This window comes from Phacochoerus africanus, chromosome 9 (assembly GCF_016906955.1).
Source record: "Phacochoerus africanus isolate WHEZ1 chromosome 9, ROS_Pafr_v1, whole genome shotgun sequence".
In the NCBI taxonomy this organism is placed as follows: Eukaryota; Metazoa; Chordata; class Mammalia; order Artiodactyla; family Suidae; genus Phacochoerus; species Phacochoerus africanus.
Genome location: NC_062552.1, coordinates 63,450,561 through 63,511,508, shown reverse-complemented (window position 1 = coordinate 63,511,508; position 60,948 = coordinate 63,450,561). Strand labels below are relative to the sequence as shown.

The window sequence follows — 60,948 nt, the reverse complement described above, 5'->3', positions numbered from 1 at the left end:
ATTTTTTTTTAAACTACAGATATGTGGGTCTGGATAATCATTCTTTAAACTTACAAGATAATTTAAGAAAAACCAAAAGACTTGGCTTCATGATTTTTTTAGCTTCTCTGTATCCAACTTGCTTTGAGGATTCTTTAGAAAAACATGTGTTTTAGGAGAGATTCCTGCAAAATTTCTGTATTGACAGGTGGGAGGGGATGAATATCAGAAAGGAAGCAATCAGTATTATGAGCTAAGTTTCTGTTTATTACTCAACAGATGCATAAATTGAGAAAGGCAGTAAGAGAATTGTCTCATGCTATCCACCTTCAGCCAGATGGAATCCAACTGTATATCATAAGGTATGAGCATGGACATAGAACTCTTGGGATAACTTAGCATTTGAACTAGCTGTTGGAATCCTTAGATCTTTCTTGATTCTTGCCGCCTCCTTTTATATTTAATCTCCCAGAAGTGGCTATCTCCCAGCCAGCAAGTCAGATGTAGTTATTGTTTTTGTTTACATTTAAGATAACTTATAGCATAAGATAACCAGATCTCTCCCTCTATACCATCATTGCATCAAAACACAACTGTCTAATGTTTAAGTACTTTGAAGCCTCTCTAAGATTACTGGTTAAATAGTTATCACAGATCTCATGAAAATAAGGTAACATATTTTGGTTGTATCCACAGAGATACAAGGTATAAGCCTCAAATAATTCACTGAAAAAAAAAAACACGACGCATTAAATTGTATTTCAAAAGCAGTAGAGCTTGCCGTGAAGAGACCTATTGCAAATTATGAGTTATTACTACCAAAAATTTGTTGCAGTTACGAACATGTGAAATGGATTTACAGATGTGGGAAAATGGATTGGAACAGTGCTTTCTTAGAAGTTCTTGAACTTCTTGCAACTCTTGAACCTCATTTTAACAATTTATGTAAACATTTCTCCTCTTTTTTCTCCCTTGAACTGTTTATTTTTTGAAATTTCTCAGCAATATAGTAGAATGTTTTAAATATTGATAAGTACAAAAAGTTTTTTTTTTTTGCAGTTTAACATTTCCTAAACTAATTGTTTCTTCTCATATCTCCATGCTAATTGGCCTATTTAGACTTACAAAAAATGTTTATAATTTTCAAATTTCTTCTGTCATATGTATATATGCTTGAATAAATATTGGAATTTAACATTTTAAGTGAATGTAAAAACTTTATTTTAGAAAAGTTACTTTTAACTAAAAATTTCTTCCAGAGGACAGTATCTTCTTAGGATGAAACGTTATGATCTTGCAAAGTTCACTATTTATCAAGTAGCAGAAATGAACAAAGGTAAATATAATTAATGCAAAATTATTGTCTATATTTAAAAAGAAATACTTCTTTAAATTTTGCTGTTTTTTTTTTTTCTTTTCTTTTTCTTTTTCTTTTCACCCTTTCTAGGGCTGCTCCCACGGCATATGAAGGTTCCCAGGCTGGGGGTCTAATCGGAGCTGTAGCCACTGGCCTACGCCAGAGCCACAGCAATGCGGGATCTGAGCCGCGTCTGCGACCTACACCACAGCTCACAGCAACGCTGGATCCTTTAACCCACTGAGCAAGGGCAGGGACCGAACCCGCAACCTCATGGTTCCTAGTCGGATTCGTTAACCACTGCGCCACGACGGAAACTCCCTTCTTTAAATTTTGTATACTATTTGCAATAGCTAAGTATAGACAGGGTAAAGGATTCACTTGAAAGTCAAAGTTAGATTTGAAACTTTAAAATTTTAGTTTCACTTGTACATAACCAGTTTGCAAAATGCTTCATAACCTAATGAATTTTGTGAGGAGATTATTGTAGGAAATTCCAGGGTTACAGGATTTTTTGTTTGTTTGTAATTGGAATGTCTTATTGTTTGTTGACAGTAAGTAGATTTTAGTATATCATATTGATTCATTAATTCATATTGTAAAAACAGATTATTGAATTGCTTGACATCCTTAAATTAATTATATTCTAAATCTTAGGAGTTTCCACTGTGGCACAGTGGGTTAATCTGACTGCAGTGGCTTGGATTGCTGCAGAGTTGTGGGTTTGATCCTTGGTCTGGCACAGTGGGTTAAAGAATCCTATGTTGCTGCAGCTGCAGTGTAGGTTGCAGCTGTGTCTTGGATTCAGTCCCTGGCCCAGGAACATCCATATATCCATATGTCATGGGTGTGGCCATTAAAAAAATCTTAAATACTTGGCAAATTTATTGATAAACTTTTCTCTCCTTTTAGGTCTCATTGAGTTGAGTCCTACACAGCAAGCACTCATTTATTCATTTTGTGAAAACCATGACAAAGCTATTCAGGTCTTAGAAGGCGTCATTATGAATAAGCCTGAGGTCACCATGTATGCTTTGTTAGCAAAAACTCAAATGAAGGCCAAGAGAAACAAGGTGAACAGTCTTGAGTAATATTTATTAAACCTATTAATGGAATTTCAATATTGTGCTTAGAATTACTGCTTACTTTTTTTAATGAAATTATGCAATTTATTTATTGATTCTTCTGTTAATTAACATTTGGGTTGTTTCCTTTTATTTTTATTCCTCTTAAGAGTAAGGCTGCTGTAAATATTCATTTTCATGTCTTCTGTTAACATTGCTGGTAAGTAGAGAATGTAAATGTTTAACTTTCAGGAAAATGGCATATTGTTCCATAGGTTTGTACCAATTTATTCTTCCACCTGCAGTGTATAAATGCTCCTGTTGATCTCTATTCTCTATGACAGCTGGTGTTGTCAACTTTATTTTTGTCAAATGGGTGGGTAAAAACTAATGTCTCATTGTGGCCTTAATTCACATTTCTCAGTTTGAACAAAGGTTGAGTGTCTTTTTATATGTTTATAGCCACTCATATTTCTTCTTCTATCAGTTTCCTGTATACATTTTGTCTTAATTTTTTGCATTGAAAAAAAATAAGTTCTGTGTATTAGTCCTTGATTGTTTAAATGTATGCCATGCCTCCTCTTGCAATTTGTGGCTGGTTTTAAAATTTTCTTTATGATGTCCTTTGATGAAAAGAGGTTCTTAATTTTAATGTAGTTGAATATATCTATTTCTTGTTTTGTTGTCACAGCTCTCAAAAAACTCCTGTTTAAAAAATCTCTTTCCACACCTAAGTCATAAAGATATTTTCCCATATTTTCTTTCATTAAGTTTAAAAGTTTTGGAGTTCCCATTGTGCCTCAGCAGGTTAAGAACCCGACATAGTGTCTGTGAGGATGCAGATTCGATTCCTGGCCTCACTCAGTGGGTTAAGTATCCAGCTTTGCCGCAAGCTGTGAAGTAGGTTGCAAATGTGGCTGGGATCTCGTGTTGCCGTGGCTGTGGTGTAAGCCTGAAGCTGTGTCTCTGATTCAACCCCTAAGCTAGAAACTTCCATATGCTGCAGGTGTGGGAATAAAAAGAAAAAATAAAAAGTTTAAAAGTTTTGCTTGTTTTATTTAAGACCTTGCTCTACCTCAAGTTGATTTTTTTTGTTTTGTTTTGTTTTGTTTTTGAGTGTGAGATAGTGACAAAATTTCAGTTTTCCTCATGTGGATACTAAAATATTCCAGTATCATTTATTGAAATGTTCTCCTAACACAGAAATCTGAAGGGGTCCATCTGTCCTATTGCAGCTTTTCATGTATGTGTCAGTTTTTCTACTCCTGGCCTGGTAGTACAATGTCTTAACTGCTATAGCTTTATTGTAATTCTTAACATCTGGAAGAGTAAGTTCCCAACACAATATTCTTCTCCAGAAAATTCCTGGTTATTCTTTGGCCTTTACATTTCCATGTACCGTTTAAATTCAGATGTCAAGAGTCATTAAAAACCCTGCTGGAATTTTGACTGAATTGTATGGGATCTCTAGATTATTTTAGGGAGAACTGACACCCTTATGATATAGAATTCCTTTCTTGGAATACTCCTATGTTTACTTTAACTCCCTTGCCTCCCTACATTGCTCTGCCAGAAACCTGAGGTCACTTCTCATTGCTCTGTTTTACCCAATACAATGCAGTCATGTTCTCCTTTCTAAATATCTCTCAAATCCACTTCCTTTCTCTATTTCTTTGGTCATCATCCTAGTCCAGGATTTTAATTTTGCTTGAGTTATGTAACCGTGTTGCACTCTTCCAAGCCTTTATGCACATGGCCACCACAGTACTGTGCTCAGAATGTAGATACTAGCCTTACCTACAAGCCCTACCAGAGCTTCCTGAGGAGACATTTTAGAGAAGTGAAGGAAAGAACAGTGGGACATCAGCTAGAGGAGGAATCAGGAGAAGGTGGAGATATGTTAATTTTAACTTAATTGTGGCTGAAGAGGTTATGGACTCAAGGAGACAGTGAAGGGGCAGAGATCCAGAACATGATGGAAATAACAGGTTTCCCAGGTGGGGCAGGTTGGGGGTCAAGGTACCCGCTTGTGGAGTTAGCTGTGAAAAGGAGAAGAAAGGAAACCATTCCAAGACAGGAAAGAATAAGATGGATATGAAAAAGATATAGAGACTTTGCAGCCAAATGCTCTGCCACTGAGCTATATCCCCAAGATATATAGAGACTTCTTAAAGTCAAAAAGAGGGAAGTCTTGAGAAGGTGATGTGTTTTTTTTCTATGGCAAGGTCATGTGCTGAGTGAGGATGGGATGCTGCATGCTGACGTGGGCTGTAAACCTATGGGCACAAAGGACATATCCAAGTTAAACCTCATTATTTCTTTAGCAATTTACTGTAGTTAACAGAAATGGGCTGAAGAGTCATAAGTATCTATATTTCTATATAGATAAATACATTGAGTAGCTAATTATCAAAAGGTATTTCTAGCTGGAAAATTGAAGTTTTTCCTTAATGAGATTCAACCATTTATTTTTTTTTATTTTTTATTTTTATTTTAGTCTTTTTGCCATTTCTTGGGCCACTTCCGCGGCATATGGAGGTTCCCAGGCTAGGGGTCCAATCGGAGCTGCAGCCACCAGCCTATGCCAGAGCCACAGGAACGCAGGATCCAAGCCGCGTCTGTGACCTACACCACAGCTCACGGCAACACCAGATCCTTAACCTACTGAGCAAGGGCAGGGATTGAACCCGCAACCTCATGGTTCCTAGTCAAATTCGCTAACCATTGAGCCACAAGGGGAACTCTGAGATGCAACCATTTTGACGCGTTAGTTTAAATGGGTGATTTCTGATATTAGTTTACTTTCTGGTCCTCTTCCTGTGGTGTACCTCCAAGGTCTGTGTCTGCACCAGGTCTCGTGTCCTCGTGCGCTCAAGATTCCTTTTACCACTTAAGGCTGTCATGTTACATGAATATTAAAAAGAAACATTCCCTTCCCTCTCTCCCTTTCTTTTTGAAATCACTATAGGAAGCCATGAAAATGTTTAAAAAGGCGTTGGACATCTTTTCTCACTCTGACAAAGGAGCAGATGCTGTGGCTGTTTCAGCAGACTGTCTGTACCACTTGGGTCTTTGTTACATGGAGGAAGGCAGCTTACAACTGGTATTTTGTGTAATTTAGGAACATAGGTTATTTATGATTTTGGAAATTTTTCCCATGCATTCAGTTCCATTTCTGAAGGCTACCTAAGCAGTGAGTGACTAGACCAGAGCTTCTTATAAAGCTTGGCTTACTGTCATCAGTCTACACCCTGCAAAACCTACTGCATTGCTTTGTTTGTGCAACACATTTTTATTCATGTCTGTCTGTCTACATTATTCTAAAGACTATGTGTTTTCCACCAAAACAATAAATTTAACTGTAAGAAGTTATTATAGCATAATAATTTCATCAATTTACTTATTAAATTGTTAAGTACTTTCAATTGAGTGCTTCAGCGTAATGTAGAATAAATGGCAAATGGTTAAGGACACTGTTTGATTTCCCTTATTGGCAACTGAACAATTCAAACCAGAATGAAACTGGCTGTTAAGATGGCAAGATTCATTGAAAATGAGTTGATTCAATTATTATGTATTTACCCAGTATTTAGCTGTTTTACACAATTCTCCATTTCAAAATTGTCAATGAGGAGTTCCCCTTGTGGCACAGCAGAAATGAACCTGACTAGTGTCCTGGCCTTGCTCAGTGGGTCAGGGATCCAAAATTGCCGTGAGCTGTGGTATAGGTCACAGGCGCGGCTCAGATCCTTCATGGCTGTGGCTGTGGCTGTGGCCAGCAGCTGTAGCTCCGATTCGACCCCTAGCCTGGGATTTTCCATATGCTGTGGTTGTGGCCCTAAAAAGCAAAACAAAAACAAAAAAAGTCAATGGTATGATAAATATGTAAAATATTTTATATTTTCCGATAGCTATTTTTTTTAATATTCCACAACTACACACACATACATGCCTACACCATTGCAGTTCTTATGTTCATAGGGGTGGACAGTGTCTGAAACTTGCATATTTATTACCTTAGGAAAGAGTTGTACTTAATTGTTCCATTAAGAAATTACAATAAACCTGTTAAAATGGCAAATTTCTGTTCTATATGTTTTACCACAATAAAAACACTATTAAAAAGAAAAAATTACAATAAATATAAGATTAATTACAAATGTTTTTAATGTTTTTAGCCCTTTTGAACAAGCAGAGGAAACCTACCTTTGCTTCAAAATGTTGGAAAAAATCTTGGAGTTCTGTTTTTTCAAAATTTTATAACTACGTATCTGCTGGCCCATATGGAAAATAAATGTAATTTTTTCTTTGAAGAAGCTCAATATGGGGAATAATGATTAAAATTACATTTCCCAAAATATTGTAATTACATACATGGATTATGTAGACATTAGTCTGGGAATAAGGGAACCTGTAAATTATAATAATAGACTTGGCTTGTTCGTAAATTTTTTGCTCCGCAAGGTTTACTGGAAGAAATTTATTTAGAATGACCAAAAAGTAGAATGAAAACTTTTCAACAATAGTTATATATTTTAATTTCTTAACATTTTAAATATCATCTCACTAAATGATTTGCTTTTTAACAATCTGCTCTTCTAGGCTTTTGATTCTTTTACAAAAGCTATAAAAGCAAATCCTGATTTTGCAGAAGGCTTTTATCAACGTGGGCTTTGTAAAGTAAAACTCCAAAAGGAGAGCTCCATTCTGGATTTTAATCGTGCGATTAACCTTGATCCAAAACATTACCAGGTATTTAAGTGAATAATTTCACTGGTTAAATTTAGTAAAACTAAAACTAAACTATTTAAAACTTTTAAATCTTTCAATGTTATTGTTATTAGTTAGCAATAGTTACTTATACCTACTTTTCAGGTGTTTTAATACTCCATGTTTCTGTATTTCCCCTTGAACAAAAATATGATTTCCAATAGGAATACTAAATAGGTTAAAAGTGGTTTGTGAATTGCGGTGTATATAAATTTTGTTAATATTTTAATTTACCTATTGATAATTACAATTTTATATTCTGTATTATTAGTTTTATTTACTTTCTATTTTGCTATCACATTGACTCCTGCCTTTTAAGAGACTGTAGAGAAAACACAAAATTCAATAAGTGAAGCTTGACTTGATCCTGATTTTTTTTTTGCTTTTTAGGGCCGCACATACTGCATATGGAAGTCCCTCGGCTAGCGGTCGAATCAGAGCTATAGGGGCTGGCCTACGCCACAGCCACAGCAATGCAGGATCTGAGCCGCATCTGCAACCTACACCACAGCTCACAGCAACTCTGAATCCTTAACCCACTGAGTGAGGCCAGGGATTGAACCTGTGTCCTAGTTGGGTTCGTTACCTGTTGAGTCACAATGGGAACTTCAATTGGATCCTGATTTTAAAAGCTTATGAAATTTGAACATGGACTAAATATTAGAGGACTTTAGGGAATTACCATTAATTTTCTTAGATATACAGTATTAGAGTGGTTGGGTAGGAGGGTGTCTTCCTCAGAGGAGATGCATATTGGAAGGCTCAGGGTGAAGTTTTATGATGCCTACAACTTAGTTTCAAATACTTCAGAAAAAAATAGATACAACAAATCTTGGAAAAATATTAATAATTATTGAATCCAAGTTATAGGCATATGGGTGTTTGTCCTATTCTTTCAATTATTCTGTGTGTTTGAAATTTTGTTTGTTTGTTTGTTTTTGTTTGTTTGTTTGTTGTTGTTGTTGTTGTTGCTATTTCTTGGGCCGCACCCGCGGCATATGGAGGTTCCCAGGCTAGGGGTTGAATCGGAGCCATAGCCACCGGCCTACGCCAGAGCCACAGCAACGCGGGATCTGAGCCGCGTCTGCAACCTATACCACAGCTCACGGCAACACCAGATTGTTAACCCACTGAGCAAGGGCAGGGACCGAACCTGCAACCTCATGGTTCCTAGTCGGATTCGTTAACCACTGCGCCACAACGGGAACTCCCTGAAATTTTTTTAATGAAAGAGAATGAGGAAAAAGTCTACATCCTTGTACCATCTTAGGGTGGCATAGATTTGTTTAAACTAACAACTGTTTTGGTAAAATTAATGCTTTTACTAAAATATTTGTTCCTGCATTCCTCCTTTCTCTGAAAAGGCATATTTAAGTCGAGTAGCCTTCTATGGTTTGAAAGGTAGATACTCCAAAGCAATCTTGAATTGTAATGAGGCCATCAAAATTTATCCTCAGAGTGTGCGTGCCTATATCTACAGAGGAGTTCTGAAATACTACAACAAGGTAAGGCAGTCTCCTCCCTTGCTCACTGATCTTTTAAAGTGGGTGGCTACTCCAATGCCAATTAGGGACTCACCTCCTTTTTTCTCTCTATGAGAGGAGAATTGCCAAGGGATGAAGGCAGAACCACATCGAAAGCATTAACTAACTCTCTGACAGTGTATCAAAAGGGATTTCAATTCATCTTTCTTCATAAAATAGAGATATTTTTGACATTTACATTTTAAATAGCACGGACTATATTTTTTTATTAAGCAAGTAGTATTTATCTTAGAGAATTTGGAAAATACAGAGAGGAATAAAAGAAAAGATTGTCACTGCTTATCCCACCATCGGATGTTAATTCCTGAGAGCATTTTAATGTACTTTCATTTAGTCTTTTTTTCCTAATAATACATAACACATACTTTCCAAAATTGGGATTATGCTACTTATATAATTTGTGCGGTAGCAGCTTCTTACATTTAATTTTTGAAGATATTATAATTATTATTTTTGGCCTCACCATGGCATGTGGAAGTTCCCAGGCCAGGCTTTGAAGCCACACCACAGCAATGACCCAGCTGCTGCAGTGACAATACGTGATCCTTAACCCCCTGTGCCACAAAGGAACTCCTGAAGATACCATTTTTAATTACAACATACTATTCCACAACAGTTTATTTTTAATCACTTTATAGTGGGTTTGGATTGTATGACATTTTTTACTTTTTTACTTTTTTTTTGCCTCATTTTTGGCATGTGAAAATTCTCAGGCCAGGGATCAAACCTTCACCATAGCAGAGACAACGCCAGATCCTCAACCTGCTAGGCCACTAAGGAGCTCTGAAATTTTTTCTATCTTACTACTTCAAATAATACAGTTATATGCCAACAACAAATCATTGCTTAAGTTTATGACTGGTTCCTAAATGGAAATTCGTGTGTTGAAGGGTGTGAGCAGCACCACTGATGTCTGACAGTTCATGGACTACTTTTTCTCTCCCCGTGTTTCTTTTCTGACCTTTCTTTGTAGCTATTTCATATGAAATATTTTGCAAATAATTCCTTAAAGCAAAGGTAACACCTTGCATTACCTGGTAATTCCATGAAAATTACTATCTATAGAAACGGATGTTCTGAGGAATCACAGAAGCATCAAAGAGAAGCAAAAGAGAACGTGTGTAGAAAATATGACAGTTTTTAAACATGACAGTATGAGTGACAGAAGCAAGCCAGCTCTGGTAAATGTTTGCTGGAAGAATATGGCTTTCTTCTCTACTATCCTTAAGAAATTTAATTTTTTTCCCTTGCTATAAAGCAACAATGGCAACAAGATAATTGTCTAAATTAAAGTTGTTTTTGTATTGAATTTTATTCACAGGTAAGAGAAACTATAATAACAATTCCTACCAAGGGATCTTAATTAATTCAGTGAAAGATAAGCTTGATTGTCTTAATTTCATGGACAATACACAGAATGATTAAATGAATATTCCCAAAAGTCTGATGGAATCAGGAATTTATTTTACAACTAAACTTCAGTTCATTATGATTAACCCTTCTCACTTAATTATTTTTTCTTTATAGACTTATAAACTAGCAATTACAGACTTAACTACAGCTATCAAGATGGATAAAAATAGTTACATAGCATTTTATAACAGAGCCTTATGTTATACCAAGATAAATGAACTTCGAATGGTAAGATGACCATCCTAGTAAACAACATTTTGAAGCATGTGTAAAGTATTTTTTATTATTTTTGCTACAATTTTGAAAAATAATTCTTGTGGAAATACATATAAAACTTGAGACACTGAAGAACCATTTCAAAGAATATTTCACTTTTTTGTTAGTGTTTGCCCAATTTTCTTATACAATCTCTGCAAGGTCAAATAAAAAATTAATTTTACCATGCTTCTATAAGCATTTAAAGGCTATGTAAATTAAAATGTATCCCATAATTCTCATTTGAGACAATGTTTCTACTGATAAACTGTGTGCAGAATTTTTAAGCAGTGATCAATAGCAATAATGTTTGCTTCAAAATCTCAGCATTGACTAGAGTAGTTTGTGGAGGAATTTCTTTTTTTAAGGTGCTCAAACCACAGATGCGGCAGGGAGTTTTTTTGGGGGAGGGGGATTTTGAGTGATAGTTTCCAGCTCCAGGGCTGGACTAGGACTAGGACTGCCTGTGCATTTTGAGGACCTGATGGCTTCAAACCATCAGAAAACCTTTTTCTCTATTTGTCCTGAGCCAGATTCTACCTGTGCAAGCCCTTTTTTATATTTTTTCCTCTTATGCCTTTTCCATTCTTCCTTGTCAGTTTGGTCTTTTTCCAATTAGGATTCCTCAGTGGGGAGCAGGTCTGTAATTCCTTGGTGTTCTGTCCCAGCCCCTTGTCCACCTGTCTTCCACTCCTTGTTTCCCTGCACTTCCACACTCATTCTTTAAAAAGACTGCATCATGTGCCTGCTGTTCTGTGTGGACAAACTCCCCCAATTTCCTTGAAACTTAGAAAGTTAAATCTATATAAAACATAAAGAAGTTTAGTCATTTATTTGCTGTGGAAGGAATAAGTTGAGAAACATTGTTTCTACCTAAGAGGATGTAGAATTCCTAGTAACCTGATTATCAGGTTTCCTGCAGAAAAGTTGACAAATGAATAACTAATTTTTAACACAGGCTGTTGTTACCTTTCTGGGAGCTAATTAAAGGGTCATTTATCAGAGTAACCTGCACAGCAGGTATCTTTGACAGCTTTCTCCCAACCCCCACTCCTGCCTTTTCTGGGTAACCCTGAACTGCAAACAAGGGTCTGAGTGGGGGCAGGGAACCACTATTTTTATTTTCTCTGATAGGTAACCAGATCCAGTGCTCTGTGAATAAGGCAAATGAAAAACTACATAAATAGAGGCCTAACTAGAGTAAGAATGTATTGGCTTTTTAAAGCTGCCAGGTACCCAATGCTTTTTATCCAATGGACTTATTTTACAGATGAGGAAATGGGAACGGGGAGAGGTTAGAAACTCATCCAAGTCACATAGGAATAGACCTGTGTCAGTGTTCACAGGTTTGTTTGCTTCTGGTTAACAGCCTTTAGGTGGATTTGTAAAGCCACCTGACCTCCAGCATGTGGACCGGATGTCGTTTTACGGTGTCACCTCCTCCTTTTTGTCTACCTCTACCTGTTTCTCAGCATTCCTGCCTTCCCAAGACTGAGAAAACCCAAGTAGCTTTCTGCAGAAAATGCAGTTAGGTATCCTCCTAGAGAAATGGCCCTATAAAAACTAAGACAAGAAGAATTCTGGTTCCTACCACCCTATGTTAATAAAAATAGTTACAGTTAACACTCACTAGGGCTTATTGTGTGACAGGCACTGGGCTAAAAATGCTTTACCAATAAATAATCAAAATATTTAAAGTGGACTTTTAAAGCAATATGATGAGTTATTAAAATATTCCATTCACAAAAGTGAATGAGGAAACTGAGGCTTAGGGTTCATAAAAATAGCAAAGGCAGGACGCAAAGCCTGCTCATTGTGACCTTCAAAAAATCTCATTTCGCAGCTTTTGTTTCCTCTTGTGTCACATATTCAACTGCTTAGTGGATTTCTTTTTATTTTTTTTTAAAGATTTTTTTTTTGGTCTTTTTTTTTTTTTTTTTTTTTTTTTTTGCTATTTCTTTGGGCCACTTCTGCGGCATATGGAGGTTCCCAGGCTAGGGGTCTAATTGGAGCTGTAGCCGCCAGCCTACGCCAGAGCCACAGCAATGCGGGATCCGAGCCACGTCTGCAACCTACACCACAGCTCACGGCAACGCCAGATCCTTAACCCACTGAGCAAGGGCAGGGACCGAACCCGCAACCTCATGGTTCCTAGTCGGATTCGTTAACCACTGCGCCACGACGGGAACTCCTGCTTAGTGGATTTCTAAGGCATCTTCATATATATATATATATACACACACAGGTTTTGATTCCGTGATTCTGTGAAAGGAAAAGTGCTAACATTCTAGTTTTGTTTTGCTTTGTTTTACAAGTATTACAAAGTACTTTTACAGCCTTGCCAATGTTTATTTATGGTTATGCCACACTTTACATGTTGGATCTTTAATTGTACAATTCTTTTAAATGCTGAATACCTAATCATGAAATGCTAGAGAAACACCACTAAGCAAATAGTAAAAGACTTTATTTGCATTTTCAGTTAGCATGTGTTACAGGCATATATGATTTGGCCCTTTCCTGATGAAACCATATGGCTCTTTTGGACAAAATGGTTCAGTAGAAAAATGAGTTGAGATTCAGCTCCAACCAAATTTGGGATGCTTCTAGTACCTGGTACAGAGTAAATGACCAGTAAAAACTTGTTTATTCAGTGAATGGAAAAAAAAAAAGATGTAAAAGGGAGAAAAGTCCTCTGAATTGACTCTCAGCTTAGACTAATGTCTTAAAAAACAAAAAAACATGGAGTTCCCATCGTGGCTCAGCAGTAATGAATCCAACTAGGAACCATGAGGTTGAGGGTTCCATCCCTGGCCTCACTCAGTGGGTTAAGGATCCACCATTGCCATGAGCTGTGGTGTAGGTCACAGATGGAGCTAGGATCCTGTGTTGCTCTGACTGTGCACAGGCCAGTAGCTACAGCTCTGATTGGACTCCTAGCCTGGGACCCTCCATATGCCTCGGGTGTGGCCCTCAAAAGACAAAAAAAAAAAAAAAAAAAAAAAAAAAAAGAAAAGAAATTACATTTCAAAAGGTAACAAGTGCTCTGCTTTAATGTCAGCCATCATTTGGTGAAACTACTGAGTTGGGAAAGGGTGTTGCCTACGCCTTTCAATCCTTACACAATAAAGATGCTTAGGATGATTCACAAATAACCAGCAAGAGCAGTTACACTACTTAGAAAGTAGCAACATCCAAAGTACTTAGTTAAGGGGACTTTTTAAATTTAACAAATGATTATTTGGGGCCATAAATTTTAAGTCACATTGAAAAACTAATTATGAGGCCCTAGTTTGGGCATAAACACATTTCTCCATGGCCAGTGTAGTAAGGCTCTAAAGAGTTGACTCTAGGTTGTAAGTGACTATTTTATATTTTTAGGCCTTAACAGATTATGGCATTGTGCTTCTTCTTGATGCTGGAGGAACTGTGATTTTAAACACCTTCATTAATCGTGGACTCATCTACACAGAACTAGGGCAATTCAGTTTTGCATTAGAGGTAAAACTTCCTGTTTACTTGAAAAAATGAACCCACTTAATTTTTGCATGTTTACTTCTAAAAATTAGTGAAAAAGTTTTTCTTGATAATCAAATGACAATGTTAATGAGCTGCAATTCAACTTTAGCAAGAATTATGTTGAAATATTTTGAATGAATAATAGAATCCTTGCAAAAAAATGTGTAATTCACTTTGTTTTTATTACAGATAAAAAGCCAATATGTGAAAAAAATTCTGAATTGATGAAATATCAAGACTATCATCTCCCCCAAGAGAATGTCTTGGCTATAGATGAAACTCAATTATTTAGCAAGCAAAATGATTTCTGTATCATTTACTTTGCTGCTCAGTGCTCTTTCTAATTCACAATTTTCCTCATTCCACATTGAAAATATATCAAAATAAATGTTTGCCTCACACAGGGCAGAAAATAGCAGCTCAGAATAGGTTATTGGGAAGAGGCTTTTAAGTTAGAACAAGCACTTAGAATTGCAATAGAAGACTGTATCTGCAGTATATCAAAAAGAAACAAGTGGTTTAAAATGTATTTCTTTACAGAGTAACTAAACAAAATTCACCATTCCCATATCTCCTCTATATTGTCTCTTTTGAATTAACTTTGGAATTAAGATTGGTACAGGCAAAAATTAAATAGCAATTTGAAGTTTGCAGTTAAATTATGGTAGTTTTGCCTCTTTGTTTCTCAGGACCCATAACAGAATATTATGTAGTGAAGTATTTCGTATTTTTTTTTTTTAATCTCCAAACATAGCTTGTGTTCTTTTTCGACTTCTGGAGTCATCTTTTGAGATTTTTGTCTACAGAATTACTTATTATTAAGGAAGTATCTGAGAAACCTTATTCTAGACAATTTACACTGTGATGAAATAGAATTTTGAGAATTGAACTCCCTTAGGTTTTGGTGTTGCATTTGGAATTCCCTCAGGTAGGAGAAGCTAAAGAACTTCTTTGTTTGGAGTAGGTAAAGAGGCCATGGAACTCTGGACAATAGATTTGGGTGGAAAAAGTAGGGAAAATAAGGGTTGGAAGCAAAAGACCTCAGCTGTTGGAGAACTAAATGCAGAGCCTCTGATATCCACCTAAAAAATATTTAGTATGTCACAACAACATTAACTAATTATTGCACAGTCCATGCCAGGTTCTCAGCAATGCTGCACAATTTATGATTTTAACTTACCAGTGAGGAAGCTGATATTCAAAAGAGGTTAAATAAAGTCTTAGTCAACCAGGAAGTACTGGGGCATTTGAACTTAAGTCTCACTTGAGTCTAAATCCTATGTTCTGTGTTTCAGACAAGGCACAGTAATGACTTTGGCACTGAAGACATGGAAACAAATAAGACAGATTTTCAGTCCTTGGCGGGGGCGGGGGGGGGGGTGTTGGGGGTCTAGTGGAAGTCATTCTTGACCCCCCTCTTTCCTCACACCGCAAATCTAACTTATGCGCAAATCCTGCCAGCTCTTCCAACAAAACACATTTTGAATTAAATCATTTCTCATTTTTGCCACTGCTCTCCTCCCCATTCAAGCCTCAACCCTTTCTCCCCTGTTAACACTGCAGGACCTTCCCAACTGGCTTGTCTGCTTCTGCCCTTGTCCCTCTACATCCCCTTCTCCACGTAGCAGCTGGAGAGGCCTCTGAAAACACACAGCAGAGCAAGTTATTCCTCTGCTCAAATCCCTCCAGTGGCTTCCCATCATACTTAAAATAAAGTCTGAACTTTTGGCTGTTGCCAACCAAGACTGCACAGTCTGACCGCTGCTCTCTGATCTGACTTTGTGGTCAGCATTCTTCTTGTCTTCACTCAGGTTACTTCGCTCTGGCCTTTTGCCATTCCTTAGAAGTGCCAGGCTCCCTCCCTGCCTCAGGGTCCTCGCACATGCTCTTCCCTGTGTGTAGAACCCTCCTCCTACTGATCTGTGTATGGTCCATCGCTCCTTTCCTCTCAGGTCTCTTCTCAGCTGTGACCTCCTCTATCAGAAAGAGTAGAGTAATGCCGTATTAAAAAAGTTAAATAATCCCAAATAAGTCTAGAGAGAGAAAACAAAGGAACAGAAACAGAGGAGACCAGCAGAAAGCAAATAATAAAATGGTAGACCTAAATCCAACCTTATCAGTAGTTAAGTAAATGGAAATGTTCAAAATACACCAATTAAAATAATAACAGTATCATAGTTGAGTTTTTAAAAGTCCCAACAATCTTCTGGCTGTAAGAAACACACTTTAAATATAATGAGATAGATGAGTAAAAGTAAAAGTTCTGGAAAAAATATACCCAGCAAACTCTATAGGCTTGCCTTGGAGATAATACAGTTTTGGTTGCAGACTACAGCAATAAAGTGAATATTGCAGTAAAGCAAGTCATATGAATTTTTTTGTTTCTCAGTGCATAAGAAAGTTATGTTTATAATATGCTATAGTCTATTAAGTGTATAATAATATTGTGTCTAAAATAATTTGTATAGCTTAATTATTTTAGTGTAATTAGTATTTGATATTTAAAAATTTTTTTCATTGTTCATTTGCAATGTTCTGTCAATTTCTGCTGTAAAGTGACCCAGTTATACATATATATGTATATGCATCCTTTTTTCTCACATTATCCTCCATCATGTTTCATCACAAGTTATTAGATACAGTTCCCTGTGCTATACAGCAGGATCTCATTGCTTATCCACTCCAAATGCTATAGTTTGCATCTATAACCCCCAACTCCTAGTCCATTCCACTCCTTCCTCCTCCCCGTTGGCAACCATAAGTCTGTTCTCCATGCCTATGAGTTTGTTTCTTTTCTGTAGATAGGTTCATTTGTGCCATATACTAGATTCCAGATATAGGTGATAACATATGGTATCTATCTTTCTCTTTCTGACTTATTTCACTTAGTATGAGTGTCTCTAGTCCCATCCATGTTGCTACAAATGACATTATTTTGTTCTGTTTCTTTTAATGGGAATGGTAGAGGTTTCTTGTTTTTATTTGAAAGTTTGGAAAATTTTATAGGTTTCTGTGATGCTATCAGAAGATAGCAGAGCTTAATTCTATTCATAACATTGTTTTCCTCCTTTGCCTGTGGAACTCTGTTTTTTTTTTTTTTTTTTTTACTTTATTGACTAGTCTTTCTTCATGTTTTTTCTATTAATGAGCATCTTCTGGAATCTCACTATATGCTACATCCAGTCCTAATTGTGTGGAAGTTGCAGTGATTATGGGGCTATTGAGGTCTGGATGGGACTGAAAGAGAATGATAAGGTTGGCTTAATGGCAAGAAGATCAGCCTAGATTGGGGTCAATGAAAGTGAACATAGGAGGGAAAAGGTTAGAGAAGGATAAAAGCTCAAGCAAGGTCCAAGGGTTCATCATAAATGTACCTGCAGGGAAACATAGTGAGATGAGTTTGTGCTCTTTATCCTCACAACTGTTTACAGCCATTTACTTCAAAGTAGACTAGATTAGAGGAGGAACCAGGCTCTGAACTTGTTCTGGCTGAGAAATGTTTTCTCTAACTTCTCACCTGGTTACTGATTTACCAAGGTGTGATACTTTTTAATATAGTTAGCACTTGATAAAAAATGCTAACCATCATCCGAGCCTTCAGAGTTGTGATCTGAGTTGTGATCTTTTTGTGGAAGTAACATCAAAGATCACTGATGATCATGATACTATAATAAACAATAATAATGCAAAATTTGGAATCTTGTGAGAATTACCAATTTATGATAGAGATACGAAGTGAGCAAATACCGTTGGGAAAATGGTGCCAATAGACTTGCTTGAGGCAGGATTGCCACAAACCTTCAGTTTGTAAAAAGTGCAGTATCTGCGAAGCACAATAAAACAAGATATGCCTGTAATTAAAAGGAAAAAAATTTTTTTTTGTCTTTTTGAATTTTTTTTTTGTCTTTTTGCGATTTCTTGGGCTACTCCCGCGGCATATGGAGGTTCCCAGGCTAGGGGTCTAATCAGAGCTGTTGCTGCCAGCCTATGCTAGAGCCACAGCCACGTGGGATCTGAGCTTCATCTGCAACCTACACCACAGGCCTTGGCAACGCTGGATCCTTAACCCACTGAGCAAGGCCAGGGATTGAACCCACAACCTCATGGTTCCTAGTTGGATTCGTTAACCACTGAGCCACGACAAGAACTCCCTGTCTATGTGAATTTAAAACATTAGAGAAATTAAAAAAAAAAAAAAAAGCCAGCTCTGGAAAACCAATGAAGAATATATAACAACATATTATTATAATAAGAGTGAATAATAAAAGAGCTATGTGAAGGACCAAGAGAGAGCAGAGTCTTAAAACCTACCCAGGGAGGTGTTTTTAATAGGAATGACTGATTAATAAAGAGGTCAAGTAGGGTGAGAGCTGAAAACCTGTTAGTTAATGATAGTTCTGTGATCTTAACACCTTGATCCAGAAGTAGAGTGCAGTATTTACGCTGGCATTGTTTGGGAAGTTAATGGTGAAGCTTGTTGGATTGAGAACATTTGTTTACCTCTTTGTCCTCTTGAAAACCAAGAAGACAGTGATGGAATAAAAGAGATACAATTCCGCATGGCTGAAGATAGTGAAGGGATGCTCAGATACCCCCAATTACCATTCCGGATTTTAATACCTCCAACTTAAATATGAGGTGGTAGCCAAAGATCCTACACTTGAGGAACGTGAAATACAGAGTAAAACAGACACCTTTTCATAGAGCTATGGGGATGGTGGGAGAAGGAGAGGGGAGCAGAGTGATGGTGAAAGGTAAGTTCTATCCTCTGTTGGAAATTAAACATGATACAATACTCATGTCATTTAGAAATTTGAATATAGGAGTTCCCGTCGTGGCGCAGTGGTTAACGAATCCGACTAGGAACCATGAGGTTGCGGGTTCGGTCCCTGCCCTTGCTCAGTGGGTTAACGATCGGGCATTGCCGTGAGCTGTGGTGTAGGTTGCAGACGCGGCTCGGATCCCGCGTTGCTATAGCTCTGGCATAGGCCAGCGGCTACAGCTCTGATTCAACCCCTAGCCTGGGAACCTCCATATGCCACGGGAGCGGCCCAAGAAATAGCAAAAAGACCAAAAAAAAAAAAAAAAGAAAAAGAAAAAAGAAAAAAAAAGAAATTTGAACATAAATTGCAGAAGAAACAACAGCAAGATGTAAAAATGTTTGACTTTGGGGAGTGGATGGAACAGGGCCTGCCTGTAAGCACTGTGAGTTTTCTTGTGTTATTAGACCCTATGTTGTACCCTGTGTACATGGGTTACTATGAGGAAAAGAGAATCTAAAAATGCTTTTAGGGGCAGTTTACAAGTTACAGAATAAAATTGGCCTTATTAAACAACAAGAATAATAAGAAGTGAATGGAATTTGGGGACACGGAGATGGTGAGTGTTGACTATGCTTTTGAAGAGATTGGTAGCGACAGAAACTAGAAAGAAAAGCCATTCGCAGTTTGTGGGTAGGGAGGGTTGAGGGTAGGCATGTTAAGTCAGGGTGCTGAGATAAGGATTAAAGTTTCAGAAGACAGAGGAATATGATGGAGCAAGTTTCCAGAAATGGGAAGGGTGAGGTCAAGAACCCATCCTCTGACATACAGGAAGACAGTGCAGGTGGAGAGTCTTACCATTAAACCCATCTGCAGAAAGAATGAGAGTGAGTGGAGAGCATTTGCTTTGTATGTAAGTGACTCTGTGTGGTTTGTTATTTATGATCCATATTAGAAAGAAAACTAATGCAGAAGAGAAAAATTGTAAAGAATGCAGTTATCTTTATTCTAAGTAATGCTAGTAGTCATCATTTATGTCTGTTGCTGATAATGTCTAATTACCGTGTAGCATCAGAATGATTATATAGAGAAAGTCAAGTTGATTTTGTAAGTTTTATCTGGCTACAAAACTAAACTTGGTATTCTCAGCCTTTTAAATTTGCGATCACTCCTCACAACTCCCAAAATGAACGGGAATGTTTGTAATAAATCTCATTTACACTTGGAAGTTTGCTTTCATTTCAGCCAAAGGAAAAAAGAAATTCTCTTAGGGATGTTATCTGGTAGCATATTTGATGAGATCATATTTGATCAAACAAATAAATTTCTCATTTTCTTTCAAATGACTCCATTTACTATCAAAATATGCTTCAGGAGTCTAAGTGGGGAGTCCATATTTTCAGATCAGTCTTCTTCTCTGGTAGGATCCCAGAGTGATCAGTTTGACCCTACTGCTCCCTCTTCTACCCCCAGTGTTGGCAGAAAACTTATTCTACCAGCCAGCCTCCTCTCTCTAGTACAGCCTGGGAAGGTTCATGGAAGGGGAGGAAGGGGGTTGGTAACGGACTGGAGAGAAGGAGGCTGTCCTTGTGGTTGAGGAGAAACAAGAACTCTGACACTTGCCCTTTAAGACTGTAGAGCACCCACATCTCAGCCTCCTGAGTTGGGAAGGGAGTCTGGAGGGATGGCCTCCAGTCACTCCATGGTAGGAACCGTCTAGCTTGGCCAAATGAGCTCACAGGCAAAACTGCCCAAGGTTCCTGCTGAAGCAGTCCTCTGGGGAAAAGCAGAGCCATTTTCATTCCTTCATAGATTTTGAACTCTTCTGGAAGGCTCCTTCCCACATTATGGCAAACACTGAAATCAATCTATATCTCACATCATTTATGTACACACACATACACACACACACAAATACACATATCTCATTGCAGCTGACACCATCTTTTGATATGTAGATATTTATTTAAATGTTGTATTTATTCCCATTTAGTGGAGTTCTTATTTTTCTTCTGGTTTCAGTTGTTTTTGTAGGGCTTTGAAAAGCTAAAGAGCTTCAGACACTGTCTCTGGTGCCTTATTAAGGATGGTATTCGGGGCTAGAGTGGCAGGATCTCTGGCAGACTTAGCATTTAATTCTCTTAATCTCTTTCCCAGTGCCAGTTCAGGTCCACCCCGGCTGACTTCCCTAACTTCAAATCTTGAGGTTAGAGTTTCCATTGCTCCCTCTCAGGAGGCCTCTAGGGTCCCCAGAAGTGTGGGTTGCAAAGGTAGGAACTGCCTTAGCTGCTAATCCACACAAGAGGCTCAGTTAGGTCCTCCCCCTGGGCCTGGGTTCCTGTTTGTCCTGCAGTCATAAGTTTCTCTGCAGGTAAATATCTAGTGGTGTTCGTAGGGGAAAAAAAAAAGAGCAAACTAGATACCTTGCCCATAGCAGGCAAAACCACGGGAAAAGTGGCGGTCGTAGCACAAGATTCTGAGTGAGCTTTTGGTTGTGGGTTTCTTCTGCTCCATCCATTGTCACTCTCTGTGATACTAAAAGGAAAAAATAGGTTTTAAGAGGGTGTATATCTGAATGCGTGTGTAAGGTTTATTCATGGTAGAGTCAAAATTAGAAGGAAGTTTAAGAAAGCACAAAAGGTAATGCTGTAAAATTAACAAAAATTTGTGAAACTGTTTCAGGATTTTAAACAAGCTGCATTGATGAGCAAGACAAACGTGAGCCTTTGTCAAGCTACTGCCATGTGCTGTCACAGGTACGGAGTGCAATTTATATTGAGATGAAGGCAAGTGGGGCCATCAGACTTATAATAGAAAAAGAGACGAAACAGAGGAGAATGTTAATGGAAGGGACAGAGAACAGAAATGGGGAGAGACACAAAGAATCCCTGCCTAGAAGTGGGGACCACATCTCAGTGTGTCATTAGGAGGCTTCTACCTTCTGAGGAAGGACTTTAGCCAAGTCAGCAAGTAAAAACCTGCATCAAGGCATAGCGTGTATCCCTCTGATTCAAGCCCATTTACTGGAAAGGACCTTGGTAATACACAGAATAAAGTCATACATAGCTTGACATATCCAGGAATAAAATCAAGTAATTCATTTTGTTCATAAAATGGAGCTTTTAAGAAGCCTGTTTCCTGGAAGAGAGGTTGATTTAGGAAAATTTATTTCTAAAAGAAATTTTGCATTTAGGAAATATTTCTAAATAAAAGGCTAAAACAATAGCAGTCAATATCTACAACATATAGTAAAATCTACAAAAATGCATTACTTAAAACATTATTACTTGTTTCTGGTATTATTGTAAAAATAAGTATGTTATAAGAGGGAAGAAAAGAACAGTTATATGAGGTGAAATTCTGCAGATAGTTTCAAATTTACTCTGATAAAATATCAGAGTATAGTAAATTGATTTTGCTAACTATAATGCTTACACTTCTACATATATATGTTTGATATCTAAAAATTAATTTCTGAACATCTTTTAAAAGCATAGAAATTCAGCACATGAGGAGTTCCCGTCGTGGCGCAGTGGTTAACGAATCCGACTAGGAACCATGAGGTTGCGGGTTCAGTCCCTGCCCTTGCCCAGTGGGTTAAGGATCCGGCGTTGCCGTGAGCTGTGGTGTAGGTTGCAGACGCGGCTCGGATCCCGCGTTGCTGTGGCTCTGGCGTAGGCCAGTGGCTACAGCTCCGATTCAACCCCTAGCCTGGGAACCTCCATATGCCGCGGGAGCGGCCCAAGAAATAGCAACAACAACAAAAAGACAAAAGACAAAAAAAAAAGAAATTCAGCACATAAATATTTTAAGGTGAAATGAAATGTATTTGGTTAAGTAATAGTTTACAGCATTATTTTTCATGAGAGAAATAATAGCACTTAATTGGTGGGGAAATTAGGATAGTAGACTCCGTGTATAAATATACAATTTAGACAATAGAAAATAGTGTGAATTATTTATGAAACTGACATTCCTTTTTCCTCCCTTTTAGGAGGTAGGTAGTAGAGCTACATTTCCCTGTAATAGTTAGATTTAAAAATTGTATGAACATAGTAGTATAGTAACAGGAACTTGTGAAGGTGTTTTTGGCTAAAAGGCCTTAACCGGTCTCGGACCTTTAATTCACTACAGACAGCAAAACATAGTCACACCATTGTCAGTTTTAATCCAGCAACCTTTGTACAATCCATCTCTTTAAGTAATTGTCATTCTTAAAAAGAGATGGAATAACGCTGACTGATGTGTTTGTTTTGGTGGGCGAGTGCAGGCCAAAAATGTCTGAGGTCATCAAATTCTCTTCAAGCTAAAAACAGACTCCAAAATTTTTCTCTCTCATTCCTGTGTTCTGCAACTATTAGTAAATTTCTCTCTGTGTCAGTTCTCAATCTCTTTCATGAAATGTAATCACTGAGTATATATGGGGGAGCCTCCTTAAGCTGATACTGCTTTGCAATTCCAAATAACCAACTTTCATCAGCCCCCTAGACTCTCTATTGTCCCTTAATAAAAGTAGAATTTAAATCAACAGGAAAGTTTGGATAACTCTCAGTTCCAAGTTCATGTGTTTTGAGATTTAACAGTTTTACTGGATTTAATAATAAGGAATGTTAAGTGATTGGTTATATTTATTTCAGGAAAAATGTTTTTGCTTCTCAAGGTGAGCTATAACATACTACTACAGCAGCATGGTTCGTGAATAATGAGATTCACTATTGGTGTCTCATAGTGGAGAAAGTGAAAATGCTCCCATTTGGAAAATTTTTAAAAAGAAATAAATCTTTAAATTTTAGAGCATTGATCTTTGAACCCATGGGGTTGCAGACTTTTGAAGTGTGCCTTTGTATATCTGGTTCTTACTCTTCTGGTTGCTAGGAGACAACATTCCTTAGGCTGAATATCCTACTTGTTGCCCAATTTGGTCACCAAGAGTGTTATGGTAGAGTTAATTTTTAAATCTCTTTGAAAAAGCCACCTTTAGATTAAAAAAAAAAAAGTCACAGAGGGTTACATATTCTCTCTACTTTTTACTTTAGCACATTTATTTTACTAGTCTTATATTTGCGTAAAATATTTTTGAATCTTTGACTCTGCAAGCCACATTCTTTAGTTTTGGGAGGTATTTATGATTTATTTGTACAACTCAGTAGGGCACATCTGGTCACGTATGTGATTAATTTGGAAGACGCGGAGGGCCTTGGTGTCGGCGGCCTTGCCTGCCAGCTCAGCACATGATCCTTAGTTAATGCCCACCGAAATGAGAGTCCTGCCCCTTCCATCAGTGATCACGTTATTATAGAAAAACTAATTTAATATACTTTTGTATTCATGGTAACTGGTGTTTAACAATTTATGTGCCATTGAACATGTCTTTATACAACAGACATACTGTGCGGCATTTTTCCGTTGTCTGACTGCCTGGCACTTATTTAACAAGAGTGCCAATCTTCAGGATTCTGTGTGATACACACACCTTCAGAAAAAAATGAAGTTGCTGTTGCTATACTTGTTTTTATCAATTATTTTTATTTTTATTTCTTTATATATGTATTTTTCTACTACACAGCATGGTGACCCAGTTACACATACATGTATACATTCTTTTTTCTCACATTACTTTTTTTTTTTTTTTCTGTTCATGTAAGGGGCTGGGGAATCTTTGGTTTTAGCTCTGTCACCTCCTCTGGACTTGATTTTTAGTTATCATCAGTTTTGAAGGGATTGCTAAGTGACTTTTGGGTTCCCTTTCCAGGTTTAAGGTTTAATGATTAATTTCTTAATCAGAATAGACTACATATTCATTAAACATTAGTGCTGATAACTAGATAGATACAGAAAAATATCTTCAATTCCTTACCTCATTTTTTTTTCTTTTTAAATTAGTCTATACAAAGGGTAAGTTTACATTTCATAAACCATGTATTGGCACATATACTCATAAAAGCTTTTAAATCTCCCTCTGGGTAAGAGGGGAGCAATGTTATGATGCAATTTGGATGTCAGTCTACTAGAAGCACATCAGTGATTTGTGGTAAAAATATGAGAAAACTGGAGTTGTCCTGGAAATTTCAGTTTACATAGTCACCATAGGTATGCATCGTGAGTAAATAATTCACTACCCATAGGTAGAAATACTGACCATAACAAAACCTATCAACTGAATGCACTTTATGCAAAATTACTACAGTGTAATTATTCTTGATAAGGAATTTGTTATCTGTGTGAGAATTATTCTATAATCCAGTGAGAAAGCAGTCACTGTCATTGTGACCTTAAATTCAGTGAACTTCTCAAGTAGTGCCAGTTAGCAGGAAAGAGGAGCACAGTTTCATTGTAAACTACTTAAGGGAAGGGAGCCTGTGTTTTCTTAGTGAGAATCCGCAGAGTGAACTAAGAAGATACCAATCGGCTCCTATACGGGAATGTTAACCCTCACCTATTAATAGCATCAGAAGCCAAGCTTTCCCAGTGCTTCACTGTTGATTTTTGTGTGATCTTCTGGCAGAACACTTGATGCTCCACTTTTGGGTAGTGTTTGCCAAAACACGGAGCAAATATAATGAGTACCTCAATTATTTTTCATGACGTACACAAACATTAAAAAATATTGAATCGCATTATACGAAATTGAATTGCTTTTCAGTTTCAAAGTGAATTCTTTCTCACACTTTCTGAATACATCAAGGAGAGCATCTCAGCTAAGAGTTAGTCTTTGACATCTTTCCAGCACTTTGTAATAGATGGTGCAGCTCTCAGGCTTAGTTTTCTACAGACTACGCTATCCAACTCCAATATTTATTTATTTTTATGGTTGCCTTCTGCTTATGGCAGGAGATATTGATTTTGTATTTATGGTATCGAAATTGAGTTGGCTCTTAAAATAGATTCAGTTAAGTAAAAAAAAATCGACTTAAAGAAAAATACCCCGTAATCGATAGGGTAAGTGGAGCATAGCACACCTGACACAAAGGAAGAGCCGAAGTCTGGGAAACAGAATTTTAAGAGATATTGTTGGGTAATATCTAGGAGATGGTAGTTTCTAGACCAGTTACCCTGGGTTCCATGTAATCTATAAAGAAAAACTTCGCAAAGTAGTAATGTGCCTTGTTAAATTTTGAAAGCTAAGAAGTAATGAAAAGAATGGAAGATAATAATCTTTACTGGGTGAGAGTCTCTGTGCTAAGCATTTTTCACATGCTGTCATTTGAGCCTCCTAACAATTTTGAAAAGTTAGTATTAATTTGTATGTTTAGGCTTAGGTTTGAACTCCAGGTCTTTCTTCTAACTACGCTGTTGAGATATCAGCTCACTGGCTCTTGTGCACCAGCTACGAGTATGTTAAAGGTGAAGAATGTGGGTAGAGATGACTGTGTGGGAAAGCATGGGTTTCAGAGTCTGGCTCAACTGAGTTTGAATCCCAGATATTTCCTCTGTGCATGCTTAGTGTACTATTTACTGTCTTATTTACTTTGTGCAAACTTTTCTGAGCCATGATATTCTTTTAACCTATAAAATATAGAAAAGTTTAACAAGCTTACAGAGTTGTTGGAAGGATTAAGTGAAATAGCACATGTAAAGCACTTAGCACAGTATCTGGTAAATAAGCAGTTACTCAATGTTACATGCATCATTGCATTTATAAAAAATTCTAGGAGCTCCCATGTGCTGTGGCAGAAGCAAATCCAACTAGTATCCACCAGGATGTGGGTTCAATCCCTGGTCTTACTCAGTGGATCAGGGATCTGGCATTGCTGTGAGCTGTGGTGAGGGTCACTGATGTGGCTTGGATCTGGCGTTGCTGTGGCTGTGGCTGTGGCTCTGGCCAGCAGCTGTAACTCTGATTCAACCTCTAGCCTGGGAACCTCTGTGTGCTGTGGGTGTGGCCCTAAAAAGCAAACAAACAAACAAAAAATCTAGACTCTCCATATTAATTGAGATTATATATAATTATTATATATGCATGTGAAATGGAAATGCGACTTTATAGGTCCATGAGCAAGTGTTTGATTCCTTTAACAACCCGTACTTCACCACAAGAGACTAATTAAGGGAAGTAACACAGTTATCATTTAGTCACGTATATTCACAAGTTAGTAAATAAAATGCATTTTACTTCTCTTCCTCCCCTCATCTCCTGGTGTCCAAAATGTAATGGGCTGTCTTTATAGAATATTGGAAAGAAGGACTCCTATGTGATGAAAATTTAGTTCCTTTCATTGTAAAGGACATAATAACAACAAATTTATTTTAATCTGATTTTAACAGTGTATTTTATCAATAATAGCATATGTTTTCCTGTATTAGCCACTAATGGCTATTAAAACAGATTCAAGAGTGCCATTCAGGGGAGTTCCCGTTGTGGCACAGTGGAAACGAATCCAATATAGGAACCATGAAGTTGCGGGTTCCAACCCTGGTCTCGCTCAGTGGGTTAAGGATCCAGCATTGCCATGATCTGTGGTCTGGATCACAGACACAGCTTGGATCTGGCATTGCTGTGGCTGTGGCATAGGCTGGCAGCCGTAGCTCCCATTTGACCCCTGGTCTGGGAATCTCCATATGCCATGGGGTGCGGCCCTAAAAAGCATTAAAAAAAAAAAAAAAGCCATTCAGGGAGTTCCCATCGTGGCTCAGTGGAAATGAATCTGACTAGTGTCCATGAGGACAAAGGTTCAGTCTCTGGCCTCACTCAGTGGGTTAAGGATCTGGTGTTGCCATGAGCTATGGTGGAGATCACAGACGTGATTCAAATCTGACCTTGCTCTGGCTGTGGCTTAGGCCAGCAGCTATAGCTGCAATTTGACATCTAGCCTGGGATATCTTACCTCCATATGCCACAGGTAAGGCCCTAAAAAGACAAAAAAAAAAAAAAAGAAAGAAAGAAAAGAAAAGAAAGAGAGAATGCCATTCAGATGTTCAAAATTCTGAAAAAGAACTCTAGAATATCATCTCAGCATGTACTGCTATAAAAAAGGTTTTTACAAAAACCTTCAATCTGCTGTCTACAAGAAACTCACCTTAGAGCAAAGGACACATATAGATTGAAAGTGAGGAGGTGGGAAAAGACATTTCATGCCAATGGACAAGACATGAAAGCAGGAGTTTTAATACTCATATCAGACAAAATAGATTTTAAAACAAAGGCCATAAAGAAAGACAAAGAAGGACACTGTTTAATGGTAAAAGGATCCATTCAAGAGGAGGATATTACAATCGTCAATATATATGCCCCAATATAAGAGCACCCAGATACATACAACAAATATTAACAGACATAAATGGAGAAATTGATGGTAATACAATCATAGTAGGAAGCTTTAACACCCCACTCACATCAATGGACAGATCCTCTGGACAGAAAATCAATAAGGCAACAGAGATCCTAAAGGACACAATAGAAAAGTTAAACTTAATCGACATTTTCAGGACATTACATCCAAAAAAATCAGAATATACATTCTTCTCAAGTGCACATGAAACATTCTCAAGAATCGATCACATACTGGGGCACAAAGCTAACCTCAACAAATTTAAGAGTTTAGAAATTATTTCAAGTATCTTCTCTGACCACAATGGCATGAAATTAGAAATCAACCACAGGAAAAGAGATGAGAAAAAACTGACTATGTGGAGACTAAACAACATGCTACTAAAAAACCAGTGGGTCAATGAGGAAATGAAGGAAATTAAAAAATACCTTAAGACAAATGATAATGAAGACACAACCGCTCAAAATCTATGGGATGCCACAAAAGAAGTGCTCAGAGGGAAATTCATAGCAATACAGGCCTTTCTCCTCAAAAAAGAAGAAAAATCTCAAATCAACAACTTAACCCACCATCTAAATGAATTAGAAAAAGAACAACAAACCAAACCTAAAGTCAATAGAAGGAAGAAAATCATAAAGATCAAAGAGGAAATCAATAAAATAGAGATTAAAAAAACAATTGAGAAAATCAATAATACCAAGAGCTGTTTCTTTGAAAAGGTAAACAAAACTGACAAACCTCTGGCTAGACTCACCAAGAAGAGGAGAGAAAAAAACCCAAATAAACAAAATAAGAAATGAAAAAGGAGAAGTCACAATGGATACTGCAGAAATACAAAAAAACCATGAGAGAATACCATGAACAATTGTACGCCAACCAATCTGACAACCTAGAAGAAATGCACAACTTTCTAGAGAATTACAGCCTGCCAAAACTGAATCAAGAAGAAATAGACCAACTGAACAGACCAATCACTAGAAATGAAATTGAATATATCATAAAAATACTCCCTACAAATAAAACTCCAGGACCAGATGGCTTCACAGATAAATTCTACCAAACATACAAAGAGGAACTTATACTCATTCTCCTTAAACTTTTTCAAAAGGTTGAAGAAGAAGGAACCCTCCCAAAGACATTCTATGTTGCCACTATCACCCTAATTCCAAAATCAGACAAAAATACCACCAAAAAAGAAAACTATAGGCCAATATCTTTGATGAATATAGATGCAAAAATTCTCAACAAAATTTTAGCCATCCGAATCCAACAACATATAAAAAAGATCATACACCACAACCAGGTGGGATTCATCCCAAGTGCATGAGGATGGTTCAACATATGCAAATTAATCAACGTCATACACCACATTAACAAAAGAAAAGTAAAAAACCACATGATCATCTCAATAGATGCAGAGAGAGCATTTGACAAAGTCCAACATCCATTCATGATCAAAACTCTTACCAAAGGAGGTATAGAGGGAATATACCTTAACATAATCATATGACAAACCCACAGCAAATATAATACTCAATGGAGAAAAGCTGAAAGCCTTCCACCTAAGATCTGGAATAAGACAAGGATGTTCACTCTCAACACTGTTATTCAACATGGTACTGGAAGTCCTAGCCACGGCAATCAGACAAAAGAAATAAAAGGCATCTAAATAGGAATAGAAGAGGTAAAACTGTCTCTGTATGCTGATGAAATGATACTATATATATAAAACCCTAGGGACTCAACCCAAAAGCTATGTAAACTGATCAATAAATTCAGCAAAGTAGCAGGATCTAAGATTAACATTCAGAAATCAGTCGCATTTCTGTATACTAACTGAAATATTAGAAAAGGAATAGAAAAATAAAATACCTTTTAAAATTGCACCCCAAAAAATCAAATACCTGGGAATACACCTGACCAAAGAGGTAAAGGACTTATATACTGAGAACTATAAAGCGTTAATCAAGGAAATTAAAGAAGATGTAAAGAAATGGAAAGATATTTCATGATCCTGGGTTAGAAAAATTAATATTGCAAAAATGGCCATACTACCCAAAGCAATCTACAGATTCAGTGCAATCCCTATCAAATTACCCATGACATTTTTCACAGAACTAGAACAAACAATCCAAAAATTTATATGGAACCACAAAAGACCCAGAATCGCCAAAGCAATCCTGAGAAACAAAAACCAAGCAGGAGGCATAACTCTCCCAGACTTCAAAAAATATTAGAAAGCCACAGTCATCAAGACAGTGTGGTACTGGTATCAAAACAGACATACAGACCAATCAAACAGAATAGAGACCCAGAAATAAACCCAGACACCTATGTCAACTAATCTTCTATGAGGTAAGAACATAAAATGGGAAAAAGACAGTCTTTTCAGCAAGTATAACTGGGAAAGCTGGACAGCTGCATGCAAATCAGTGAAACTAGAACATACCTTCACACCAGGCACAAAAATAAACTCAAAATGGCTGAAAGACTTAAATATAAGACAAGACATCATCAAACTCCTGGAAAAGAACATAGGCAAAGCATTCTCTGACAACAGCCTTATGAATAGTTTCTCAGGTCAGTCTTCCAAAGCAACAGAAATAAAAGTAAAAATAAACCAATGATATCTAATCAAACTGACAAGCTGTTGCACAGCAAAGGAAACCAAAAAGACAACAAAAAGACAACTTACAGAATGGGAGAAAATAGTTTCTTTTCTTTCTTTTATTTTTGGTCTTTTTGCCATTTCTTGGGCCGCTCCTGTGGCATATGGAGGTTCCCAGGCTAGGGGTCTAATCGGAGCTGTAGCCGCTGGCCTACACCACAGCCACAGCAACTCAGGATCAGAGCCGAGTCTGCAACCTACACCACAGCTCACAGCAACGCTGGGATCCTTAACCCACTGAGGAAGGGCAGGGATTGAACCTGCAACCTCATCATTCCTAGTTGGATTTGTTAACCAATGAGCCAAGATGGGAACTCCCAGAAAAGAGTATCAAATGATGCAACTGACAAGGGCTTAACTGCTAAAATATACAAACAACTAATACAACTCAACAGCAAAAAAGCCAACAGCCCAATTGAAAAATGGGCAAAAGACCTGAATAGATGTATCTCCTCCAAAGAAGATATACAGATGGCCAACAAGCACATGAAAAAATGTTCAACATCACTGATTATCAGAGAAATGCAAATCAAAACTACCATGAGGCACCACCTCACACAAGTCAGAATAGACATCATTAATAAGTCAACAAATACCAAATGCTGGAGGGGGTGTGGAGAAAAGGGAACCCTCCTGCACTGTTTTTGGGAATGTAAACTGGTACAACCACTATGGAGAGCAGTATGGAGGTACCTTAGAAATCTGTACATAGAACTACCATATGACCCAGCAAGCCCACTCTTGGGCATATATCCGGACAAAACTTTCCTTAAAAAAGACACATGCACCTGCATGTTCAGTGCAGCACTATTCACAATAGCCAAGACATGGAAATAACCTAAATGTCCATCGACAGATGATTGGATTTGGAAGATGTGGTATATATACACAATGGAATATTACTCAGCCATAAAAAAGAATGAAATAATGCCATTTGCAGCAACATGGATGGAACTAGAGACTCTCATCCTGAGTGAAGTAAGTCAGAAATAGAAAGACAAATACCATATGATATAATTTATACCTGGAATCTAATATAGAGCACAAATGAACATTTCTACAGAAAAGAAAATCATGGGCTTAGAGAACAGACTTGTGGTTGCCAAAGGGGAGGGGGAGGAGGTGGGATGGTTGGGGATTTTGCAATTAATAGATACAAACTATTGCCTTTGGAATGGATTAGCAATGAGATCCTGCTATGAGTGTAGCACTGGGAACTATGTCCAGTCACTTATGATGGAGCATGATAATGCACAAAAATAGAATGGGTACCTGTATGTGTAATGGAGTCATCATTGCTGTACAGTAAAAAAAAATTCTATTGGGTAAATAACAATTAAAGAAGATAAAATAAATTTTAAAAATGGCTTTTAACCCCTCTCTTTTATCAATATCTTTTTAAAAATTTTTTTATTACTCAAATGAATTGATCACATCTGTGGTTGTATAATGATCATAACAATCTGATTTCACAGGATTTCCATTGCATAGCCCAAACACATCCCCCACCCCCCAAACTGTCTTCTCCAGAGACCATAAGATTTTCAATGTCTGTGAGTCAGCATCTGTTCTGCAGAGAAGTTCAGTCTGTCCTTTTTTCAGATTCCACATGTCAGTGAAAGCATTTGATGTTGGTGTCTCATTGTATGGCTGACTTCACTTAGCATGATAGTTTCTAGGTCTATCCATGTTGCTAAGAATGCTGGTATTTTGTTCTTTTTAATGGCTTAGTAATATTCCATTGTGTATATGTACCACATCTTCTGGATCCACTCCTCTGTCGATGGACATTTAGGTTGTTTCCATGTCTTGGCTATTGTAAATAGTGCTGCAAAGAACATTGGAGTACATGTGTCTTTGCGAGTTGTGGTTTTCTCTGGGTAGATGCCCAGGAGTGGGAATGCTGGATCAAATGGTAGTTCTATGTTTAGTTTTCTGAGGCATCTCCATACTGCTTTCCACAGTGGTTGCACCAATTTACAATCCCACCAACAGTGTACTAGGGTTCCTTTTTCTCCACACCCTCTCCAGCACTTATTGTTTGTAGACTTTTGGATGATGGCCATTCTGGCTGGTGTAAGGTGGTACCTCAGAGTGATTTTGATTTGCATCTCTCTAAAAATGAGTGATGTTGAACATCCTTTCATGTGTTTCTTGGCCATCTGTATGTCTTCTTGGAGAACTGTCTGTTTAGATCTTCTGCCCATTTTTGGATGGGGTTGCTTGTTTTTTGGGTATGGAGCTGCAGAAGGTGTTTATAAATTTTGGAGATGAATCCCTTGTCAGTGGATTCACTTGTAAAGATTTTTTCCCATTCTGTGGGTTGTCTTTTTGTGTTGTTTAGGGTTTCCTTTGCTATGCAGAAACTTTGAAGTTTGAGTAGGTCCCATTTGTTTATTTTTGTTTTTGTTGTCAATGCTCTGAGAGGTGGATCTGAGAAGATGTTGCTGTCATTGATGTCAGAGAGTGTTTGGCCTATGTTTTCCTCTAAGAGTTTTATGGTGTCTGGTCTTATATCTAGGTCTTTAATCCATTTTGAATTTATTTTTGTGTATGGTGTTAGGGAGTGTTCTCATTTCATTCTTTGACATGTGGCTGTCCAGTTTTCCCAGCACCACTTATTGAACAAGCTGTCCTTTCTCCATTGTATATATCCTTGCCTCCTTTGTCATAGATGAGTTGGCTGTAGGTGTGTGGGTTTAATTCTGGGCTTTCTATGCTGTTCCACTGATCTATATTTCTGTCTTTGTGCCAGTACCATGCGGTTTTGATGATTGTTGCTTTGTAGTATAGTCTGAAGTCCGGGAGGCTGATTCCTCCAGCTCCGTTTTTCTTTTTCAGGATGTCTTTGGCTATTCTGGGTCTTTTGTGCTTCCAAACAAACTTTAAAATATTTTGTGCGAGTTCTGTGAAAATGTCCTTGGTGGTTTGATAGGGATTGCATTGAATCTGTAGATTGCCTTAGGTAGTACAGTCATTTTGATAATATTAACTCTTCCAATCCACGGGCATGGTATATCTTTCCATCTCTTTGTGTCATCTTTGATTTCTTTCATCAGTGTCTTATAGTTTTCAGAGTAGAGGTCTTTTGTCTCTTTAGGTAGGTTTACTCCTAGGTATTTTATTCTTTTGGATGCGATGGTAAATGGGATTGCATCCCTAATTTCTTTCTCTGCTCTTTCATTGTTAGTGTATAGAAATGCTGTCGATTTCTGTGTATTGATTTTGTATGGTGCGACTTTGCCAAATTCATGGATGAGCTCTAACAGTTTTCTGGTAGAGTCTTTTGGATTCTCTAGGTAATAGTATCATGTCACCTGCAAATAAGGATAGTTTTACTTCTTCCTTTCCAATTTGGATTCCTTTTATTTCTTTTACTTCTCTGATTGCTGTGGCTAGGACTTCCAGAACTATGTTGAAGAGTAATGGTGAGAGCGGACATCCTTGTCTTGTTCCTGATCTCAGCGGGAGTTCTTTCAGCCTTTCACCATTGAGAATGATGTTCACTGTGGGTTTGTCGTATATGGCCTTTATCATGTTGAAGTATGTTCCCATTATTGCCCACTTTCTGAAGAGTTTTTATCAGAAATGGGTGTTGGATTTTGTCAAAGGCTTTTTCTGCGTCTGTTGAGAAGATCATATGGTTTTTATTCCTCAGTTTGTTAATGTGGTGTATCACACTGATGGATTTGCAGATATTGAAAAACCATTGCCTCCCTGGGATAAATCCCACTTGATCCTGATGTATAATCCTTTTAATGTATTGTTGGATGTGGATTGCTAGGATTTTTTTGAGGATTTTTGCATCGATGTTCATCGGCGAAATTGGCCTGTAGTTTTCTTTTTTTGTGGAGTCTTTGTCTGGTTTTGGTACCAGGGTGATGGTGGCCTCATAGAATGAGTTTGGGAGTATCCCTTCCTCTGCAATTTTTTGAAATAGTTTCAGAAGGAGAGGTGTTAGCTCTTTAAATGTTTGATAGAATTCGCCTGTGAAGCCATCTGGTCCTGGACTTTTGTTTGTTGGAAGTTTTTTAATCACGGTTTCAATTTCAGTTCTTGTGATTGGTTCATTCATCTTTTCTATTTCATCTTGGTTTAGTCTTGGAAGATTGTACTTTTCTAAGAATTTGTCCATTTCTTCTAGGTTTTCCATTTTATTGGCATATAGTTGCATATAGTAGTCTCTTATGATCCTTTGTATTTCTGTGATGTCCATTGTTATTTCTCCTTTTTCATTTCTAATTTTATTGATTTGAGTCCTCTCTCTTTTTTGCTTGATAGGTCTGGCTAGTGGTTTATCAATTTTGTTGATTTTTTCAAAGAACCAGCTTTTCATTTCATTGGTCTTTTGTATGGTTTTCTTTGTTTCTATTTCATTGATTTCTGCTCTGATCTTTATGATTTCTTTCCTTCTACTAACTTTAGGTCTTGTCTGTTCTTCTCTCTCTAGCTGCTTTAGATGTAAAGTTAGCTTGTTTATTTGAGCTTTTTCTTGTTTCCTGAGGTGGGCTTGTAGTGCTATAAACTTTCCTCTTAGAATGGCTCTTGCTGCATCCCATAGGTTTTGGAGTGTTGTATCTTCGTTGTCATTTGCTGCTAGGTATTTTTTAATTTCCTCTTTGATTTCTTCAGTGATCCATTGGTTGTTTAGTAGTATGTTGTTTAGTCTCCACGTGTTTGTGTTTTTTGCAGTTTTTTTCTTGTTGTTGATTTCCAGTTGTATAGCATTGTGGTCGGATTTCCTCAGTGATCCACTTGTTGTTTAATAGCATGTTGTTTAGTCTCCATGTGTTTGTGTTTTTTTGCAGTTTTTTCCTTGTTGTTGATTTCCAGTCATATAGCGTTGTGGTTGGAAAAGATGCTTGATATGATTTCAGTTTTCTTAAAGTTACTGAGGTTGGATTTGTAGCCCAGGATATGATCAATCTTAGAGAATGTTCCATGTGCATTTGAGAAGAATGTGTATTCTGTTGCTTTTGGATGAAATGTCCTATAAATATCTATTAAGTCCATGTGGTTTAATGCATCATTCAGGGCCTGTGTTTCCTTATTGATTTTCTGTCTGGTTGATCTGTCCATTGCTGTAAGTGGGGTGTTAAAGTCCCCCACTATTTTTGTGTTATTGTTGATTTGTCCTTTTAAGGTTGTTTGCAGTTGCCTTAAATATTGTGGTGAACCTGTGTTGGGTGCATAGATATTTAAAATTGTTATGTCTTCTTCTTGGATGGATCCTTTGATCATTATGTAATGTCCTTCCTTGTCCCTTAAAACATTCTTCATTTTAAAGTCTATTTTGTCTGATATCAGTACTGCTACTCCAGCTTTCTTTTGATCCCCGTTTGCATGAAATATTTTCTTCCATCCTCTCACTTTCCATTTGTATGTGTCCCTAGAAGTGAAGTGGGTCTCTTGAAGACAGCATATATATGGGTCTTGTTTTCGTATCCATTCAGCCAGTCTGTGTCTTTTCGTTGGGGCGTTTAGTCCATTAACATTTAAGGTAATTATTGATATGTATGTTCTTATTGCCATTTTATTAATTGCTTTGGATTTGTTTTTGCTGCTCTTTTTTCTTTCCTTCTTCTTTCGTCTTTTCTGCCTTTAGAAGTTCCTTTAGTATTTGTTGTAGGCTGGTTTGGTGTTGCTGAATTCTCTCAGCTTTTGCTTATCTGTGAAGGTTTTGATTTCTCCTTCAAATCTGAATGAGAGCTTTGCTGGGTAGAGTAATCTTGGTTGAAGTTTTTTCCCTTTCATCACGTGAAGTGTATCATGCCATTCCCTTCTGGCTTGCAGAGTTTCATCAGAAAAATCTGCTGATAACCTTATTGGGGTTCCCTCCTATGTTGTTTGTTTCTTTTCCCTAGCTGCTTTCAGGATTTTCTCTTTGTCCTTAATTTTGGTCAGTTTGATTAATATGTGTCTCGGGGTGTTCCTCCTTGGGTTTATTTTATATGGTACTCGTTGTGCTTCCAGGATTTGAGTGTGTGATTCCTTCCCCATGTTAGGGAAGTTTTCGGCTATTATCTCTTGGAATATTTTTTGTGTCTCCTTCTCTCTCTCTTCTCCTTCTGGCACCCCTATAACATGGATGTTGGTGCATTTCACGTTGTCCCAGAGTTCTCTGAGACTCTTTTCATTTCTTTTCAGTCTTTTTTCTCTTTTCTGTTCTGCATCCGTAATTTCTACTAATCTGTCCTCCACCTCGCTTATTCATTCTTCTGCCTCCTGTATTCTGCTGTTGGCTGCTTCTAGTGAATTTTTTATTTCCGTGATTGTATTTTGCATCTCTTCTTGTTTAAGTTTTATATCTTGTATCTCTTTGGTGAGTGTTTCCTGTAAGTTATTCTATCTTTGTTGCCAGTTTATTTCTAATGTCTTGCATCATCTTCAGCATCAACAGTCTAAAGTCTTTTTCCTGGAGGCTGAGAATCTCCTCATGGCTTAGCTGTTTTTCTGGGGTTTTTCCTTTCTCCCTCATTTGAGTTATAGTTCTCTGTCTTTTCATTTTGATAGGTTTTTGGTGTGGTGAACTTTTTACAGAGAATAGGGTTGCAGCCTCTCTTACTTCTGATGTCTGCCCCCCTGTGGCTGAAGTTGGTATTGGGGGCTTGCTGTAGGCTTCCTGATGGGAGGGGCTGATGCCTGCCCCCTGGTAGGAGGAGCCGATTCTAACCCCTCTGGAGGGTGGGGCTTAGTCTCTGGATGGGATTAGAGGCAGCTATGTGCCTGAGGGGTCTTTAGGTAGCCTGTTTACTGAGGGTTGGGGTTGTGATCCCACCTGGGTTGTTGTTTTCCCTGGGGCTTCTCAGCAGCTGACTGATGGGTGGGGCCAGATTTTCCCAAAATGGCCACCTCCAGAGGAAGGCATGGCTGCTGAATATTCCCTGAGAGCTTTGCTTTCATTGTCCTTCCCTCACAACAAGCCACATTCACCCCTGTTTTCCCAGGATGTCCTCTAAGAACTGCAGTCAGATTTGACCCAGATTCCCATGGAGACTTTGCTTTGCCCTGGGACCCAGTGCACGTGAAAGTCTGTGTGTGCGTTTTAAGAATGGGGTCTCTGTTTACCCAGTCCCGTGGAGCTCCTGCACACAAGCCCCACTGGCCTTCAATGCCAGATGCTCTAGGGCTCTTTCTCCCAGTGCCAGATCCCCACACGTGAGAGTTTGCTGTGTGGCTCAGAACTCTCATTCCTGTAGGTGAGTCTCTGTGAACCAGTTAGTTTCCTGTGAAGCTTCCCACCCAAGAGGTATGGGGTTGTTTTTATCATGAAATCACCCCTCCTACCTCTTGATGTGTCCTCTTCTTTTTCTTCTGGAGTAGCATATCTTTTTTAAGGTTTCCAGTCCATTTGGGTGAAGAGTGCTCAGTCTTTAGTTGTGAATTTTGTTGTTTTTAGGAGAGAAGTTGAGCTCCAGTCCTTCTATTCTGCCATCTTAATCCCGTCTCTCTATCAATATCTTTAAAGACTCCATCAGACTTCCTTAAGTCATCTGGATTTACACATTTTGTTGTTATGATAGATAATAAAAATTAAAGGTTTTTTTAAACGAGTCAATGCATTTATTTTCGAAAAAGTTATATATAAGAAAGAACTTAGATCATTCACCAGATAACATCAATATTTTCATTTATTTTCAGAAATAAAGAGTTTGAAGAAGCTGTCAATTTTTTCACACGGGCTCTTAAAACTGATCCATGTTTTCCGGATGCTTACATTGGACGGGGAAATTCTTACATGGAATATGGACACGAGGAGGCCACCAAACAAGCACAGAAGGACTTTCTGAAAGCATTGCATGTTAATCCAATGTATGCAAAAGCCAGAATTTGTTTAAGCTATAATTTGCAGGTAATGTTATACAACAACCATGAAAGCACCTTTTGGACAAGAAAAAGAGTATATTTGGCCTTTTACTGGTGAGGGGTTGATATGTTCTTTCTTTGGCTATGAGCATTTTACCTTTCCCTTATTAATATCTGGAGCAGCAGTGGGGAGCAGGGGTTTACTGAGTTACAGGGAGCCTGCTGGGGGAGTGTACCTGGGAACCTGGTGTGCCAATGTGATGAGAAGCTTCTGAATTTTAATTTTCTTAGTACTTGCACCCCTTTCTACCTCACCCCTTTTATCTACCGCTCTTATAGACATCTTTTAAGAATAAGAACCTGGCTCAAATTTGTTTCACTAAGTTATACCTGAAGCTCCACAGGTATTGTCTTGTTGAATTAGTGAAAAGCCAAGGGTATAAACAACGTATGAAAGTTTTAAAGTGGACTCCAGCATGCAGTGGGTTAGGCAGCCACTGTTTAAGGACTTCTGAATTCAGATATCTTCCAAGTGGAAGTGAATTAGAACATACTGGAAGGCAAGAGAGCAGGCATTTGTCCTTCCAGCAGGTTGAAAGAGGGATACTGTGTGTGTCAAGCAGGCCTCTGAGTGATTTCTGGGACCCTCTGACCTGACCCATGCATTCACCAAGCTGTTTGCACTGATTTGCACTAACAAAAGATATAGTGATATTCTTGGATTAAAATGCTAGATAGGTTATATTTTCCATGAAAAGGAGAAGAAGAATATTTCTTTATCCCTTTTAATATTAAAAAATTTAAACAGTGGGCAAAAATATGTTTAAATTAAGGTAATTTGGAGTTTCCTTGTGGTATAGCAGATTAAGGATCCAGTGTTGTCACTGCAAGAGTCCTGTGTCACTGCTGCAGCATGTGTTCAATCTCTGGCCTGGGAACTTCTATGTACCACAGGTGCAGCCAAAAAAATACATAAATAAATTATGGTAATTTTCAGAAGTTCCTGTTAATAATCTGTCGTTAAAACTGAATTTTTTCATTTAAAAATAAGTAAATCTAGCTGATCTAAGACTGATAGTATTAGAGGTGACAGTGAGGTATGCCCACAAACTGATTAATAAGGGAAATAAGATTGCATTCTGAGAGTTAGCCATTATTTGATCACAGTAGAAATTTGAAAGTTCAGTTATGAGGTAGGATGACTCCCAAAACATTTAGAGCTGACTGCAGTCAAATGGAACATGTTAACATCATCCTTCATTGCCTTTAACAGGCATTTACTGAGCACCTAGTATAGGACAGGAACTGATCTAGGCCTAGGGATAAAGTAGTGACCAAAATATACTTGGTATATCTTGTAGAAATTACTCCCTGCTGGAGAGAGAAACAACAAGCAGTCATGTGAACAATTACTTAAATAAACTCAAGATAAGTGTGACAAAGGAAAAGGATGGGGTTTAGGACAACTTATAACAGGGGGACCTAGCTTTGTTTGAGGGGTGAGGGAAGGCTTTTGAGAAATTAACATTTAAATTTAAATTGAGGTGTGAAAGACTAGTAATAGGGATAGAAGTTAGGGCTTAGAACACGGTGCTCAAAACAAACAAACAAACAAAAAGAACACGGTGCTCCAGAGAGAGAGGGAAGAGGCCACTAAAAAGTCTTTTGACAACCTCAAGTCTGTTCTCCATGTCCATGCTTTATATCTAGTCACTTATGATGGAGCATGATAATGTGAGTAAAAAGAATGTATACATGTATGTGTGACTGGGTCACCTTGCTGTACAGTAGAAAATTGACAGAACACTGTAAGCCAGCTATAATGGAAAAAATAAAAATCATTATAACAAAAAAAAGTCTTTGGAGAAGGAGACAGAAGGTTCAAGTAGATGGACTGTTATGGACAAGGGGAGAGTGATGTGGGATGAGGCTAGAGAATTGAATGATGACTGGAGGTAAAGTCATTTAAAAATGTGAATCTTGTGCACCAGAGCAGTGACATCAGATTTATGTTTTGTGAAGGTCTTATTGAGTGTAGATCAATGTAGGGGAGGACTGAAAAACACCTCAGTATGAGGATGGATTGAATTAGGAAAGGAAGAACTGAAAAAGGAGAGTCAGGCTCATCACATCCTGTTAAGGGGGAAGAGTGACCACATGTTGGACACGTACAAAACAGATTTCCCTACTATGTGCCTAGCACTAGAGATATGGAAGTGAATAAAACAAATGTTGTCACGAACAGACAGGGTTAGATCCTTGTTTATCCAGTGAACGTGGGATGTTGATTCCCACATAATTTACCCTGAGGGAGAACTAAGGTCTAGTTAACCTAGTTCTAATTAAAGAACAGTATCTAGTTAACTTGTTATATTTCTTATTAGTTTTATACAAGAGTCACTGGGCTCAGCTTGCTTTATGTGAGAGTCAGCTTCCGAGATTCTTGCAAGTTGGGTTTATGAGCCCACAGGAATAAAGGATGGACCTGGGACCATGCTGACTTTATCAACTCACTGCCTTCTTGTGGTGAATTTGGAATTTGGTTGCCAACTGATCTTCTGTAGGAAATACTCTGACATCATTCTGTTAAAAGGGCCCCTCTCTTGACCTTTTTTCTTTTTTTTCCCAGTTGGAGCTAAGATTGGTTTAACACCTGCTTGGTAGATTTGCATGCATTTTCCATGGAATTGTATAATGATTCTAAAATTGCAGATGCTGGTACAATTTATCAAGTAGGTTTTATACCATTACTTATTTACTTAATACATGTTTATTTTATTATGTATAGAATGTATAACTGGAGATTCAAAGCCAAGCAAATAAATAATTCCTGCAGAGCTCAATATAAATTTTGTGGTGGTCGTCAGAAGAATTGGCATTTCCCAGGGTGGTCATGATTTTATGTTTTCCAAGACTAGTATAAAAGATGACTCTGACAATTAGATTTATTTCATTTAATTAAGATTTCAGCATAAATACTCAGAGGCAATCAGTCAGTTGAATGCACTCACAGCATAGTCTTTACTTCCTTGTTTAAAATGTTTTAGATTAGCACAATATAAATATACCTTTGCTACAAGGCTTTATATAATTAAGTTAGAATCATAAACATTTGTCATGTTATAGGCAATTTCCTACTTTGTGTAAATGGAAAATTATTTTAGGCCCAAGGAAAATTCCAGAAAGCTTGGAACCACTTTACCATTGCCATAGAAGTTGATCCAAAGAACTACTTAGCATATGAAGGAAGAGCTGTGGTCTGTCTTCAGATGGGTGATTATTTTGCTGCCATTCAGGATATAAATGCTGCCATAAAGGTAAAAATCCATATAGATTGTAGTATCATTGGGACAAATTAACATCATCAATGAATAGAATCAAGTAAAAAGTTCTCTGTTGCTTTTTAAAAATAATTTGTAGAGAAAATAATATTTGTAGTTTTTTTCCAGGAGGTTCCTAGAGTAAATAGTTATTACAGCTTGCCAATTTTCTAACTTAAATAGATTTAAAATTTAAAAAGCAGAGAGAGGACAAGATGGCGGAGGAGTAGGGGGACACGCTCGCCCTCTCCCATAAACACAACAAAAAAAAGCACATCTACAGAATAAATGACTCGCACAGAACAGCAACCAATCGCTGGCAGAAGAACCTAAACTCCAATAACGGGATCCCGCACCCTGGAAAGTTACCTACACGGGGGAAAGATCAAACGAACCGGAGGAATCTCCAGATGCAGAGAAGAGTGTAGCAGTAAGTTGGAGTACGGAAAAGCCAATCAAGAACCGAACGGACCATCTGAACTATGGGCACAGTCACCAAAAATTGAGACACCTGGGTGGGGGCTGGGCACCGAGTCCTCGGCTCTGGAGGTTAGTCCCTGGGAAAGGGACGGGGGACGCCTGGGTGGGGGCTGGGCACCGAGACCTAGGCTCCAGAGGTTAGTCCCCGGGCTGGGGGGGCAGGGCGGAGCAGAAGCTGCTTGGGAGGTCTAGAAACCATTTGACCGGGCAGAGACTGCCTGGGAGACTAGAAAACAAAGCTGTCGCAGAGGAAGGGAGCAATACTCTAGAGGCGGGGAAGTGGAAAGCCGCATCAGAGGGAACCTGGGAAAAGAGCCTGGTCTGCGCCCGTGCTGGGGAGGGGAGAGAAGAAGGGGTGGGTCCCCATAGAATACCCCCCACGCCACAGAAAGCTTACAGGCCCGCTAGCTAGCTGAAAGCTGTGCTTCCCAGTGCATCCCCTCCCCCCACCCCCACCACCCCCTACGCTCTCGCTGAACTTGGGGCTGCCTGCCATCCAGGAGGGCTGGCTTCAACAATTGCCTGAAGCCTACCACCGCAGGGGCTGTCCCTGCACAGGCCTGCTTGCCCTTTGGAGGGGCTACACTTCCGCAGAGTAGCACCAAACACCACCAGTCCCCGAGAAAAGGCCTGCAGCCCAGAAAAGCTAGAACAAGCCTAGCCAGGCCGTGAATAGATCTGCCTAATTCCCAGATGGTTTCTCTGAGTCGGGCTGCCCTGGGGAGGAGCCTCTTGGGTTTCCAGTGGTCCTGCTACCCGCCCAAGCCCCCAGGGGGTGCCCCACTCCCGTGGAATAGCTGCTCAGCACCACCAGCCCCCTGGAAGAGCCCCTGCAGCCCAGAAAAGCTGCAACAAGCTCGGCCAGACTGTGAAAAGATCCGCCTACATGCTCAGGCCGTCCTTCTGAGTTGGGCTGCCCTAGGGAAGAGCCTCTTAGGTTCTCAGTGACCCAGATAGCTGCTCCAGCCCCCAGGGGGTGCTGCACTCCTGAGGAACAGCTGCCCAACACTGCCAACCCCCTGCAAGAACCCCACAGCCTAAAAACACCAGAGCAAGCTCTGCATGACCAAGTGAAATCTGCTATCATCGTGGTGTGGACCTCCCAGGCCTGTCTGCCCTCTGGAAGCCCTCCTTTGCTTCAAAGAAACACTGTTAGCCCCATCAACACTCCAGAAAAGCCACACTGCCTCAAAAAAGATTGACCAACAACGCCAGCGCTCAGGAAATATTCCACAGCAGTGACAAGGCAAACACTGCCTGATAACGGAGAGTACAACTCCCTCAGGAGAAAGGAAACAACAAGCAAGATGAAGAAGCAGAGAAACCACCCCCAGTCAAACCAACAGGAGAACTCACCTAAAACAGTCAACAATGAAACAGATCTCTGCAGTCTGACAGACCTGGAGTTCAAAAGAGAAATAGTGAAAATACTGAAGGAATTAAGAGAAGATATGAACAGTAATGCAGATACCCTCAGAAAGGAACTAGAAAATATAAGGAGGAGCCAAGAAAAACTAGAACATTCATTTGCAGAGATGCAAACTGAACTAAGGGCAGTAAAAACCAGAATGAATAATGCAGAAGAACGAATCAGTGATACGGAAGATAGAATAATGGAAATCACTCAATCCGGTCAACAGACAGAAAACCGAATCAAAAAACTGGAAAGCAATATAAGAGACCTATGGGATAATATAAAGTGGGCCAATCTACGCATAATAGGAATTCCAGAAGGAGTAGAAAAAGATAAGGGGATGGAAAATATATTTGAAGAAACTATCGCTGGAAACTTCCCAAATCTAAAGGATACTGGGTTCAAGATACAAGAAGCACAGAGGGCCCCAAACAAACTGAACCCAAATAGACCCACAGCAAGACACATCATAATAAAAATGGCAAGAGTTAGTGATAAAGAGAGGACCCTAAAGGCAGAAAGAGAAAAACAGAATGTTACCTACAAAGGAACCCCCATAAGAATATCAGCTGATTTCTCTACAGAAACACTACAGGCCAGGAGGGAATGGCAAGAGATATTTAAAGTGCTAAAAGGAAAAAATATGCAACCTAGAATACTCTATCCAGCAAGAATATCATTTAAAATAGAAGGGGAAATAAAAATTTTTTCCAACAAACAAAAACTTAAAGAATACAGCAACACAAAACCTAGGTTAAAGGAAATATTGAAAGGGCTTCTCTAAACCAAAAAGAAAGGAAGGAAAGGGAAAAAAAAGAAAAGAAAAGAAAAAAAAAAGAAGAAGAGGAGGAACTAGGACTGAGGAAACTGCAATCAGAGAGCAGTCACTCAAATAAGCCAGCACACAGATTTAATCATGAACAGGCCTCAAACAAAATAAAATTAAAAAGGAAAAAAATAAAAGAGTCATCAAAACCATAAAATGTGGGCAAGGGATGTTAGGAAGTAAATAACCCTTTTTGTTTGTTTGTATGTTTCTCTTCTTAATTTTAATATAGTAATGAAGTGTTTGAACTTACAGGACCATCAGGCTAAAACACACAATTATGGGAAGGGGTTAGCATACTTAAAAAACAGGGCAACCACAAGCCAAAACCAAATATTGCATTTGCAAAAAATGCAAAAAAAAATATACTCAAGCAGATAATAACAGGAGACCATCCAACCAAAAAAAAAAAAAAAAAAAGAAAGAAAGGAAGAATGGAGAACCATAGAATCAACTGGAACACGAGGTTCAAATGGCAATAAATAATCATCTATCAATTATCACCTTAAATGTCAATTGGCTGAACGCCCCAATCAAAAGACACAGAGTGGCTGAGTGGATAAAAAGGCAAAAACCTTCAATATGCTGCCTACAAGAAACTCACCTCAGGACAAAGGATACATATAGATTGAAAGTGAAAGGGTGGGGGAAAAATATTTCATGCCAATAGACATGACAGAAAAGCAGGAGTCGCAACGCTCACATCAGACAAAATAGACTTTAAAACAAAAGACATAAAGAAAGACAAAGAAGGACACTACTTAATGATTAAGGGATCCATCCAAGGAGAGGATGTTACTATCATCAACAAATATGCCCCAAATACAGGAGCACCCAGATACATACAACAAATATTAACAGACATAAAGGGAGATATTGATGAGAATACAATCATAGTAGGAGACCTTAATACCCCCCTCACATCAATGGACAGATCCTCTAGACAGAAAACCAATAAAGCAACAGAGATCCTAAAGGAAACAATAGAAAAGTTAGACTTAATTGATATCTTCAGGACACTACATCCAAAAGAAGCAGAATACACATTCTTCTCAAATGCTCATGGAACATTCTCAAGAATCAACCACATATTGGGACACCAAGCTAATCTCAATAAATTTAGGAGCATAGAAATTATCACAAGTATCTTCTCTGACCACAATGCCATGAAGTTAGAAATCAACCATGGGAAAAGGAAAGAGAAAAAACCTACTGCATGGAGACTAAACAACATGCTACTAAAAAACCAATGGGTCAATGAGGAAATCAAGAAGGAAATTAAAAACTACCTTGAAACAAATGATAATGAAGACACAACCGCTCAAAATCTATGGGATGCTGCGAAAGCAGTGCTCAGAGGGAAATTTATAGCAATACAGGCCTTTCTCACAAAAGAAGAAAGATCCCAGATTGACAACTTAACCCTCCACCTAAATGAATTAGAAAAAGAAGAACAAAGAAGTCCTAAAGTCAGCAGAAGGAAGGAAATTATAAAGATCAAAGAAGAAATCAATAAAATAGAGACTCAAAAAAACAATAGAGAAAATTAATAAAACCAAGAGCTGGTTCTTTGAAAAGGTAAAAAAAAATTGACAAATCCCTGGCCAGACTCACTAGAAAGAGGAGAGAAAGAACCCAAATAACCAAAATTATAAATGAAAAAGGAGAAATCACAACGGATACAGCAGAAATACAAAAAACCATAAGAGAATACTATGAACAACTATATGGCAACAAGTTTGACAATCTGGAAGAAATGGACAATTTTCTAGAATCTTACAGCCTGCCAAAACTGAATCAAGTAGAAATAGACCAACGGAACAGACCGATCACTAGAAATGAAATTGAAGAGGTCATAAAATCACTCCCTACAAATAAAAGTCCAGGACCAGATGGCTTCACAGGTGAATTTTATCAAACATATAAAGAGGAATTGGTGCCCATCCTCCTTAAACTCTTTCAAAAGGTTGAAGAAGAAGGAATACTCCCAAAGACATTCTAGGATGCCACCATCACCCTCATTCCAAAACCAGACAGAGATACCACCAAAAAAGAAAACTCGCCCAATATCATTGATGAATATAGATGCAAAAATTCTCAACAAAATCTTAGCCAACCGAATCCAACAGCATACCAAAAAAATTATACACCATGACCAGGTTGGGTTCATCCCAGGTTCACAAGGATGGTTCAACATATGCAAATCAATCAGCATCATACACCACATTAACAAACGAAAAGTCAAAAATCATATGATCATCTCAATAGACGCAGAAAAGGCATTTGACAAAGTCCAACATCCATTCATGATCAAGACCCTCGCCAAAGTGGGTATAGAGGGAACATTCCTGAATATAATCAAAGCCATTTAGGATAAACCCACAGCAAATATAATCCTCAATGGGGAAAAACTGAAAGCCTCACTCCAATGTGGAACAAGACAGGGATGTCCACTCTCACCACTGCTCTTCAACATCGTTTTGGAAGTCCTAGCCACAGCAATTAGACAAACAAAAGAAATAAAAGGCATCCATATAGGAAGAGAAGAGATCAAACTGTCACTGTATGCAGATGACATGATACTATACATAGAAAACCCTAAGGACTCAACCCCAAAACTACTTGAACTGATTCATAAATTCAGCAAAGTAGCAGGATATAAGATTAACATTCAGAAGTTAGTTGCATTTCCGTATACTAGCAATGAAACATTAGAAAAGGAATACAAAAATATGATACCTTTTAAAATTGCACCTCACAAAATCAAATACCTCGGAATACACCTGACCAAGGAGGTAAAGGACCTATATGCCGAGAACTATAAAACTTTAATCAAAGAAATCAAAGAAGATGTAAAGAAATGGAAAGATATTCCATGTTCCTGGATTGGGAAAATCAATATTGTAAAAATGGCCATCCTACCCAAAGCAATCTACAGATTCAATGCAATCCCTATCAAATTACCCATGACATTTTTCACAGAACTAGAACAAACAATCCAAACATTTATATGGAACCACAAAAGACCCAGAATCTCCAAAGCAATCCTGAGAAACAAAAACCAAGCAGGAGGCAGAACTCTCCCAGACTTCAAGAAATACTACAAAGCCACAGTCATCAAAACAGTGTGGTACTGGTATCAAAACAGACAGACAGACCAATGGAACAGAATAGAGAACCCAGAAATAAACCCTGACACCTACAGTCAATTAATGTTTGACAAGGGAGGCAAGAACATCAAATGGGAAAAAGAGAGTCTATTCAGCAAGCATTGCTGGGAAACCTGGACAGCTGCATGCAAAGCAATGAAATTACAACACACCCTCACACCATGCACAAAAATAAACTCCAAATGGCTGAAAGACTTAAATATATGACAGGACACCATCAAACTCCTAGAAGAAAACATAAGCAAAACACTTTCTGACATCAACATCATGAATATTTTCTCAGGTCAGTCTCCCAAAGCAATAGAAATTAGAGCAAAAATAAACCCACGGGAGCTACTCAAACTGAAAAGCTTTTGCACAGCAAAGGAAACCCAAAAGAAAACAAAAAGACAACTTACAGAATGGGAGAAAACAGTTTCAAATGATGCAACTGACAAGGGCTTAATCTCTAGAATATATAAACAACTTATACAACCCAACAGCAAAAAAGCCAATCAATCAATGGAAAAATGGGCAAAAGACCTGAATAGACATTTCTCCAAAGAAGATATACAGATGGCCAACAAACACATGAAAAAATGCTCAACATCGCTGGTTATAAGAGAAATGCAAATCAAAACTACCATGAGATACCACCTCACACCAGTCAGAATGGCCCTCATTAATAAATCCACAGACAACAAGTGCTGGAGGGGCTGTGGAGAAAAGGGAACCCTCCTGCACTGTTGGTGGGAATGTAAACTGGTACAGCCACTATGGAGAACAGTTTGGAGATACCTTAGAAATCTATACATAGAACTTCCATATGACCCCGCAATCCCAGTCTTGGGCATCTATCTGGAGAATACTCTACTTAAAAGAGACACGTGCACCCGCATGTTCATTGCAGCACTATTCACAATAGCCAGGACATGGAAACAACCCAAATGTCCATCGACAGATGATTGGATTCGGAAGAAGTGGTATATATACACAATGGAATACTACTCAGCCATAAAAAAGAATGACATAATGCCATTGGCAGCAACATGGATGGAGCTAGAGACTCTCATACTGAGTGAAATGAGTCAGAAAGAGAAAGACAAATACCATATGACATCACTTATAACTGGAATCTAATATCCAGCACAAATGAACATCTCAGAAAAGAAAATCATGGACTTGGAAAATAGACTTGTGGCTGCCTGATGGGAGGGGGAGGGAGTGGGAGGGATCGGGAGCTTGGGCTTATCAGACACAACTAAGAATAGATTTACAAGGAGATCCTGCTGAATAGCATTGAGAACTTTGTCTAGATACTCATGTTGCAACAGAACAAAGGGTGGGGGAAAAAATGTAATTGTAATGTATACATGTAAGGATAACCTGTCCCCCTTGCTGTACAGTGGGGAAAAAAAAAGTCCAATAAAAAATAAAATAAAATAAAATAAAATTTAAAAAGCAAATTCTTAGCAAATGCTGATTCCTCTCAGTAAATGCAAATTTATGATTTCATGATACATCAATATTATTTTGTAATAAAAATGAATGCAAAAATTTAGATAATGTTCTGGGTTTGAGGGAACAAAGAAAGAACAGTGTGAGTCTCCTGCTTCTGTAGTAAAATGGCAAAATTCTCAGGTTTTGTATGCAGTGACAGAAAATCTTCCTTTTTTCTTCTAGATTTTTGGATTCTTTTTCTGTAGATTTGGGTAGGTGTTGGAATCTTTGAGAGGAGAAAAAGGAAAGAACTGATAGATAGTTACTACTACATAGGACAAACAAACATATTAACGATTAAATTTCTTCTCCAGCTTAACAGAGCTAAACAGACAAGCTTTTTCTCTTACAAAGAAACTGAGTGAAGCACCAAGATCATTTGTTTTATTGCAACCAAATCAACAAAATGTTTCATTGCACAACTTCATACCGAATCCTTTCTCACAATATTTGCTCTAATGGGGTTTCACCTGCACTATAAAATTACTTACTTCCCACAAGGAGATTTCAAAATGTTCATTTTTGCAGACATGAAACTGGGAATAAGTACTATTCCCAGATGCTAAATACTCATACTATTATATTGCAGATCAATACTACAGCAGAATTCTTAACAAACCGTGGTGTGATTCATGAATTTATGGGTCAACAACAGAACGCAATGAGAGACTATCAAGCAGCGATTTCGCTAAACCCCACATACTCACTGGCTTACTTTAATGCAGGAAATATCTACTTTCACCACAGGCAGTTTTCCCAGGTAATGTGCGTTTTCCTTAACATTTTCATTTTGACACTAAATGCTTTCTTTGTTGTATATAGTTTAAAAGTGCAGTCCGTACATCTCAGGCTAATTCCTATTGGCTTATCTTTAAAAAAAAAAAGTTATCTTTCATAAGGATATTTATAATTCTTTATTAAATTTTTTACCTTTATGTATTTATTCCTCTCCTCCTCATCAACCATTCAGCACTTGTCCAGTAAATATAGTTGCAGACTTCTCTGAGTGTCTAGCAATTGCCTTGCTGTCCATTGTCACCAGCTTCCAGCCTGGAATCCTTTGCCCTTTGCCCCATGCCCCACCTACCCAAATCTCAGACTTCCTTCCAGATCCTCTTTCATGATTAGATAATCATGATGTGATTATCTAAGTCATCCTAATTTCTACCTTTTCTAAGTTTCATCACTTGATTGGGAGTAAAGAAATATGTAGTGTTAGTTCTGATTTTATGACAGCTTAATCTTTTGGGGACCTCAATTCATAATGTCTGAAATGAAAGTGTTGGGTTATTTGATGTTATTTTTTATAATTTGAATTTATTTTATTTGAAGTGTAAGCATTTACATGATTCGAACTCAAATTTTTGTGTTTAACCTATATTCACTCTTTTGTTCTTTATCTTCGGTTTTATTTTGTTCTTTGTCTTTTTGAGTCAGAAGCTTAATTCATTTACTGTCATCCTTTCATTTATATTGTGATAAGTTAAGGTTATGCCTTTTCCCCAAGTGCTGTTTTCAGTAGTATCCCGCATATTTGGTCTTTAATGTCTTTGTTTCCCCAAAATGTGGCACCTGAAATTTTATTCTCTTTTGACTAAAGAATAAATTAATAAATGTTCAGGAGGAAGGGCTTTTGTAGTTTCTAATTTTGGAATTTATTATGAGTTTTAATGTCGTCTCAAATAGCAACTTTTTTTTCCTTTACTATTCCAGGGATCTTTCCAAAGAAGAGTTTCTACTATTAGGATATAGTGTTAAAATATATGTATAAGATCTACCTTTTTAATTATGTTTTAAATTAGTCTAATCCATTTTTTTTCCATTTGGTTTATCTTGGACATAGTAAAGTATATTCAAGTAACAATTAGTGTGGCTCTGTATAGTTTCCTTTATATCACTTGTTCATTCTGCTTGATGAAAATTACTATTACATTATTTCATGGACATATATTCATATAAATTACATAGGCATTGTGAATTGTAGTCTTCAGAATTACAAATTTTCTTTGTTTTTCTTTGGAATAAATTGTTTATCTGCTAGGATTTCATTTGGTTTGCTTTTGCCTGGTATCTTTTTGTCTTTCTTTTTATTTTCAGTTTAGAGTCCTTTATCTAGGCTGTGTCTCTTATACAGCATAGAGTTGGACTTTGTTTTAGATAATAATTTGAAAATATTTATCTTTTAATAGGTGGGTTATACCCCATTTACATTTTGCATGGTCAATATGTTTGAGCTTACTGCTGTTATATTATTTTCTATTTTGTTTTGTGGTCTGTTTTATTTAAAAATTTCAGTTTTTCTAATATTTAGGGAGGTTTACAGTTTTGCTTCAGTAATTACTTTTATAAAAATATCTTTATAGACTTCCTTCCTTCTTTCTTAATTTCTCTGCTCTGAATAACAGTAAAATGATCCTCTAATCTCTTCCTCCCCTACGTATCCCTCTCATCTATTAGTCAATTTTAGCATTAACTAAAGTTAATTTAGTACTCTTTTTAAAAAACTTTATATCCTTAAATATACTTGAGCTTATTCTGTCAGCTTGTCACATCGCCCTCTCTTCTCCCATTTTGTGGTGTTTCATTATTCCTATGCTGCCAGAGGATTTAATATTGGCATACTATTTTGTTATCCGCATACTATTTTGTTATCCTTTTTTTTAATTTTTTTTATTTTTTTTAATTTTCCCACTGTACAGCAAGGGGGTCAGGTTATCCTTACATGTATACATTACAATTACATTTTTCCCCCAGGCTTTCTTCTGTTGCGTATTTTGTTATCCTTATTGCACATTTTAGTCTTAGTTTTTCAGTTAAGTATATTCAATTCTCACCACCAGGCTTTTTTTCTAAAGTTTCCCTCCTAACCAATCACTTCTTGGTAGTCCTTTAGTCAAGTTCTGAGAAGGGGCTCATGAGAACAATATTCCTTGAATTGTTTCATGTTTATAGCTGTTTGCCTATAGCCTTTATGTCTTAACACAGTAAGTCTAGGTTTAGAATCCTTAACTCATTTTTTCTTTCCTTGAATGTCTTACAAGTATTGTTTCACTATTTTTTGGTGTCATGTATGTTGGTGTCAAATTCCAACATTGATTTTCATTATTGGTGACTTCTTTTTTTGTCATGATAACCAAAGTTTTTTTTGTATTGTTTTTTGTTTTTAACGTGAAAAGTTTTACCAAAGTATGTCTTAGAGATTGACCATTTGAGGTCAGAGTTATCAAATACACATGTGCATTTTCAATATGTAGATTTCAGAAAGGCTTTATTGAATTCAGTATAAAATTTTTCTGTTTCATTGTTTTGATTTTCTTCTTTGGGAATGAATAAGAATTATTATAAACGGGATGTCTTTTGACTCCTATATGCCATTTTTTTTCTCAAATGTTTATCTCAATTTTTGTTTCATTTTTCTTTCATATTTCTCTTCTAAATTTTTATTGTGTTTTCTGAGATATTTTCTTGTGGACCTTCTAATTCAGCTTTCTTTTACATTTTTGTCCAGATTCATCCCATCTCTGTCACATATCTTCCTGATCATCTCTTCTTTAAGATCCTTTTTTATTTTTTATTTATTTATTTATTTTGCTTTTTAGGGCCTCGCCTGTGGCATATGGAAATTCCAAGGCTAGGGGGTCTAATTGGAGCTACAGCTGCCGGCCTACGCCACAGCCATAGCAACGCCAGATCCGAGCTATGTCTGCAGCCTATACCACAGCTTGCGGCAAGGGCAGATCCTTAACCCACTAAGCGGGGCCAGGGATCAAACCAGGTCTTCATGGGTACTAGTTGTGTTCGTTCTGCTGAGCCACAACAGGAACTCCTACAACACTTTATTTTTATGTTTTCTTAAATGCAATTTCTTCCTTATTTTTTTCTAGTTCATAAAACATAAATGTTATGTACATACATTGTAGCAACATTTTTTTTTCCCCTGGTGAGTTTTTATTATCTTTCCAAAACTTAAGCAGTTAATTTTCATCCTTGTTTTCACAGTGAAGGCAGGCAGATTACTTTTCTGTTACCCACACATGAATGAGTTGGGCTACCTCTGATGATATTGCAAAGGACTTTACATTATGTTCTTTCTAGATGAACCTGGTTTGGGAAGGCTTCTCCCACAAGCTCTGTGTTTCTCACAACTTTTCACAACCTTTGCTTCCAAAATGACATACTCATTTTATTTATTTATTTTTTAATTGAAGTGTAGTTGATTTACAAGTTGTGTTAATTTCTGCTGTATGGAAAAGTGATTCAGTTATACATATACATATATTATTTTTTTATAGTCTTTCCCAGTATGGTTTATCGATATTGAATATAGTTCCTTTGATGGGCTAAAGTTTGGAAGTTTCAGGGGTGGCCTTTGAAGGGAGCAGGATATACTATCCAGTATGTCATGAGAGAAGGCAAGGAGTTGGGGAACAGTTGGCTTTATTTTATTTTTTGCTTTTTGGGGCTGCAGGTGCAGCATATGGAAGTTCCCAGGCTAGGGGTCGAATCAGAGCTTTAGCTGCCGGCCTATACCACAGCCATAGCAATGGGGGATCTGAGCTGTGTCTTCCACCTACACCACAGCTCACAGCAACAGCGGATCCCTGACCGACTGAGCAAGGCCATGGATCAAACTTGCATCCTCATGGATACTAGTCAGATTTGTTTCTGCTGCACCACAAACAATGGGAACTCCAGGGCACAGCTGGCTTTAGATAGGTAGAATTGATAGTACTCATTTCTATTTATTGATTTTATTTTCTCCATGGGATATGAGTATCAGTTACCAGTTAAGCAGGAGAGAGTGGACAGGTAAAAGGGGGAACAATGTGGCTAGTTGTTTTGAGGAGATAAGGGAAAAAGTGAAATAATTGTTTTAGAGAGTGGTAGGTAGGGTAGACATTCTAGGAAAGTATCATAGGATTATCAGATGACGTTAAATTCTCATTTGAAGTTTCTAAGTTAAAATGAGATCTTGACTCTATACTGCTTCGTATATAATTTTTTCCATGCAGATTCAGTACAGCTTTGTGTCACTCCATAATTGTCTCTGTGTTGAACTCTTGTCACCCCATTCCAATTTAGATTACAAGCTCTTTGAGGGCAGGACTCACGTACCTTCCTCTTCTCCCTTACTCAGAAAGCCCATCTATACCTATGGCAGTAGCATGTCAGCCTCTACCTTTCTCTGAGCCCCTAACCCACATTCATCACCAGTTACTAAAACTGGGTAATTTACAAGTGCATTAGAGCCCAAACTGAATTAATCACTACATTCTCCACCCCAGTCCAGCTCTTTTTCGTATAAACCATCTCATGTCAAGAGGTCATTCCACAGAGTCACCTGAGCAAAAGCATCAGCATCAACTATATCTTTCTCTTCCTCAACTTCTTCATCTAATCAGTCATTTAATCCTGTCAGTTTTGCTTCTTAATTTTTTTTTCTCAGAGATGTCTTTCCATTCTGCTTCTACTGCCATTGCCTTAGTTTAGCTCTTATCCTTTCCCAAGTTAGATCAGTTAGTTTCCTGACCCCTGTGACAAGTCTGCTTGACCTCTGTGATGAAGCTGCATGCTGGCACAGAGAATTACTGCAGGTATAATTGTGTAAGGCGTGAATGAGACTGTTGTAGCTCAGACCTCACTGGGCCTCGGGAGGCTAAGGTTTCCCCAGGCTGACAGGCCAGGGTCAACGGCCTTAAATTTCATTAAACTCAGACCATTCTCTGGCTGGGTTTTGGCAATGTTTTTCTTCATTGTAGAGTTAGTTAATGAGATTAAGACAAACGCAATGCCCAGGGAAATTTTCTGTTTCCATAAATGTTTAAGGTCCACAGGAAAGGGTGACTCTTGTGTTTTAAACTTATTTGTCCTAAACAAAACTTATTTGTCCTTAATAACCCTATGGGCATTGTGTATAAAAGTATTTGGTTAGATCTAAAATGCAGTTCAACCTTTGATCGTCTTTTTTTTTTTTTTTTTTTTTTTTTTAGTATGGCTCTATTTCTTCCAAACTGGGGGCACATCAGCCTGGCAAATATTTGGTCTAAAATGTATTCTATTCTCTGTTTTGAAGTCTTGGATACTTGGGCTTTACAAAGCATGCTCCCTTCAGAGACAAACAGACTTTGACAGTAGTTATCCAGCTATTTCGGTATATTCTGTGCCTCTTTGTGGAGAAAGATCATCTCTTAGTGCACCCTCTCCTGCCCCTTTGTTTCTGACTGTATGGAAAGAAGATTTAGGGCCAGGAGGGAGGGTCCCTCAACAGATCAAATCATCTCTAGAGGGTTAAAATGTGTATGTGTTCTGGCTTCTTTTATACCTTGTGACTTAATTATTCTAAACCACATTTGGACAAGCTACAAGCATACGTCATGAACTACAGATGAATTTTTAAAATGACTGCATCTGCTTTCTAATTAACTACAGATCCGAGGGTATTAGACCAGTTGTTAAATCAAGGCCATCCATTGTAGTAGGTGTCTTTGACCTCTAACTACTTAATTAATACTCCTATTCTTTAAGTAATCTCATTAAATTGATGGACTTTCATTTTCTAAGTAATACCTTTTCAGGAGCTGTAATAAAAACTTACATTGTTCAAAGTTAGACATACTATTGTGTTTTACTAAGTTCATTTATTTTAGCTGAGGTAGATATTTTCTCAGTAATACCTTTTCAGGAGCTGTAATAAAAACTTACATTGTTCAAAGTTAGACATACTATTGTGTTTTACTAAGTTCATTTATTTTAGCTGAGGTAGACATTTTCTCCTACCTGACTGAAGCCATGCTTTTGTGATGCAAAATTGTGTAGCCTTTATTGATCATTTATTGATGAATGAAAATGAAACTTAAATTACTTTTTGAAGGAAGTCTTGGCTCTGTTTCAAGTCATTCTCTTGCTTCATTTATAATGCCTGTGAGTCCTGCCTTAAAGAGTGAATTCTCTTTAAGGTGTTCACAGAGGAATGTCAGTTCTGCTACCTTTTTCCTTTTCTTTTTTTTTTCAATATAGAAAGAAACATTTTATTTGTTAAATTCTAACATCTAGTTTTTGGGGAAAAACATAAATAAAATTGATGTATCATGGATTTAATGGTTAAGAAATCAGAATAAAACACTACAACCAAAAATAGAATTGAGGATGGGAATTATGAATTATGTGTATTTTCACTTTTCTTTCACAGTGATTCTTTGCACTAGATTGGAAAATATGCAGATCTATATGCTTCTGGAGCGAAATAAATGTATAGATAATCTTTGAAGATGATATGAAGAAATATATCAGCACTTAAATTATCACTAGGAATTAGCTATCTAGCACCAAGGGTCCTGTCTACTGGAGGACTTAGCACTGAGCTTAGAAAATTAGAAAATGACTTTTATAATGCCCAGGACAACAATTTCATTCCTCATAAGCACTCTTCATTCTTTTTTCTTTTCTTTTCTTTCTTTTTTTTCTCTTTCTTTTCTTTTCTTTCCTTTTTAGCAGCTAGCACTTAGATAATTCCCCAAAACTTAAATGGGTCCTTAAATTGTACCTACCTACAGAGAACTGAACAGCTCCCATCCTGGGATGAGATGGGTTACAGTCTTAATCTAATTGCTTCTCAAAAGTCCTAGGCAGCAAAATTCATGGAATAATGCCTGAGGACTATGATGTTTCTCCGTTTGTAGGCACTGGCGCAAAAAAAAAAAAAAAAAAGATGTGTCAGTAATAATTGACTGAGTCCTTACTATATTCTTCATACTGTTCTTAGTACTTTATCTATTAGCTCACATAATCCTCATAGCAGCACTGATAGTAGAGTTCTATTTGTTGCCCCCATTTTATAGATGAGAAAAATTGAGTCAAAGAGAGCTTTAGTTACTCACCCAAGGACATAGATAATAAGTGGTAGAGCCAGGATTTGAATCTAGAAATCTGGCTCCATAGTTTGGGCTCCTGGCCACCAGGCTTTCAGTGTTTCACTTCACCCACGATGGAGGTGATCTGAGGACAAATCCCTAGGTAATACAGAGGAAAACATTTCAGTGGAGAAGACTGGTTGAGAATGATCAGAGAGGCAGGAGGACATCCCGGGAGACACCCTGTTTCAAGGACAGAGAGAATTTTAAGAAGGAAGGAGAGGCCAAGAGCGTCTATGCCCCAGAAATGCCATGGAAGGAAAGGCCTAAAATGCCTTCTGGGCTTGAGGATATCTTCAACCTTAGCAAAGCAGACCTCATGAACATGGAGGTGGGCATAGATAGAAGCCATGGTGGTGTATTGGGGGAAAAATTGAATGGTAAGGAATTGGAGACAGCAAGCTGTATTGTTAAAAATGAATTTTTCTTTGGGGAAGTTTTAAAGTAGAAGCCAAATTTTCATCCCTCATAGAGAAGGGATTTCTACTTTGAGGAGTAGGGTGTCTAATCAGCATCTCGAGCTATTTGTGGTGAAAGGACCATTTTTTAAAAATTTTCTAACTTATTGTTGATTAAGACCCTAACACCCATTTGTGTTTGTGGATCACACTTTGATTAAAGGTCCATTCCAGCTTGATGATGAGTTGTGATTCATAGAGTCTTTGATCTTCCTGACATGCTGTTTTTTTGCTTTGTTTTGTTTTGTTCTTTATCTTTTTAGGGCTGCACCTGTGGCATATGGAAATTCCCAGGCTGGGTGTCAAACTGGAGCTTCAGCTGCTGGTCTGTGTCACAGCCACAGCAATGTGGGATCCAAGCCACGTCTGTGACCCACACCACAGCTCATGGCGATGGCAGATCCTTAATCCACTGAGCGAGGCCAGGGATCAAACCTGGGTCCTCATGGATACCAGTCAGTTTTGTTACCACAAAGCCATGATGGGAACTCCGACATGCTGATCTTTATCTTCTCTCTTACATCCTTTATAGTGTTTCATAGTATAACTGAGTTTTTAATCCCTTTTAGTATGGTTTAGAACCTTATTGTCAAAATTTGCTTCTCTTTTCAGCTCTTACTCTGTTTTTTATATGAAAAATGTTAATTTTCTAACATATTTTATCTTCTTGTTGTGACCTTCTTTTCTAACCCGTATTTTACTTTTTTTCTAGTGCTATATGGAGATGTGGGATTTGTGTGTGTTGGGGGGTGGGGGTGCAACATTTCACCTCAGCAGAAAGGAGTATTTTATCCCTAACATTTTGTCTAGAACAGCTGTCACATGGTGATAACTTAAAGCACGCCAACGATTTGGTTGGTTTTTCTGTTGCCTTTTTTTTTTTTTGTCTTTTTAGGGCTGCAGGTGCAGCATATGAAAGTTCCCAGGCTAATGGTGAGTCATACCTGTAGCCCTCAGCCTCCACCTCAGCCACAGCAATGTGGGATCCGAACCACGTCTGCGACCTACACCAGAGCTCATGGCAACACTGGATCCTTAGCCCACTGAGTCAGGCCAGGATTGAACCTGCATCCTCATGGATCTAGTCAGATTCGTTTCCACTGAGCCATGATGGGACCTCCTGTTATTCTCTGCAAATACCGCACCTCCTTGTCATCTGTATCAGGGATGAAATGCTTCCGCTATCCCCTCAGTGTGCCATTGGCTTTGGTTTTTTTTATTGAGTAAAAGCTCTTCAAGTTTCTGTATAGCTGTCAATTAAAATATATTCAAATTATCATTATCTTCACATTTTATAGGCTAGTGACTACTTCTCAAAGGCTTTAAAGTTTGACCCAGAAAATGAATGTGCTACTATGAATCGAGCTATTGCAAATACAGTATTAAAGAAATATGAAGAAGCAAAAGAAGATTTTGCACATGTAGTTGAAAGCTGTCCGTTTTGGGCTGCAGTGTATTTTAACAGAGCATACTTCTACTGTTGTTTAAAGCAATATGAACTAGCTGAAGAAGACCTCGGTAAAGGTATATATTTTTGGTAATTTTTAAAGTAGGGTTATAGTGGTTGATACGTTTGTTTTTAGAAGCCAAAAGAAGAAAATCATCAGGTCTGTTTGCCTACATAAACTTACATTAGAGTTAATGGTTTTATATATCATATATTTAACGTAATCAACATGGTTTCCTTTATGCAATAACTTATAGGGTCAACGAGCTAAAACATAGAAAATTATTAGGGAAACCATATGTAAACATTGCCAGCCTTTCAGGAAAAGACATTGTACTGTGTTTCCCTAAGTTAGTTTTCTTAGAAAGATTCAGCATTTTAAATTTAACTGGATAGGTAGGTACATATGAAGAAAAATATTTACAAATAGGTAATCCTAAAATTCTTATAAAATTTTTATTTAAAAAAAGAGACTGTTTTTAAGTGCTAGCATAAAACCCATATTGATTTTTTTTCTTTTATAGCTCTCTCTTTGAAACCTAATGATGCTCTAGTGTATCATCTTAGAGCGGAAGTTCGTGGTAAAATAGGTCTGACTGAGGAAGCTATGGCTGACTATAACCAAGCACTTGATCTTCAAGAACATGCCTCAGTGGTATGACTACATAGACTGTGGATTCTCTTACACAATGTTCTTCGAAAAATTGAAATGTATTTGTCACTTTAAAAAAAGTTTGCACTGTCTTCATTGTTGTATTCATCATGTTTGGTCTTTTATATAACTCTTTAAAGCATTTTAACAACATCTTTTTCTTATATATTAAGTATAAAACTTTTAGATCATTTTCTGCAGATTTGGAACAACTCAGTAGTTGAATTTTTTCATAGGGTGTAGAATTTAAATGAGACTGTTTCTTAAGGGAAATATTAACACTTAAAATATTTTCTTTAAGGTGGAGGTGCTGTTGTGATTCAGTGGGTTAAGGACCTGATTTATCCCTGTGAGGATGCAGATTCGATTCCTGACCTCATTCAGTGAGTCAAGAATCCGGGGTGGCTGCAAGGTGCAGTGTACGTCGAAGATGCAGCTTGGATTTGGTGTTGTGAGGCCTCAGCTGTAGGTCCAATTCAATCCCCAGCCCAGGAACTTTCCTACGCTCAGATGTGGCTGTAAAAAGGGGAAAAAACCAAAGAAACCAAAAAACGCCTAAAATAATTCCTTTTAAAATAATTTGGCAAGATTTTTTTTTTTTTTTTTTTTTTTTTGCCACACCTGTGGCCTGAGCAAGTTCCCAGGCCAGAGATTGAATCTGAACCACAGAAACAACCAGAGCTGATGCACTGACAGTGCTGGACCCTTAACCTGCTGTGCCATAAGGGAACTCAAATACTGCATGATTTTAGAAAAGGTGTCATTGACCTTTTCATCAGTACCTAAATGCAATCAGAAGTATCCAGATTAAAAATAGAGAGAGCTGATGAATAAAAAGAAATTGATTCCTTTCTCCTCCTTTGAACGATATCTATACAGGTCTGTATTCTTACTGCTACTCATATTTTTCCAACAGATAAACATGTTTCTCTTTTTCATGCACCTGTAAAGATTTTGAGCATCCCCTTTTCCTTGAGCTCCCTCTGCTTCTTTAATACCAACCCCCATCCTATTGCTTGAACCCACAGTTTCCCACCTGAGGCCTTTCTCTCAGTCCACACATAGGCCAAGCCATACCAGGCAAGGTACAGTATTCTGTGCCTCACATTCATTGTCTCTCCTTTTTACCTATGCCTCATAAGGTAGCAGGTGTCATTAGATGAGGAAACCAAGGCTCAGAAGGGTCACGTTTTGTGATCAGGGTCACACAGCTAGTAAATATTTGGTGGAGCTTAGGGCCAACCTCTATTCTAGTTTAAAAAGCCTCTGCTCCTGCTACTCCTTTTCATCTAGAGAAAAATAAAACGAGACAAATGCATAGTCTATTAAACAATCTTTATCATAATGACATCAAACCTCTCTATCTACCTAACAATTATTAGGCAGAA

General features: G+C 37.8%; 1 protein-coding gene across 1 annotated transcript; it reads left to right on the top strand.

The window, feature by feature from the left end:
• The first annotated feature begins 262 nt into the window (after window positions 1-262).
• On the top strand, window positions 263-59,668 carry LOC125136065 (tetratricopeptide repeat protein 6-like). Its single transcript, XM_047796683.1, has 12 exons — window positions 263-341; window positions 1,239-1,315; window positions 2,249-2,409; window positions 5,369-5,503; window positions 10,242-10,355; window positions 13,764-13,883; window positions 21,344-21,417; window positions 38,240-38,450; window positions 41,569-41,721; window positions 49,683-49,853; window positions 58,760-58,985; window positions 59,433-59,668. Exons 2-12 carry the CDS (start codon window positions 1,258-1,260, stop codon window positions 59,567-59,569), a joined length of 1,560 nt encoding a protein of 519 aa, XP_047652639.1. The 5' UTR covers window positions 263-341; window positions 1,239-1,257; the 3' UTR covers window positions 59,570-59,668.
• The last annotated feature ends 1,280 nt before the right edge of the window (window positions 59,669-60,948 follow it).

What these genes read in the sequence shown, in the direction of transcription:
- LOC125136065 (XM_047796683.1), top strand. Translation starts at nt 1,258, where the DNA reads ATGAAACGTTATGATCTTGCAAAGTTCACTATTTATCAAGTAGCAGAA. An exon ending in ACTGCCATGTGCTGTCACAG is followed by an intron (nt 21,418 to 38,239) that starts GTACGGAGTGCA and finishes ATTTATTTTCAG; the next exon opens with AAATAAAGAGTTTGAAGAAG. An exon ending in ATATAAATGCTGCCATAAAG is followed by an intron (nt 41,722 to 49,682) that starts GTAAAAATCCAT and finishes ATTATATTGCAG; the next exon opens with ATCAATACTACAGCAGAATT.